Source organism: Coregonus clupeaformis, chromosome 20, assembly GCF_020615455.1.
Source record: "Coregonus clupeaformis isolate EN_2021a chromosome 20, ASM2061545v1, whole genome shotgun sequence".
NCBI classification, from domain to species: domain Eukaryota; kingdom Metazoa; phylum Chordata; class Actinopteri; order Salmoniformes; family Salmonidae; genus Coregonus; species Coregonus clupeaformis.
Window position 1 is genome coordinate 48275179 of NC_059211.1, and position 53537 is coordinate 48328715.

Consider the following 53537-nt stretch of genomic DNA (forward strand, 5'->3'; position numbering starts at 1 on the left):
CTCCTTTGGCCGCCATTCCTTCCAGTTCTCTGCTGCCAATGACTGGAACGAATTGCAAAAATCTCTGAAGCTGGAGACTCTTATCTCCCTCACTAACTTTAAGCATCAGTTGTCAGAGCACCTTACCGATCACTGCACCTGTACACAGCCCATCTGAAATTAGCCCACCCAACTACCTCATCCCTATATTGTTATTTATTTTGCTCTTTTGCACCCCAGTATCTCTATTTGCACATAATCTCTTGCACATCTAGCATTCCAGTGTTAATACTATTGTAATTATTTTGCACTATAGCCTATTTATTGCCTTACCTCCATAACTTGCTACATTTGCACACACTGTATATATATTTTCTGTTGTATTTTTGACTTTATGTTTTTTACCCCATATGTAACTCTGTGTTGTTTTTATCGCACTGCTTTGCTTTAGCTTGGCCAGGTCGCAGTTGTAAATGAGAACTTGTTCTCAACTGGCTTACCTGGTTAAATAAAGGTGAAATAAAAAATAAAAATAAAATAAATTAAAAAATGTAGTACCCCAGGGACTACGGTTGAAAATTAGCCGGCTGGCTAAAACCGGCACTTTTATTGAAACGTTGATTAATGTGCACTGTTCCTGTAAAAATAAAAATAAACTCAAACTAAAAATAACATAAAAACACACAATAAATAAAAATAAGAACAACACAAGAAAGTAAGTAAGCTACAGTATATACAGGGTCAGTTCCAATACCATATTTACAATTTGCAGGGATACTGGAGTGATAGAGGTAGATATGTATAAGGTTAAGGTGACTAGGCATCAGGATATACAGTGGGGAAAAAAAGTATTTAGTTAGCCACCAATTGTGCAAGTTCTCCCACTTAAACAGATGAGAGAGGCCTGTAATTTTCATCATAGGTACACGTCAACTATGACTGACAAAATGAGAATTTTTTTTCCAGAAAATCACATTGTAGGATTTTTTATGAATTTATTTGCAAATGATGGTGGAAAATAAGTATTTGGTCAATAACAAAAGTTTCTCAATACTTTGTTATATACCCTTTGTTGGCAATGAAAAAGGGTCAAACGTTTTCTGTAAGTCTTCACAAGGTTTTCACACACTGTTGCTGGTATTTTGGCCCATTCCTCCATGCAGATCTCCTCTAGAGCAGTGATGTTTTGGGGCTGTCGCTGGGCAACACAGACTTTCAACTCCCTCGAAAGATTTTCTATGGGGTTGAGATCTGGAGACTGGCTAGGCCACTCCAGGACCTTGAAATGCTTCTTACGAAGCCACTCCTTCGTTGCCCGGGCGGTGTGTTTGGGATCATTGTCATGCTGAAAGACCCAGCCACATTTCATCTTCAATGCCCTTGCTGATGGAAGGAGGTTTTCACTCAAAATCTCACGATACATGGCCCCATTCATTCTTTCCTTTACACAGATCAGTCGTCCTGGTCCCTTTGCAGAAAAACAGCCCCAAAGCATGATGTTTCCACCCCCATGCTTCACAGTAGGTATGGTGTTCTTTGGATGCAACTCAGCATTCTTTGTCCTCCAAACACGACGAGTTGAGTTTTTTCCAAAAAGTTCTATTTTGGTTTCATCTGACCATATGACATTCTCCCAATCCTCTTCTGGATCATCCAAATGCACTCTAGCAAACTTCAGACGGGCCTGGACATGTACTGGCTTAAGCAGGGGGACACGTCTGGCACTGCAGGATTTGAGTCCCTGGCGGCGTAGTGTGTTACTGATGGTAGGCTTTGTTACTTTGGTCCCAGCTCTCTGCAGGTCATTCACTAGGTCCCCCCGTGTGGTTCTGGGATTTTTGCTCACCGTTCTTGTGATCATTTTGACCCCACGGGGTGAGATCTTGCGTGGAGCCCCAGATCGAGGGAGATTATCAGTGGTCTTGTATGTCTTCCATTTCCTAATAATTGCTCCCTCAATTGATTTCTTCAAACCAAGCTGCTTACCTATTGCAGATTCAGTCTTCCCAGCCTGGTGCAGGTCTACAATTTTGTTTCTGGTGTCCTTTGACAGCTCTTTGGTCTTGGCCATAGTGGAGTTTGGAGTGTGACTGTTTGAGGTTGTGGACAGGTGTCTTTTATACTGATAACAAGTTCAAACAGGTGCCATTAATACAGGTAACGAGTGGAGGACAGAGGAGCCTCTTAAATAAGAAGTTACAGGTCTGTGAGAGCCAGAAATCTTGCTTGTTTGTAGGTGACCAAATACTTATTTTCCACCATAATTTGCAAATAAATTCATTAAAAATCCTACAATGTGATTTTCTGGATTTTCTTTCCTCAATTTGTCTGTCATAGTTGACGTGTACCTATGATGAAAATTACAGGCCTCTCTCATCTTTTTTAAGTGGGAGAACTTGCACAATTGGTGGCTGACTAAATACTTTTTTCCCCCACTGTATGACAAACAGAGTAGCAGCAGCGTATATGATGGTTGAATGTGAGTGCGTGTGCATGTGTGTATAGTCAGTATAAATGTGTGTGCATGTTATGTGTGAGTGAGCAAATGAAGTGAGTGTGCGTGCGTGCGTGTGTGTGTGTGTGTGTGTGTTGGAGTGTCAGTGTGCTTGAGTGTGTAGTCCTGTGAGTGTCCACATGACAGCCTGCTTGGACTTTGTTAAAAGGCACCTAAAGGACTCTCAGACCATGAGAAACAAGATTCTCTGGTCTGATGAAACCAAGATTTAACTCTTTGGCCTTAATACCAAGCGTCACGTCTGGAGGAAACCTGGCACCATCCCTACAGTGAAGCATGGTGGTGGCAGCATCATGCTGTGGGGATGTTTTTCAGTGGCAGGGACTGGGATATTAGTCAGGATCGAGGGAAAGATGAACGGAGCAAACTACAGAGAGTTCCTTGATGAAAACCTGCTCTAGAGCGCTCAGGACCTCAGACTGGGGTGAAGGTTCACCTTCCAACAGGACAATGACCCTAAGCACACAGCCAAGAAAACCATTTTTTGGTTTTGTTTTGTTTGCAAAAAAATCTAAAAACCTGTTTTTGCTTTGTCATTATGGCATATTTTGTGTAGATTGATAAGGGACTTAAAAATAAATGTATATATTTTAGAATAACGCTGTAATGTAACAAAATGTGGAAAAGGTCAAGGGGTCTGAATACTTTCCGAATACACTGTAGGTATTATTTTTATCTAGGTGGGTGAGGGCAGTGTGGAGTGCAATTGAGATTGCGTCATCTACTGATCTGTTAGGGCGGTATTAATATTGGAGTGGGTCTATGGTGTCTGGGATGATGGAGTTGATATGTGCCATAACCAGCCCTTCAAAGCACTTCATGATTACAGATGTGAGTGCTAGAGGGCGGTAGTCACAGGAATGATGGTGGTCAGTTTAAGACGTGGGGATTACAGACTGGGACAAGGGGAGGTTGAAAATGACAGTGAATATGCCTGCCAGCTGTTCACTCCATGCTCTAAGAACGCGCCCTGGAATATCGTCTGGCCCGACGGCCTTCCGAGTGTTGACCTGATTAAAGACCTTACTCACGTCGGCCTCGGAGAGCGAGATCACCCAGTCCTCTGGGTCGGTGGGGGCCCTCACACACGGCACGGTGTTGTTATTATCGAAGAGTGCATAAAATGGATTGAGTTCGTCTGGTAGAGAGGCATCGTTGGGCAGATCATGGCTGGGTCTTCCTTTGTAATCCGTAATGGACGGTAGCCCCTGCCACATGTGGCGGGCGTCGGAGCCTGTCTAATATGATTCCACCTTATTCCTATATTGTCCTTTTGCTCGGTTTGATGCCTCTGCGGAGTTCGTAGCGGGACTTCTTGTACTTGTTCCTGTCCTCAGCCGTAGCCTCAATGTTGTCTGCGATAGCCCTGTGTGCAGTAGCCCTGTCCTTTAGCTTAGCGCCAACCTCTGTGTTAAACCTTCACTGTGGTGACAACATCGCCTATGCATTTCCAAATGAAGCCAGTGACGGAGGTGGTTAGCTCGTCAATGTTATTGCCGGAGTATCGGAACATATTCCAATCAGCGCTAGCAAATAAGTCCTGTAGAATTATCTCTGATTCTGATGACCATTTCTCAACGGAGCCGTTGGAGTCCCGGGTACTTCCTGTTTGAGCTTCTGCTTGTAAACAGGAAGCAGGAGTACGTAGTCATGATCAGATATGCCGAATGGGAGACGAAAGAGGGCCTTGTATGCTTGCTTGTGGGTAGAGTAACAGTGGTCTAGGACTTTATCGCCTCTAGCGGCGAAGGAGACGTGTTGATGGAAGTTGGGCATCACATGTCTTAATGACGCGGAATTAAAATCGCTGGCAACCAGAAAAGCAGCCTCCAGGTGCAAGTTTTCCTGTTTGTTTATAGTCTCGTACATTTTGTTAAGTGCCAGCTTGTTATATTTCTTGTCCTGAGATGGAATGCATACAACAGTCACGATAACAGCTGAAAACTCCCTCGAAGGTAGAAGGGTCGGCATTTGACCATCAGATATTCCAAGACGTGTGAACAATGGGTCGAGACTTCCACTGTGCACGAGTAAGCACACCATTTGTTGTTGATGAAGAGGCAAACCCCTCCCACTCTCAATTTCCCTGACTCCACTGTCCTGTCCGCTCAGTGAATGGAGAATCCATCTAGTTGGATAGCCATGGGGGGGTATCTTGTCCAAAAGCCATGTTTCAGAAGAGCAGAGAATATTGCAGTTACGAGAGTCCCGTTGGTAGAAAATCCGCGATCAGAGGTCATCCATCTTATTATCAAGTGACCAATAGAATGGAGGGAAGAGGTGGCCGGTTTTCCCTTTGCCTTAATCTCGCCATGACTCCCCCTCTCTTGCCTCTGTAACACCAGTGTTTCCTCTTAGATACCCTGACAATTGGGTCAGAATTACGGAAAGAGCCCAGGGCAGATGAGTCGAAATTGAAGCCAGAATTGAGGTAAGTAACTGCCGATCTGATGTTCAAAAGTTCTTGTTGGTTACATTCCATGAAAATAAAGTACAAATAAACACCAAAAGCAAAGTTGGGTCGGAGTTCGCCAAATGGTGGCCATACAGTACGGCACCATCTTTACCAGTGTGCAAAGCTCTTAGAAACTTACCCAAGAAGACCACAGCTGTAATGCTGCCAAAGGTGTTTCTAACATGTATTGACTCAGGGGGGTGAATACTTATCTAATCAAGTTATGTTAGTGTTTTATTTTTCATTAATCTTTATTTTTTTTAATACACATTTTCTTCCACTTTGACATTACAGAGTATTTTGTGTAGATCGTTGACAAAAAATGACCATTCAATCCATTTGAATCCCACTTTGTAACACAATAAAATGTGAAGAAATCCAAGGGGGTGAATACTTATGATACCCACTGTACTTCACTTTGAAAACACTTATAATACAGGATTTTACTGTAGGCCAGTGATACTCTCATATACAGTTACTCTTGAACTTCATACCACTTGAAGATCTTCTATTGCAACTTGCCCATCTTTGTGTTAGGTGAACACAAACACACACACACACACACACACACACACACACACACACACACACACACACACACACACACACACACACACACACACAGTAGTTTAATCTACTGTCAGGCGGGCAGCTCTGACTGCAGGAGAGGTAGCAGGCTGGAGGAGTGGGATGGAGGGATGAAGGAGTGGAGCGGAGGGGGTAGAGGCACACACACACACACACACACACACACACACACACACACACACACACACACACACACACACACACACACACACACAAATAGAGATCAGACACAAGATAAGATACACTGTAAGCCTGGTCTTGGTCTGTGCTATTTTTGACTATTGTGCTTTCTGTGCCTTGTTCTGAAGAAAACTGTCTTGGGTTTTCAAAACAAAATGTTCTTGGTCAAATATGTTCTAATGAAGGCCAATCATTGGTATGCCATGAGTTGGATTGTGTATAAAAATAACCTATTTTCTTTACATGAAAAATAAGCTACTAATCCTTTCATTTTGTTTCACAGCACATCCTAGGAGCCCCCTATTTGCTGACTTGCTTGTTGACTCACTTACATTGGCTGTGTGTCAGTTGATAGATAATTCAAGGTAAATGATCAATAGTGCAGCCTAATAGAAGGGAATAGTGGTGGATAAAAATACAAAAACAGAAATAAAATGATCAAAAGAGAGGTAGGCTACTGAACTTTAAACGATGTGATGATGCATGGGATTTTCTAAAAGTTTTCTATTGATAGGTAACTTTGATTCATCCTTCGCTTTGTCCTGTTTCCATTTAGGTCCATTTCAATAGGTGAGTGAATATACTGGCAATAAGAGGATCCAATATCCAATAGCTCTGTACTTACTCTACTGTGGTACAATCTGAAAACACTGCATTGACTCTCACTGCCTACTAGTCCTACCAGTATTACTTATATTGGTTCTGCCTGCTTTTGTTAGATCTATAATAACCATTTGACTGATATCACACAGCTAATCAAGGCTTTGACTCTTCAATAATATAGCCACATCCCTTAGGACAAACATAGTACTGTCATGGTTTATTATATACAGTATCCATTTGTCACTTCAAAGATGCCAAAAGATAGTATGTGGACTATCTTAATAGATATATTTAGAGGTAATAACTCAATCATTTATATAACCTATAACAACTATTCTTGACTATTTTTGGGAGGTGGCAGATTGCTTTCGACACTCCTAACGATAATTTAAGCACAAGTGATATTAACATTGAATAATCACACAGAGACACTCCTAACACACACAGGCACTATGCACACAAACGTCACTCAGAGACACACACAAACATACCAATGTGCACTCACACAAGCACATGCTTGCACGCATACACCCCAACACACATACTTGATGATCTTAAAGGAGGCCCTTTATGATGCAAGAGTTAGCAACATCCCAGAGGGCCGCTTCCACCCCTGCTATAGGCTACATCCCTGTGTGCAGCTGGATTCACCCAATTCAGTGGAGAATACACACAACCATCACCTGTAAATAAAAGGAAAACCACCTGCTAAGAATCATAAAAGCAGTGTTGACCCTTTGTCTAAAGGTTATTAATTATGTAGGATATACACTGTATATTAGTCATTTCGATGCCGTAACAGAGTTTACATTTCAGTGTCGTGACCATAGCATGTATCCCCAAAAGCATTATGAATCACATTAAAAAGAGAGTGCATTCTAAGTCAGATGAAGGAGCTTTTGGAAACATTTAGACGTATTTTTTGTTTTCCTGAAACTGCTCACTTCTGCTTTCGACAACATCAGCGGCTTCCATTTTAGTGTGTGGTGGGGCTGTCGAATTCAGAAATAGACTCCATGGTCAGTGTGCATGTGTGAGAGCAATTCTTCGTTGTGTGTACTTTCATAGCTGCAAGCTTATCTCCATCAGAACAGCATTGAGGCAGACCTTTACCCCAAACCCCCAATCTTTAGCTGCTCTACAGGTGTCCTGCGTCAGACAGTCACATGCAGAGTCAGACAGTCACATGCAGACACATTCATTTCCCTTACCCCTCATTGCTAGAGAGACCTGCATCAGTACATATGCATTTAAAAAACTATACCTGAAATAAGCTTTGGTTTTTAAAGCTTTTGGTGTTGTGGGATTTTTTCATGTGCTACAGCCTACACTTCAGAATAGATCAAATACAACAACAACGTTTTGTTGCATGACATCAAAAAGGGTTTCTTTGCATGAAATCAAAAAGGTATTCTATTTGTTTACTATATCAAAAAGACCATCCGTGTACTTCAAGAAACTTCAGAGAATGGAAGCGAATTGAATGGCTCAAAGTGGCATAGCCATAGTCTATCAGGATGATGGACATAAATAGTAGTCCTATTTATTCATCAAACTGTTTGGTGATGCAATCCATGGAGGTCCCAATGATCACCAATAAGACACATTCACTGTCATTCAAGTCTTCTCTGTTTCAATATACAATAATGGTTTCAAAGGTGAAATTGATTAAGTTTCCTATAGGGGCCAAAAAGGAAAGGTGGGTGTGTGTGTGCACAGTGCAGTAGCCTCAAACCAACAGACCAACAGCAGTGTGCTCTCTGGGTATTGCAGTGTTTGTTTCCAAGGCAACCATTGAAAAGTTAATTGGATTCAAAGGGGGAGATTTCAAGGATGAGAGGGCAGGCCACTTCATTTCAAATTCCCAGGAACTCTTTGGAAGAGGCGATGGGAGAGGGTTCACTCCTGTAAAAATCTGTCCATGATAAGCAGACCGATAAGCAGACCGCCTGCTTTCCGCCTTTGGGACAACGACTCCCATCATTAGGGCGGAGACAAGACCATCTTGTCATTATACAGTAAGCTGTGCGTCCCCCGTGGATGGTGGTCTCAGAGCCACTTACCAATGTCACAATGGGACACCGGACTATCATGTCTCATCGTCTGTGGACTATGATTTACACTTTAAGCTTAAATCATAGTCCACAGACGCTAGGACGCAGTGGTGTAAAGTACTTAAGTAAAAATACTTTACTATTTATATTTTTGACCATTTTTACTTCACTACATTCCTAAAGAAAATAATGTACTTTTTACTCCATAAATTTTCCCTGACACCCAAAAGTACTCGTTACATTTTGAATGCTTAGCAGACCAGGAAAATGGTCCAATTCACGCACTTATTAAGAGAACATCCCTGGTCATCCCTACTGCCGCTGATCTGGAGGACTCACTAAACATGAATGCTTCATTTGTAAATTATGTCTGAGTGTTGGAGTGTGCCCGACTCTCCCAAAATTCAAAAAACAAGAAAATGGTGCCATCTGGTTTGCTTATTGTAAGGAATTTGAAATGATTTATACTTTTACTTTTGATACTTAAGTATATTTTAGCAATTCAATTTACTTTTGATACTTAAGTATATTTAAAACTAAATACTTTTAGACTTTTACTCAAGTAGTATTTTACTGGGTGACTTTCACTTGAGTCATTTTCTATTAAGGTATCTTTACTTTTACTCAAGTATGACAATTGGCTACTTTTTCCACCACTTTTAGGATGCGATAGTCCAGCCTCCCATTTTGACATACAGTAGCTACAAGGCTCTGAGACCACCATCAGTGGGGGACACACAGCCGGAACAAGCACCTCCCCACAATTCCCAACCAATGCCTCTCTGGTACACATCCCTCTATTAATTTGAAATGTGTTGACATTTGGAGAAATTGCTTGAGCTGTGCTGAGAGTTCGAAAAGTAGGCTATGAAAGCCAACGGTCCAATATTCTAGAACACTGCTGTGCATACATGTACATGTTTTGGACTATGATAAACCCTTAAGAAGCTCTTGCATGACACACAAAACAATAACCAACATAGACACTATTTAGTTCAGCCTGGTCTCAGAGCAAAACATATTATATGTTACTAAAATACGTTTGACTGTTTAGTATGATATGCTACATTAAGCTACATTATTTGAGCCATTTAGTATGCTATATTACACTAAGACAGTGGCAAAAACGAAAGAAGGGTGGTTGGTTGGGGTGGATGGGTGGGCATATAACACGAACATCTAGCAACCCAACCCTTACGAAAAAAATGTGCAGTCAGAGTGCAGTATAACTGCAGTACACTGTAGTATAACTGTAGTTAGTGTGCAGTTTCAAAACTGCAATCTTTTTTTGTAAGGGAAAGGTTGCATGTTCAAATCTCATCACGGACAACTTGAGCATTTTAACTAATTAGTAACTGTGCAACTACTTACTACTTTTAAGCTCCTACTTAGCATTTTATCTTAGCATGCAACTACTTAGCATGTTAGCTAACCCTTCCCCTAACACTAACCCTAAACTTAACCGTTTAACCTAACTCCTAACCCTAACCTTAACCCCTAGCATAGCTAACATTAGCAACCTAGCTAACGAATTGTACGAATATTGCACGAATTGCAATTCGTAACATATCATACAAATTGTAATTTGTAACATACTATACGTCCTACAATTCCTATGACCACTATTACATTGGTAGGCCAATGTTATGTAACCTAATGTAACATATCATACTAAATGGAGTGGCATAGATTTTAGTAACATATAATACGTTTTGCTCTGTGACCAGGTTGCAGCCAGCTGTTTAGTGGGATTATTTTCCAGGAGGCTTCTATTGCTTGATTTACAGGTAATGCCTAATTATAGAGGTTAAAGGTATCGGGAACTGATGAATGCCATTTGATGGATCCTTATTAATTTTCAATAGCATTAAACTGCACCAAATATATAACTGTAGCCAGGGCTAACAAATAGAAATAAAAACCATAGGCCTGGTCACAATCAAATCGCGGCCGATTTTTTTCACATTTCAAATGTATCTGAAGTTTAAATTCAAGGTGCACTACTGCAATTGTTTTAACATTCCAAAAATGCATTCATGCGGTGGTAATTCATGTTTTGGAAAGTAAAGTGAAGTTTTCTAACATGTAAAAGTTTGAAAACAGTTTTTTCCACCGGCAGTGGACTGCTTCGGACGAGCATCTCAACGCATTGTTTTGGAGATTCCAATTGAAAAATCCATTGTTGTCGCGAAATTTTTAATCCGGGGATTTAAAAAACATCACATGCTCGGTCGGGGGATCGGGTGCTTGTGCACAACACGCAAATAAACTGCAAATTCCATGATCGGACTCTCAATCCCAGGTTTCTTACTTTTTCCTATTCAAAATTGTTTCTACTCGTTACAAGTACATTATATGGCAGATTGAAGAGTTCGCAAAAGACAACGCGAGTACGACGAGGATAAAGGAGATTCCCACCCGGATAACTTTTTCCAAAAATAGGTGCATCCACGGCAGTCTGTGATTTATAGGCCAAATATGACGTACGTTTATAGCCAGCGGTCTTTGATGGTCCTGTCTTCATTAGGGATCCTGTCTGGGATTATGTCTCTGCTATCAGTCATTCTGATTTTCCAGATACAATCACAACAGATTGCTGTGAAGGAATCTCCCCCCAAAATCTCCATCATGCCAACTAATGTTTGGGAAGTGCTGATGCCAGTGTCTACAGTGCTCTCTACTCTCTCTCTCACGCTCAATTTGAGCTCCGTCATGGTCTGCCTTCTGCATAGCTACTTTACAACCGAGATATGCAGAGGAGAAGAAGATACAGAAAGGTACACATCCATCAACATACTTTAAGGATATTTTATTTGTTGTAGGCAATAATTGTATCACTGATGCACCTGCAGTTTACTTTTTTTGAATAACATGCTTCAATTATATTAAAGTTTGAGATTGACAGAAATTAAAGTAAGAATATTACATTCTTATAAATTCATAACTTTCAGTGTGTGCCAGGTGCCGACAGAGGCTGCTTGACCGACCCCACCCCCCATATCTGAACTCAGTATGAATCCTGAACAAACAATAGCGTTCCCTCATTATGCACCCAGTGCATGGCCTCTGGCCTCAGAGGCCTGGCACTTTCCCACATTGGGTTAGAATTGTGCCTGTGCTTTTGATGACTTTCATATAAATAAAGGCATAGCTTCTGTGCACTCCAGTGCAAGGAATGACAAAGCATTCTATAATGAAACTCATTTTGAGCAGAAAGGTATCACATGACAGAAAAAGAATGGACAGAAGAAAAGGCCTAATTTGAACCTTGAAATTATTTCTTTATTTTGGTGCAAATAAATAATTGTGAACTAATTGAACAATACCCATCAACATATGATCATGTCATCCTCGTCACTGATTGCATTTTCTTCATTTCCTCCCATAGAGCAGACTGGTTCCTATTGCATAGCCAAGCTGTCCGACATGTGGCCATTGGATTATTTTGCCTTGGGGTTTCAGTATACTTAGCAGGTAAGAATGACAAAAAATGTAAACAGTAAGGCCCATAATTAACTGTTTGAATGAAATGACAAGAACATAGTGTACTAAAGGAATCTTACAAATATGTGTTACAAGTGGCACCACAAACTCATTGGCTATATCAACAGTAACAAACTGCAACATATTTAGTATTTTTTGTTGTTGTAAGATTTTATAAACAATACATACAAACATCCTACAAATATCAACTACATCACACCTGCCCAGACCCACTAGCAACACACCCCCATCTCCTGCGCCCACATAATTTTCCGCAACACGGCTGAAACTGCACTATTTTGTTTCTCGCCCACACACTTTCACTATTTAAAAAATACATCTTTAGATTTTTCTGTTGTACTAATGATGGCCGATTGATTGATTTCCAAGTTTTTAGTATACGTTTTTTCAAAATGAGTGATGAGAAAAGAATCTTCCAACAAATCGGGTATATGCCATGTCTTGAAATATGCAAACAGACGGATTAAAAGTAAATTTACATTGTAATACTTCTGACAACCAACTTTCTAGCTCCGCCCACAACTTCCAGACTTTAAAGCGTTCCCAGAAAGCATGGATTATTGATTCATTATTTGTTTAAGACTTAAGACATTACCCTGTTTTGTGCTGTAGAATTTGTGAATTTTGTCTCTTGTATAATAAATTCTACACATTAGCTTCCATTTTCGTTAACTGTAAATTTCTTTAAATCATGCTCCAACTTTCCCTCTATCTTGTGCCAACATCAATTCTTAAATCTTGGTTCCAACAGATTATATTTTTTTCTAAGAGATTGTCAGTTGGATATGCTCTCTGCAAGCTTTTGTATATCTTCCCTATCATATGAACATCATTTTCTGACTCAAATAAGATTCCCTCAAGGTTGCTCTGATGTCCAAATGATTTCAAATCGAAATTTCGTGGTATGTAACTTTTAAGTTGCATGTATTTGAAACTATCTACATTAGTCAGTCCAAAATTACATTTATTTCCATGACGGAATTAAAAAGTATTTCCTGTTACCAAGTCATTTACGGTTTCTATGCCTTTAGTTTTCCATGTAGACACATTTATCGGTGAATTCTGAAAAGCTATCCAAGGATTGTTCCATAAGGTTGTGCTTTTAGAATACGTTTCATTAACTATGAAGTTGTTCATGTTCTTAGCTTTATCCTTTGAAAATAGACACGTACAAAGATTCTGGGGATGAGCATGCATATCTTCAATATGTACCCATTGTTCCTCTTTAGTGTATTTAACTATATGTCGCAAGTAAAAGCCTTGGGTAGCGATTTGATACAATTCCAAGTCTGGAATTTATATTTGGTAGTATTATGAACACAGTAGTCACCCCACATAACATCATGTGAAAGCACTTTTAATTTAGCTAAATCAGATTAATTTATTAGACATTACATCCGTTCAGACCAACTGCAAAACAACAACAGCTTGTACCAAATAGAGCTTTGCGTGAACCTAGAAAAGACAACTTCATTCAGATTTCTACAGATATATTCCAGTTAATTTGCAGCCGAGACAAAAGTCACTGCTTTCAGAGTCCCTTCAGCTGATTGATACACAAGGGCCATAACAATGGCGTCTTTGACAGAAGTGCATTACTGACGTGTCTTAAGGCAGGTCCTGGCAAGTCAAAGCCGTTGGCTTTCCATTCAGGTGAGTGCCTAGTTGAGGTGAGAGGCAGTGCAACATTGTAATGGACCGTAGATGACCCCCTGACCCCACAGCTCCCTTTCAGAGGGAACTGAGCCTCACTGCAATGCCACAACGTCATTATCATCATATCCCAGAGGTGTGCTTCTCTCCTCCCTCCTTTAGCACTCCTGGATCTGTTGTTCTTCTCCCGCTGAAAGATGACCAAACATTAGTCAAATAGAGGAAAATACACACAAAACACAACAATGGCAATGCACTACAATATTTAGAGTTATTCATCTCTGGAAGGAAAGGGACCGGAAAAGTGATCTTTCTTACAGTGTAATAAACAAATCTTTCTGTGGCGGTCTCTCTCTCTCTCTCTCTCTCTCTCTCTCTCTCTCTCTCTCTCTCTCTCTCTCTCTCTCTCTCTCTCTCTCTCTCTCTCTCTCTCTCTCTCTCTCTCAGCTATGTCCATCTACATGCTGCTGGTGTTTGAGGTAGAGACAGGCATCGCCAGCGCATGCGTACTGGCCTCAGGCATCCTGATTCTGCTGGTGATCGTGATTCACTCACTGGTCAAAGCTGCCCGCACCGCCCAACACTACCACGGTGGGGAGTACACTGACACCCTGTATCAGAACCAGCACAGCGGGTGCACCCCCGCCGTCCGCCACGGCGAGCTCCAAGACGGGGACAAACCCAGGAGGCACCGCAACAACTCCCAACTCCACCGACAGTTGTCCTACCCTCCATGTACTGACCCAAAGCAGCATCACCAGCATCATTCCCCATCCCACGTCCCACAGAGCCACGGCAGTGACAAGGAGGGCTACAGTAGTGGTGGGAGTGGGGGTGGCTCGAGAATGCACAGGACCCTGTCGACAGAGTCAGGGCCGCTGCAGTCTCCGTCTACGCCATGGAATGGCATTAACAATGAGATGAGGAGCGTGCTGGCCCGCAAGTCAGGAGCCTCCAGTAAAGACTCTACTCTAGTGTGAGATACACTGCACAAGTCATCGCAGTTAGCACAATACTAGTTAATTCTGCCCAAACTATCTACCGTTCCGAAGAATACAGTATGGATAGAAAATAGCTGAAGCTATATAAAAGCTCTGAGCTATCCCTCCATGATCCAAGAACCACTACTACCATTAATGTACATTTCAATACAGACATGGAATTGTCATTTTAATACACCTTTCTTAACATCCCTCTCCCTTATTGCCTTTGTATTGACTTTTTAAACACAAGCCATGTTTGTTTCCATCACTATTAAGCTCTCTGTAGAATGTTTACTTACTGGTATTCCAATGGAAAATGTTAGTGACTTACTAGCTACAGCTAATGCTTTTGTTGCTATGTGATTATACAATTTAAAGATTTGCCAATAAATGCTTTCATTTTCAAGTGTTTGGTAAAGACCAAGGATGGTCTATGGAATATATTGCCCAAACTGTATATTGCAATGTATAGATACAATTTGTAGTCTAGTCTGCATACTGTAAACAAAACATTTTCCATAACAGTGAATAAACACGTTTTTAAAAATAATTTCAAAAGATGAGTATGTTGTTACAAAACACCCTGTCCTAAAAATAAAGTGGAACAGTTTAAGTAAACCAGTAGCCTAATAGCACATTCAGGTTCATTCTAGTGCACTTTTCTTGATTTTGAAGTGAGTGCCTAGAAGTCCTTGTGGCCGAGTTAAAGCTAAGTATAGCTTTGAGTGTGATGCCTGAGGAACTACTAACCTTGGACTGTCTTCCAGAAGTCAGGAGGAAGTGGATGGGGGATGTGGTGGAGTGTCAGGGGGAATGGGAGATGGGGGGTGTTGCTTCATGTGAGCTGCGTGCATGTGGGGGAATAAGGAATAAAACGTAAAACTTAGAGAAACATAAAAATGATGGCAAATAATAATGCAAAGAACGGGTGATGAAAGAATGAAAGAAAAGATGATGGCAATGAAAAATGACGACAAACGAAATGGTGGCCCATGTCTATGAAAAAGTTATCTTGGCTTTCACTCAAAATGAGTTTATTAGCCTCGTCGACTCCACCCTTGAGCAGGGAAATTTCATTTTTTTATCCTCAGCTGTGGTGAATAATGGTGGTCTGTGGGCAATCAGACAAATGAAAGATACACAGTATTGTTACTGTATCCCTGAGTCAAAGTGAGTGGAATTGGTTGTTTACTGCCTCCTACCTGCGCCTCTGGGAGATGCTGATCTGTTCCTTCATGCTGATGGCTTGACGGAGGAGCCCATCGATGCTTTTGAAGTGCAGGCTGCTGTTTGTCATGCTTTTCACTGCACTGGAAATGAAAAGATTAATATGTGTTAAACAAATACAAGGGCGATTCCATGCCAGCTAAAACTATTTTGCCCAATTCTCACATAGAAACTTAATTAGGAAGAACGATGTTTGACATGCTTTTTACATTTGTATCACAAATCATTTAGGCCCTTTTTAGTCTTACATATGCCTAATATAAGAACGTATGAGCCGTGAACCGTACATGATACAGACAACATCTTGGTGTCATACTCCTAATATAGTGTGCTCTAAAATATGGAGTATGTCTGGATTCTGAAATAAAAAATGTCATTAATGTCATTTATTCAAGATTATATATTTCCACACTATGAGGTTGGAATAATACTGTGCCATTTTGAAAATGATGACAATGCCCTTTTAGTGTAAGAGCTCTTTGAAAAGACCGCCTGAAATGTCAGCCTGTTTTGATCAATAAGTATTTAACCCCTTGGTTATGGCAAGCCTAAATAAGTTCAGGAGTAAAAATTAGTTGCATGGACTCACTCTATGTCAATAATAGTGTTTAACATGATTTTTGAATGACTACCTCATCTCTGTACCCCACATTCAATTACCTGTAGTGTAAGGTCCCTCAGTCGAGCAAGGACCAGGGAGGTTTTTCCTATGCCTCGCAAAGACGGGCACCTATTGGTTGATGGGTAAAAATAAAAAAAAGCAGACACTGAATATCCCTTTGAGCATGGTGAAGTTATCAATTACACTTTGGATGGTGTATCAATACACCCAGTCACTACAAAGATACAGGCTTCCTTCCTAACTCAGTTGCCGTAGAGAGGAAGGAAACCCCTCAGGGACTTCAGCATAAGGCCAATACTAACCTAATTGACAGAGTGAAAAGAAGGAAGCCTGTACAGAATAGAAATACATGCATCCGGTTTGCAACACAGAGGGCCGAGTGTCTGCGGGTTTTCGCTCCACCCTTGTACTTTATTGATGAATTAAGGTCACTGATTAGTAAGGAACTCCCCTCAACTGGTTGTCTAGGTCTTAATTGAAAGGAAGAAAAAAAAAACAGCCCTCCATGGAATGAGTTTGACACCCCTGCACTAAAGTAATATTGTAAAAAATTTGGCAAAGCTATTACCTTTTTGTTCTGAAAACAAAGTGTTATGTTTGGGGCAAATCCAATAAAACACATTACGGAGTACCACTCTTCATACTTTCAAGCATAGTGGTGGCTTCATCATGTTATGGGTATGCTTGTAGTCGTTAAGGACTGGGGAGTATTTTAGGATAAAAAATAATGTACTGGAGCTAAGCACAGGCAAAATCCTAGAGGAAAACCTGGTTCAGAGTCTGCTTTCCACCAGACACTGGGAGATTAATTCACCTTTCAGCAGGACAATAACCTAAAACACAAGGCCAAATCTACACTGGAGTTGTTTACCAAGAAGACAGTGAATGTTCCTGAGTGGCCGGGTTACAGTTTTGACTTAAATCTGCTTGAAAATCTCTGGCAAGACTTGAAAATGATTGTCTAGCAATGATCTACAACCAACTTGACAGAGCTTGAAGAATTTTGAAAATAATAAATTGGCTAATATTGTACAATCCAGGTGTGCAAAGCTCTTAGAGACTTACCCAGAAAGACTCACAGCTGTAGTCGCTGCCAAAGGTGATTCTACCATGTATTGACTCAGAGGTGTGAATACTTATGTAAATGAGATATTTCTGTATTTCATTTTCAATACATTTCAAAAAATGTCTAAAAACATGTTTTCACTTTGTCATTATGGGGTATTGTGTGTAGATGGGTAAGAAAACAATCAATTTAATCAATTTTGAATTAAAGCTGTAACGCAACAAAATGTGGAATAAGTCAAGGGGTATGAATACCCTCCGAAGGCACTGTATAGGTCTAAAAGGGCCTAAAATGGCCACTTTCAACATGATTTTCTCAAAAATTATTTATAATACAAATGTCAAAAGCATGTCAAACATTCTTCCTCTCAATTACGTTTCTATGTGAGAATTGCCAGAACAATCTGAGATACCAAAAATATATTTAGCTGACGTGGAATCGGCCACATTAAGTTGCCAATAAATGTTTTCAATATAATTAAAAACCTATACAGTAGATCTTAGACCTAACTATAGGTTACCTGCATGCATATTCTACAGTGTAGATTGCTCCTTGGCTTTGCTCCTCCCAGAGCTGCATATCTGTCTGGGAGAGATGAGCAGAGATAAATTAATGTTGTTACTGCAAAAATAGCTATGATTTTTCAGACGTGCGTTTTTGGACAGCCCAGTAATATATCTACTGTAAAGTAACAAATGTCTATCTACATTTATTATCCTTAGCAAGCTACAGTAGTATGTGTAAGCTTTTGCTTTGGAATCAACACTTACTTTTTGTAATACTAGTTCTGGAAGGGACTCTCTAACGTGCTCTTGCAGTCGATAAAGAGCCACTGATGACTCGTTAGCCAACACGTACATGCTATCAGTTAGTTTTTCAGACCCTGCAGCGATAACCATACAATAACATAGCTAGGTTTACCAAAGCTATCCATGGTTAAGACAGGTAGCTAGCTACCTACTTAACATTAGCAGCGAGCTGGCTTGCTAAGGTTAGTTAAAGTATTCACTAATTACCTCTTAACTTTCAGTTGAATCTCCTGGTCCTCCATCTTATACGCAATACATAATTATTTAGTTGCAATGGTTTAATTCGTGTAAAAGCATTAGCGTAAATATATAGTCAGAGGAAGTTTCCGTGTTATTGTCATGCGCACCACAAATCATGTTCGGGTTGCAACATGAGCCGGACATTTTTTCCTAGATATTCCCTCTCGACGTAACGCGCGTTAAGTGGCGGACTGAGAAACTATCGTATAGTGAGGGAAAAAAGTATTTGATCCCCTGCTGATTTTGTACGTTTGCCCACTGACAAAGAAATGATCAGTCTATAATTTTAATGGTAGGTTTATTTGAACAGTGAGAGACAGAATAACAACAAAAAAATCCAGAAAAACGCATGTCAAAAATGTTATAAATTGATTTGCATTTTAATGAGGGAAATAAGTATTTGACCCACTCTCAATCAGAAAGATTTCTGGCTCCCAGGTGTCTTTTATACAGGTAATGAGCTGAGATTAGGAGCACACTCTTACCGGTATAGAAGACACCGGTCCACTGAAGCAATCAATCAATCAGATTACAAACTCTCCACCATGGCCAAGACCAAAGAGCTCTCCAAGGATGTCAGGGACAAGATTGTAGACCTACACAAGGCTGGAATGGGCTACAAGACCATCGACAAGCAGCTTGGTGAGAAGGTGACAACAGTTGGTGCGATTATTCACAAATGGAAGAAACACAAAAGAACTGTCAATCTCCCTCGGCCTGGGGCTCCATGCAAGATCTCACCTCGTGGAGTTGCAATGATCATGAGAACGGTGAGGAATCAGCCCAGAACTACACGGGAGGATCTTGTCAATGATCTCAAGGCAGCTGGGACTATAGTCACCAAGAAAACAATTGGTAACACACTACGCCGCGAAGGACTGAAATCCTGCAGCGCCCGCAAGGTCCCCCTGCTCAAGAAAGCACATATACAGGCCCGTCTGAAGTTTGCCAATGAACATCTGAATGATTCAGAGGAGAACTGGGTGAAAGTGTTGTGGTCAGATGAGACCAAAATCGAGCTCTTTGGCGTCAACTCAACTTGCCAAGTTTGGAGGAGGAGGAATGCTACCTATGACCCCAAGAACACCATCCCCACCGTCAAACATGGAGGTGGAAACATTATGCTTTGGGGGTGTATTTCTGCTAAGGGGACAGGACAACTTCACCGCATCAAAGGGATGATGGACGGGGCCATGTACCGTCAAATCTTGGGTGAGAACCTCCTTCCCTCAGCCAGGGCATTGAAAATGGGTCGTGGATGGATATTTCAGCATGACAATGACCCAAAACACACGGCCAAGGCAACAAAGGAGTGGCTCAAGAAGAGGCACATTAAGGTCCTGGAGAGGCCTAGCCAGTCTCCAGACCTTAATCCCATAGAAAATCTGTGGAGGGAGCTGAAGGTTCGAGTTGCCAAACATCAGCCTCGAAACCTTAATGACTTGGAGAAGATCTGCAAAGAGGAGTGGGACAAAATCCCTCCTGAGATGTGTGCAAACCTGGTGGCCAACTACAAGAAACATCTGACCTCTGTGATTGCCAACAAGGGTTTTGCCACCAAGTATTAAGTCATGTTTTGCAGAGGGGTCAAATACGTATTTCCCTCATTAAAATGCAAATCAATTTATAATATTTTTGACATGCGTTTTCTGGATTTTTTTGTTGTTATTCTGTCTCTCACTGTTCAAATAAACCTACCATTAAAATTATAGACTGATCATGTCTTTGTCAGTGGGCAAACGTACAAAATCAGCAGGGGATCAAATACTTTTTTCCCTCACTGTAGATCACTTCTTCTTCTTCAATGAGGTTTAACGGTGGTTGGCATCCAATTTGTTGCATTACCGCCACATACTAGACTGGAGTACAACTCCCTTTTCTTTTCCTTGAAAAATTAAATAAAACAAAGCAAAGAAATACCCTACCATCTAACATTTACATTTACATTTTTAGTCATTTAGCAGACGCTCTTATAACACTACACTCACAAATTCAAAACTATTACTAATAATTAACCCCACCCTTCTCCACTATTTAAATATACTCACTCCTACCTCATGCCCTCAACCTGAAATGATGGGACATCACCACTTAACACTCTCTGTAACTCTTCTGCTGTCAAGTCTCGCACACCCAAATATCTCTCTGCAGCTGCCACCACAACCTCAATTTTCTTCGACTTACGTTCCATCCCTGCAGTACAATTAATAACCATTGCTATAAACGCTAAAAATCCAATCTTACTGAAACATATATCACTTGCTTGCCTATCCCACTGTACTGGTACATACAGTGGGGAGAACAAGTATTTGATACACTGCCGATTTTGCAGGTTTTCCTACTTACAAAGCATGTAGAGGTCTGTAATTTTTATCATAGGTACACTTCAACTGTGAGAGACGGAATATAAAACAAAAATCCAGAAAATCACATTGTATGATTTTTAAGTAATGAATTTGCATTTTATTGCATGACATAAGTATTTGATACATCAGAAAAGCAGAACTTAATATTTGGTACAGAAACCTTTGTTTGCAATTACAGAGATCATACGTTTCCTGTAGGTCTTGACCAGGTTTGCACACACTGCAGCAGGGATTTTGGCCCACTCCTTCATACAGACCTTCTCCAGATCCTTCAGGTTTCGGGGCTGTCGCTGGGCATTATGGACTTTCAGCTCCCTCCAAAGATTTTCTATTGGGTTCAGGTCTGGAGACTGGCTAGGCCACTTCAGGACCTTGAGATGCTTCTTACGGAGCCACTCCTTAGTTGCCCTGGCTGTGTGTTTCGGGTCGTTGTCATGCTGGAAGACCCAGCCACGACCCATCTTTAATGCTCTTACTGAGGGAAGGAGGTTGTTGGCCAAGATCTCGCGATACATGGCCCCATCCATCCTCCCCTCAATACGGTGCAGTCGTCCTGTCCCCTTTGCAGAAAAGCATCCCCAAAGAATGATGTTTCCATCTCCATGCTTCACGGTTGGGATGGTGTTCTTGGGGTTGTACTCATCCTTCTTCTTCCGCCAAACACGGCGAGTGGAGTTTAGACCAAAAAGCTCTATTTTTGTCTCATCAGACCACATGACCTTCTCCCATTCCTCCTCTGGATCATCCAGATGGTCATTGGCAAACTTCAGACGGGCCTGGACATGCGCTGGCTTGAGCAGGGGGACCTTGTGTGCACTGCAGGATTTTTATCCATGACGGCGTAGTGTGTTACTAATGGTTTTCATTCAGACTGTGGTCCCAGCTCTTCAGGTCATTGACCAGGTCCTGCCGTGTAGTTCTGGGCTGATCCCTCACCTTCCTCATGATCATTGATGCCCCACGAGGTGAGATCTTGCATGGAGCCCCAGACCGAGGGTGATTGACCCTTCATCTTGAACTTCTTCCATTTTCTAATAATTGCGCCAACAGTTGTTGCCTTCTCACCAAGCTGCTTGCCTATTGTCCTGTAGCCCATCCCAGCCTTGTGCAGGTCTACAATTTTATCCCTGATGTCCTTACACAGCTCTCTGGTCTTGGCCATTGTGGAGAGGTTGGAGTTTGTTTGATTGAGTGTGTGGACAGGTGTCTTTTATACAGGTAACGAGTTCAAACAGGTGCAGTTAATACAGGTAATGGGGGGAGAACAGGACGGCTTCTTAAAGAAAAACTAACAGGTCTGTGAGAGCCGGAATTCTTACTGGTTGGTAGGTGATCAAATACTTATGTCATGCAATAAAATGCAAATTAATTACTTAAAAATCATACAATGTGATTTTCTGGATTTTTGTTTTATATTCCGTCTCTCACAGTTGAAGTGTACCTATGATAAAAATTACAGACCTCTACATGCTTTGTAAGTAGGAAAACCTGCAAAATCGGCAGTGTATCAAATACTTGTTCTCCCCACTGTATCTCCTACTCTCACCACTCCCCCCCTTGACCCCTCTTCCTCTACTTTCTTCACTACCTTCGCATATGACAATTTCTTCTCTACTCTTACCCTGGAAACCTCAACCTGCTTCTCTCGCACTGGACATGTCTGATCCCCAGCCCCATGGCCACCCCTACAATTAGGACATACCACCACTTTCCCCACTGCTTCACACTCCTTTGTCTCATGCCCTTCTGCACACTTCTCACACCTTGGAATCTCCCTCCTACATACTGCTGCCACATGCCCATAAATATGACACCTGTAACATCGTAATGTACTAGGCACATAAGCTTGCACAGGATAACTTATACAGTGGGGAAAAAAAGTATTTAGTCAGCCACCAATTGTGCAAGTTCTCCCACTTAAAAAGATGAGAGAGGCCTGTAATTTTCATCATAGGTACACGTCAACTATGACAGACAAAATGAGAAAAAATATTCCAGAAAATCACATTGTAGGATTTTTTATTAATTTATTTGCAAATTATGGTGGAAAATAAGTATTTGGTCAATAACAAAAGTTTCTCAATACTTTGTTATATACCCGTTGTTGGCAATGACACAGGTCAAACGTTTTCTGTAAGTCTTCACAAGGTTTTCACACACTGTTGCTGGTATTTTGGCCCATTCCTCCATGCCGATCTCCTCTAGAGCAGTGATGTTTTGGGGCTGTCGCTGGGCAACACGGACTTTCAACTCCCTCCAAAGATTTTCTATGGGGTTGAGATCTGGAGACTCCAGGACCTTGAAATGCTTCTTACGAAGCCACTCCTTCGTTGCCCGGGTGGTGTGTTTGGGATCATTGTCATGCTGAAAGACCCAGCCACGTTTCATCTTCAATGCCCTTGCTGATGGAAGGAGGTTTTCACTCAAAATCTCACAATACATGGCCCCATTCATTTTTCCTTTACACGGATCAGTCGTCCTGGTCCCTTTGCAGAAAAACAGCCCCAAAGTATGATGTTTTCACTCCCATGCTTCACAGTAGGTATGGTGTTCTTTGGATGCAACTCAGCATTCTTTGTCCTCCAAACACGACAAGTTGAGTTTTTACCAAAAAGTTCTATTTTGGTTTCATCTGACCATATGACTTTCTCCCAATCCTCTTCTGGATGCACTCTAGCAAACTTCAGACGGGCCTGGACATGTACTGGCTTAAGCAGGGGGACACGTCTAGCACTGCAGGATTTGAGTCCCTGGCGGCGTAGTGTGTTACTGATGGTAGGCTTTGTTACTTTGGTCCCAGCTCTCTGCAGGTCATTCACTAGGTCCCCCCGTGTGGTTCTGGGATTTTTGCTCACCGTTCTTGTGATCATTTTGACCCCACGGGGTGAGATCTTGCGTGGAGCCCCAGATCGAGGGAGATTATCAGTGGTCTTGTATGTCTTCCATTTCCTAATAATTGCTCCCACAGTTGATTTCTTCAAACCAAGCTGCTTACCTATTGCAGATTCAGTCTTCTCAGCCTGGTGCAGGTCTACAATTTTGTTTCTGGTGTCCTTTGACAGCTCTTTGGTCTTCGCCATAGTGGAGTTTGGAGTGTGACTGTTTAAGGTTGTGGACAGGTGTCTTTTATACTGATAACAAGTTCAAACAGGTGCCATTAATACAGGTAACGAGTGGAGGACAGAGGAGCCTCTTAAAGAATAAGTTACTGGTCTGTGAGGGCCAGAAATCTTGCTTGTTTGTAGGTGACCAAATACTTATTTTCCACCATAATTTGCAAATAAATTCATTAAAAATCCTACAATGTGATTTTCTGGATTTTCTTTTCTCAATTTGTTTGTCATAGTTGAAGTGTACCTATGATGAAAATTACAGGCCTCTCTCATCTTTTTAAGTGGGAGAACTTGCACAATTGGTGGCTGACTAAATACTTTTTTTCCCCACTGTATATCCTAATTTCACTTTGTCAGGCAAAGACTCAACTTCAAAACTCAAAAGAACAGACAATGACTCTTCTGTTTCCCCATTCTCGCCACCCTGTTTGCGTCGCACCAAACGACGAGCATCACACACACTGGGAATCTTCTCCTTCAGTTAATCCACTTTTACATTTACTGCTACCCCAGTAATCACTCCTTTCAATGGTGCCCTTTTCTTGAGAGCGAAACAATTCACAATTCTTTATCCCATTTGTTTAACTCTGAGTGCCTTCTCCCTCTGCCCAACAGAAACACAAACAATTATCACTAGACCACTTCTGGTTACCCTCACCGATTCCACTATACCCAATGCTTTTTTCACCCATCTTGAAACCACAAATGGATCACGCAAAAGGCAAGGATCCACTTTTTCCACAAACTTCACTCCTACTGTCACAGACTCATCTTTATCCTGACCCTCTGCGCAAGCCTCTGGCTCAGAGCACTTCACCACACCTACCACCTCCGATACTTCACCCTCTTCCATTTCTACTCCTGTCTTCAGCTTACTTTGCTTACATTTCCTACCACTCTTCTTTAACAAACGTTCTCCCTTTTCCCCGCCATTTTCCCCCCGACTCAAACTCAGTCTTCCTCCCTCTCACTTAGACCTCCTCTGCTTCTCCTTTTCCCTCCATTCCTCCTCATTCATCCAAGTATACGTCTCCTTATGATAACACTGCATTTCTCCTAACCACCATCGGTTTCTTGCCTTCTCAAAGGACTCAATTTTCCCCCTCCTTTCCCTTCTTGTCTCCCTATTGTAGATCAGTCAAACATCATCTCCTACATTACACATGCACCCATTCAAAAATACTAAATTGATAAAGTAATTTACATTTTTTGGTCGACAGTTCGGGCGGCTTACCTCTATCAATTGCATCATGGGATTTTAAAAATAAACTCACTTTCAGTTTTGGTATCAGGAAATTGGAGTGAAGCATACAACGTTGATGATGCTATTTAATCCGATACATAGTGTGAACTGGACATATAAAATCATTGCTTGCGACATAAAGGTAACAATGAATATTTTTATACTATGCCATTGAGACTTTACTATTTTGCATGAGCTGATGTGAAATGGTTTTCCATCATTTCAGTTTTGAAAGGTAAGCCAGTGAGATAATCATAGACATAGTGCATTTGTTCCATATTTGTTCTCATTACTTCTGTTGGCCAAAGCTTACTCTATATGGTAATATCTATTTCGATGTTGATTCAAGTGACCATGGATGGTACAGGTGGTGATGAGATACCAGATCTTACAGCCAGTATACACATGGTCTCAGATGATGGCCTAGCAGTGGAGTCCACTACGTCTACCAGTGGAGTCCAGAGTAGGTGTTAAATGGTATGACTGTCAGTCCTACAACATCAACATATGTTGGTTTTAAACGCTCTATAGGATTTCTCATACAGTAATCACACTTGTCAACATGTCTACAATGAAAGTGTCACACCATTCTCAAATGATTATAGGCATCATGAAATGTCTGTATTGCTCCTTGCTACCAGGTGTGATGGTGACGACAGAGAACATGGATTTGGATGAGAGTTTGTTAAAATACTCCACCACTCTCACTAATAGGGAGCGTGGGAACGAGGTCACAGTCTGACCAGTTACTTCAAATAAAAAGTTATTGGTCACATACACATATTTAGCAGATGTTATTACGGGTGTAGCGAAATGCTTGTGTTCCTAGCGCCAACAGTGCAGTAGTATCTGACAATTCAACTTTAGACTAAGTATGGCTGTTTGAACTCAGAAAAAAAACAATCCACTCTTCGTTCATGGCAAAATACCTTAAACACTGCTGTGTATACGCACTCATTCATAATCCATTAGGTAATGCACTGTGTTACAGGAATGGCCCAAAATTACCCCTTTGTAGTTCTATGTCTGTACTGTAGGCTTACTGTATTAGTATATAACAGAGAGATTATGAAATATTATGCATAGTACTTGGTATAATATATGGACAATTAAAATGTACATAACACTGACCCTTTATTCTGATGTCTCATCAGCTCTGTCCATCCACCAGCTAGCTGCTCAGGGGGAGGTCTCACAGGTGGCTACAAACCTGAGCAAAGGTGAGAAATGTCCACTGACCAATGGTACAAAGACTAGAATTTGCCTGACTTGTGTAGCCTGGTGGAACCAGCATGATCGCTATGGCTTGTGTGCTGTGTCCTGTGTAATAAACTGAACAAAAATATAAACGCAACATGCAACAATTTCAAAGATTTTACTGAGTTACAGTTCATTTAAGGAAATCAGTCAATTGAAATAAATAAATTAGGCCCTAATCTATGGATTTCACATGACTGGGAATACAGATACCTTTAAAAAAAAGTAGGGCCGTGGAAAACCAGTCAGTATGTGGTGTAAACACCATTTGCCTCATGCAGCGCGACACATCTCCTTCGCATAGAGTTGATCGGGCTGTTGATTGTGGCCTGTTGTCCCACTCCTCTTTAATGGCTGTGCAAAGTTGCTGGATATTGGCGGGAACTGGAACATGCTGTCGTACACGTTGATCCAGAGCATCCCAAACATGCTCGATGGGTGACATGTCTAGTGAGTATGCAGGCCAAGGAAGAACTGGTACATTTTCAGCTTCCAGGAATTGTATACAGATCCTTGTAACATGGGGCCGTGCATTATCATACTGAAACATGAGGAGATGGCGGCGGATGAATGGCACGACATTGGGCCTGAGGTCTCTCGTCAGCAGCGTTTGGAGAGAAAGCCATGGTGGATTGCCTCCTGGAAAACATTAGTGACCTTTCTAGCCCCATGTTCATTGAATTCAATGGTTATTCACATACAGGGTGGTGGTTGATTGTAACCTGTCGGTTATGTCCTTGTGTGGTGTGTCTTAGGGGGGCAGATCCTAATACTATAGCATGGGAGTGGGAGAGTGCCTTGACCCTGGCCAGCTCTGGAGGCTATGCAGTCATAGTGAAACGTCTTCTCGAACATGCAGTAGATATGAATGCTTATGACTGTGTAAGGTTGTAAATTATATAATTAAATTGTGTAAATAACTGCCCCAGGACTTTTGATTCCTTCAGAAATAACACACATCATTTTATTAATTGGATGTTTGTTCGTGTTTAAGAACGGTGGTACTCTTCTCCTCTACGCTGTTTGAAGGAACCACATAAGGTATGCCGAAGCCCACTTAGGTACGATGCTTCATACCCCTGCACACAATAAATCAATTAAAACCAAAGTACCGTAGTCATCTCAATGGCACAAATAAATATGGTCATGTGATTTTAATTCAGATAAAAGGGCAGACATTAACATTGAGGCAGATTCTGGGTATAGTCCAATGGCACTAGCTGTCGCCCTCGGACACAAAAAAGGTAAGCACCCTCTTTCTTTTTTTCCCCTGGCAAAAATAAACCACAGTTTTGTAAATCATGTTTTGTTTCAGAAACTCCTGAAGAAAAAAGCATGACACCAGTTAAGGACACCAGGATGTGGTTGGAGAGGACATTGTCAAGCACTTAGTGCTGAACAGAGGACCCCCTGTTGGCATCCGTGATGAGATGGTTGACCAAAAGACTGAAGCCACAAAAGGAGGTTGGTAGCGAAGACACTTGGAACAGAAGCTCCAACGTTAAGGGCCACTGCGGTTCCTATCTTGAACATTTATTCAAAATGTTTTGTATATTAAGGAAATGTTTATATTGATTTTTCTTACGACAATCATACTAAGTTTAAATATCTATAAAAAAGTGGATTGTAAACAAATAAACAAAAACAAAATGCATACACATTTTCTGATGTTCATTTGGAATGGCAAATCAAATAAGGCACAAGCAAATTTGAATAGGCATGTGGTTGCGTGACCTTAAAGCCTGTAAAGCTGCAATAAAAATCCTGATTTAGAGTTTGAGCCAAGTCCTCATTTTTCCCCTTGTTGTTTCTGTGATGCAAGCAGGTGACCAACTAAAAAATGTCCTCACCAAAAATAGTCAGTCTGGTTCCCATTCCAAACAGTTCATGTGGGTGGTAGAGTCTTCCAGCAGTCATGTTATTCAATGGCACTACACCCTCTTTCCCTATAGGTCTCTCTCTCTCTCATGCAGAAACAAAAACGTCACAAAGCTCTTTCTCCCAGGACATCCAAGGAGTAAACTATTACTCGCCCAAAAAAGTCGGCACTGTTCTCAAACACTATTTTTAGCCTGTGCACCATGGGGGCCTCCTGAATGGGAAAGCTGTGGGTGTGGAGTTAAGAACCAGATAAGTAGGAGCACTGCAGTGAACAATATTGTTTGAAAGCTGCTTTGTGTACTCTATGTAGCATTAAAATCAACATTTCTGTATTAGTGTCCAGTGCCAGGCATAACTTTTCTGTACTATTACAACTTAAATTTGAGCAACTATTACAACTAAGACTAGTGTCCTCCCCAGGGGATGTACTTGTACATCAAGCTACCTCCCGCTTAGGGTGACCACATTTAAAATACCAAATGTGGGACAATGGGATGATTTTGCGTAACATTCGCGGCACACTGTAACCTACATGAATACATTTTGAGTGGGTGTGTCGAAAGGAGTGGGTGTATGGAAAGCGAATCAACTAATTGGGCAGATTTGTTGCCACTCAAGACCGTTTTGCGTGGCTGTTTGGGCTGCACGAGTTGATAAGCCGTCGACCAGTGCACCGGTGTTGTATGGATGTGCCTGCCAACTTCAAATGCTTCCTACTGGGTATCACGGCCATGTCGCTGGCGGTAGCTAACGTGGCCATTTTTTTCCAAGTAGGATAGCAGCCTACACAAGAAATAACAAATATTGATAACCATCTAGATGTCACCTTGATACATACATATAGTCTACTACTCAATGGGGAGGGCATGAACAGCAACACCGGGAAACAGTGCCCTTCGCTCGCACTTGACAAGCGCTGTTCTGCGGCAACGGCCTGGGTACTACCTACTTTGTAGCCAATATCAGGGTGACAGTCACAGTAAGCACACACATACAATGCATGAAGCAACAGTACACCAATCATCAATACTTTTAATAAAAAATAAAACATTGTCAGTTTTATAACTGAAAATTTACAATTATTGGTGCAAAACTAACAGTGAAATACGACTCAGACTCTCGCGGTACCGTAGCTCAATGTACGGTAGTTGCGTGGTAAGAAATAAAAAACTGCCTAACCTATAACAGACTGCTTTCAACACGCCCACTACTCTCCTTTCAACACACCCACTCTCCAGTCGCCATAATGGGATGCAGCTACACCCTTCTCAGTTTAGCTGGAATTTAGACCGAAAGGATGACACTGGCATACGTCTTGCGGTGCGCATAATTTCAGAGCTCAACAACGATTGGAGAAGTGTTTAACATCACCAGTATACACGGGAAACTGTTGAGCGTGAAAACCCAGCAGTGTTGCAGTTCTTGATACAAGCAGGTGCACCTGGAACCTACTACCATACCCCGTTCAAAGGCACTTTAATATTGCCTTGCAAAAGTATTCAGACCCCTTGGATTTCCTAACATTTTTTTGTGTTACAAAGTGGGATTAAAATTAATTGAATTGTCATTTTTTGTCAACAATCTACACAAAATACTCTGTCAAAGTGGAAGAACATTTTTTCATATTTTTTGTAATAACTCAAATATAGTCATAGCATAAGTATTCAGCATAAGTATTCAGTGTTAGAAACACCTTTGGCAGTGATTACAGCTGTGAGTCTTCTTCAGTAAGTCTCTAAAGGCTGTTTGCACACCTGGATTGTGCAATATTTGCCTATTATTCTTTTAAAAAATGTTCAAGCTCTGTCAAGATGTTGGGGATCATGGCTAGACAGCTATTTTCAAGTCTTGCCATAGATTTCCATGCAGTTTTACGTCAAAACGGTAACTTGGCCATTCAGGAACATTCACTGTCTTGTTGGTAAGCAACTCCACTGTAGATCTGGCCTTGTTGTAGGTTATTGTCCTACTGAAAGGTGAATTCCTCTCCCAGTGTCTGGTGTAAAGCAGACTGAAGCAGGTTTTCTTCTAGGATTTTGCCTGTGCTTAGATCCATCCCATTTATTTTTATCTGGAAAAACTCTACAGTATTTGCCGATGTCAAGCATACCCATACCATGATGCAGCCACCACCATGCTTGAAAATAAGGAGGCAGTTATTCAGTGATCTGTTGTGTTGGATTTGCCCCAAACATAAGGCTTTGCATTTAGGCCAAAAAGTGTATTCCTTTGCCGTGTTTTTTTGCAGTATTGCCTAGTTGCATACAAGATTAATGTATATTTGTATTCTTCTTTTCACTCTGCCATTTTGGTAAATGTTGTGGAGTCACTACAATGTTGTTGATCCATCCTCAGTTCTCCCTCATCACAGCCATTGAACTCTGTAGCTGTTTTAAAATCCCCAATGGCCTCATGGAAACATCCATGAGCAGTTTCATTCCTGTCCTGCAGCTCAGTTCAGAAGGACGATTATCTTTGATGTGTCTGGGTAGTTCAATAAATAATCCACAGCATAATTATTAACTTGACCATGCTTAAAGAGATATTCAATGTCTGATTTGTTATCGTTACCCATCTACCAATCAATGCCCTTCTTTATGAGGCTTTCGAAAAGCCACCTGGTCTTTGTAGTTGAATCTGTGCTTGAAATTCAATACTTGACTGAGGGACCTTACATATGTATATGTATGGGGGACAGAGGAAGGGTTAGTCATTCAAAAATCATGTCAACCCCTATTATTTATACTGACTCCACGTTCCGGGATTCATCCAATGGCATTGAGGAGTATACCACCTCAGTCACCGGTTTCATCAATAAGTGCATCGACGACGTCGTCCCCACAGTGACCGTATGTACATATCCCAACCAGAAGCCATGGATTACAGGCAACATCCGCACGAGCTAAAGGCTAGAGCTGCCGCTTTCAAGGAGCGGGACACTAATCCAGACGCTTATAAGAAATCCCGCTACGCCCTCAGACGAACCATCAAACAGGCAAAGCATCAATACAGGATTAAGATTTAATCCTACTACACTACCGGTCAAAAGTTTTAGAACACCTACTCATTCTATGTTTTTTCTTAATTTTGACTATTTTCTATATTGTAGAATAATAGTGAAGACATCAAAACTATGAAATAACACATATGGAATCATGTTAGTAACCAAAAAAGTGTTAAACGAATCCAAATATTTTATATTTCAGATTCTTCAAAGTAGCCACCCTTTGCCTTGATGACAGCTTTGCACACTCTTGGCATTCTCTCAACCAGCTTCACCTGGAATGCTTTTCCAACAGTCTTGAAGGAGTTCCCACATATGCTGAGCACTTGTTGGCTGCTTTTCCTTCACTCTGCAGTCCGACTCATCCCAAACCATCTCAATTTAGTTGAGGTCGGGGGATTGTGGAGACCAGGTCATCTGATGCAGCACTCCATTGCTCTCCTTCTTGGTAAAATAGCCCTTACACAGTCTGTAGGTGTGTTGGGTCATTGTCCTGTTGAAAAACAAATGATAGTCCCACTAAGCCCAAACCAGATGGGATGGCGTATCGCTGCAGAATGCTGTGATAGCCATGCTGGTTAAGTGTGTCTTGAATTCTAAATAAATCACAGACAGTGTCATCAGCAAAGCCCCCCCACATCATAACACCTCCTCCTCCATGCTTTACGGTGGGAAATACACATGCAGAGATAATCCGTTCGCCCACACCGCGTCTCTCAAAGACATGGCGGTTGGAACCAAAAATCTCAAATTTGGACTCCAGACCAAAGGACACATTTCCACCGGTCTAATGTCCATCGCTCTTGTTTCTTGGCCCAAGCAAGTCTCTTCTTCTTATTGGTGTCCTTTAGTAGTGGTTTCTTTGCAGCAATTTGACCATGAAGGCCTGATTCACACAGTCTCCTCTGAACAGTTGATGTTGAGATGTGTCTGTGACTTGAACTCTGTGAAGCATTTATTTGGGCTGCAATTTCTGAGTCTGGTAACTCTAATGAACTTATCCTTTGAAGCAGAGGTAACTTTGGGTCTTCCATTCCTGTGGCGGTCCTCATGAGAGACAGTTTCATCATAGTGCTTGATGGTTTTTGCGACTGCACTTGAAGAAACTTGAAAAGTTCTTGAAATTTTCCGTATTGACCCCCCCAACCTTGTCACAACACAACTGATTGGCTCAAACGCATTAAGAAGGAAATAAATTCCACAAATTTAACTTTTAAGAAGGCACACCTGTTAATTGAAATGCATTCCAGGTGACTACCTCATGAAGCTGGTTGAGAGAATGCCAAGAGTGTGCAAAGCTGTCATCAAGTATATTTTAATTTGTTGAACACTTTTTTTGGTTACTACATGATTCCATATGTGTTATTTCATAGTTTTGATGTTTTCACTATTATTCTACAATGTAGAAAACAGTAAAAATAAACCCTTGAATGAGTAGGTGTTCTAAAACTTGCTAAATGCCTTATGCTCGTTTCGAGGCAAGCAACACTGAAGCATGCATGAGAGCACCAGCTGTTCCAGACGACTGTGTGATCACGCTCTACGTAGCCGATGTGAGCAAGACCTTTAAACAGGTCAACATTCACAAGGCTGCGGGGCCAGATGGATTACCAGGATGCGTACTCAGAGCATGTGCAGACCAACTGGCAAGTGTCTTCACTGACATTTTCAACCTCTCCCTGACCGAGGCTGCAATACCTACATATTTCAAGCAGACCACCATAGTCCCTGTGCCCAAGAAAGCGAAGGTAACCTGCCTAAATGACTACTGCCCCATAGCACTCACGTCAGTAGCCATGAAGTGCTTCGAAAGGCTGCCCTTTCCCACCTTGACAAAAGGAACACCTACAGTGTGGAGAACAAGTATTTGATACACTGCCGATTTTGCAGGTTTTCCTACTTACAAAGCATGTAGAGGTCTGTAATTTTTATCATAGGTACACTTCAACTGTGAGAGACGGAATCTCAAACAAAAATCCAGAAAATCACATTGTATGATTTTTAAGTAATTCATTTGCATTTTATTGCATGACATAAGTATTTGATACATCAGAAAAGCAGAACTTAATATTTGGTACAGAAACCTGTTTGCAATTACAGAGATCATACGTTTCCTGTAGGTCTTGACCAGGTTTGCACACACTGCAGCAGGGATTTTGGCCCACTCCTCCATACAGACCTTCTCCAGATCCTTCAAGTTTCGGGGCTGTCGCTGGGCAATACGGACTTTCAGCTCCCTCCAAAGATTTTCTATTGGGTTCAGGTCTGGAGACTGGCTAGGCCACTCCAGGACCTTGAGATGCTTCTTACGGAGCCACTCCTTAGTTGCCCTGGCTGTGTGTTTCGGGTCGTTGTCATGCTGGAAGACCCAGCCACGACCCATCTTCAACGCTCTTACCATTGTGGAGAGGTTGGAGTCTGTTTGATTGAGTGTGTGGACAGGTGTCTTTTATACAGGTAATGAGTTCAAACAGGTGCAGTTAATACAGGTAATGAGTGGAGAACAGGAGGGCTTCTTAAAGAAAAACTAACAGGTCTGTGAGAGCCGGAATTCTTACTGGTTGGTAGGTGATCAAATACTTATGTCATGCAATAAAATTCAAATGAATTACTTAAAAATCATACAATGTGATTTTCTGGATTTTAGTTTTAGATTCCGTCTCTCACAGTTGAAGTGTACCTATGATAAAAATTACAGACCTCTACATGCTTTGTAAGTAGGAAAACCTGCAAAATCGGCAGTGTATCAAATACTTATTCTCCCCACTGTATGTGAGAATGCTGTTCATTGACTACAGCTCAGCGTTCAACACCATAGTGCCCACAAAGCTCATCACTAAGCTAAGGACCCTGGGACTAAACACCTCCCTCTGCAACTGGATCCTGGACATCCTGACGGGCCACCCCCAGGTGGTAAAGGTAGGCAACAACACATCTGCCACGCTGATCCTCAACACTGGGGCCCCTCAGGGGTGCGTGCTTAGTCCCCTCCTGTACTCCCTGTTCACCCATGACTGTGTGGCCAAGCACGACTCCAACACCATCATTAAGTTTGCTGATGACACAATGAGACAGCCTATAGGGATGAGGTCAGAGACCTGGCAGTGTGGTGCCAGGACAACAACCTATCCCTCAATGTGAGCAAGACAAAGGAGTTGATCGTGGACTACAGGAAAAGGAGGGCCGAACAGGCCCCCATTAACATCGACGGGGCTGTAGTGGAGCGGGTTGAGCGTTTCAAGTTCCTTGGAGTCCACATCACCAACTAACTATCATGGTCCAAACACACCAAGGCAGTTGAAGAGGGCACGACAACACCGTTTCCCCCTCAGGACACTGAAAATATTTGGCATGGGTCCCCAGATCCTCAAAAGGTTCTATAGCTGAACCATCGAGAGCATCCTGACCGGTTGCATCACCGCCTGGTATGGCAACTACTCGGCATTCGACCGTAAAGCGCTACAGAGGGTAGTGTGTACGGCCCAGTATTTTATTTAGTAAATATTTCTTAACCATCTCTTGAACTGCATTGTTGGTTAAGGTCTTGTAAGTAAGCATTTCACAGTAAGGTCTACACCTGATGTATTTGGCGCATGTGACAAATACAATTTACATTTACATTTACGTCATTTAGCAGACGCTCTTATCCAGAGCGACTTACAAATAGGTGCATTCACCTTATAGCCAGTGGGATAACCACTTTACAATATTTGATTTGGATTTGTAATTTATTTTGTGATTTGTTAAGCAAAATGTTACTCCTGAACTAATTTAGGCTTGCCTAAACAAAGGGGCTGAATACTGATGCAACGGCTATATTGGAGTTATAGAAATATTACTTTTTTTGTATTATGACATTTTTCTTCCACTTACAAGTATTTTGTGTAGATTGTTGACAAAAAAAAAAAAAGACAATTAAATCAATTTTAATCCCACTTTGTACCAATAAAATGTGAAGAAATAATAGGGGTCTGAATACTTTTGCAAGGCACTGTAATTTATCAAAAGTGCAACGTGACTGCAAAAGAGACAGGTTGGAATGTCTAACTGAAATACTGGACAAATCAACCTTATTTGTAAATTTGTTTTGTTTGAATTTATTGATAAAATGCGGGACATAATTGTTTGGTTGCGGGAGGTGGGACAAATGGCCAAAATGCGGGATTGTCCAGCACAATCCGGGACATGTGGTCACCCTACTCACGCTACAGAAACAGGAGATACGCTCCTGCCCTACGGGCCATTCTGGCTTGGACAAGGCTTATTACCAACTAATTTGAACTGGTATGATTTTAGAGACATTTAATAATACATTGAAGGATATTTGTAGTGAGCTGTTGTCTTCGGGGTAAAAATGTGTGATTTTTGCCAAGTCTCCATCTTTTGGGCTTCCTGAGGGGAAAACAAGTGGAAAACTTTTCAGGATCTTTGACATGGACAGAGTTTGTCTCTTTTTAAACATATGATACGTTATTAAAGCATAGTATGACAATGTTATAATAAATCATTTCAAATCACAACTTCATTGTGATACACTGACCAAAAGAGTGTGTGTGTTACCTTCCAATCTGCATGTTTTTCCTGAAAAGCCTCCTTGGAACTGCACCTTTAATTCTGACACTCTGACGGGCTGTGGGAATTCCAGAGTAACCCACTGAGAATCACCCTGTAAAAAGGGAATGTAGTGACAGTGTCATAGGGTAGCCAGAATATGGTCCTATGTAGCTCAGTTGGTAGAGCATGACTGTATGTCACTTTAGATAAAATGGCATATATTATTATTATGATATTAATTGTTTCGACCTGAGCTCAGCAATAAGTAAAATTTTCCCCACAACTCGAAACGCTTGGCTGCCATAATGTGGACACTGCAGAGCTGGCACAGCATATGGCTCGAAAATATACCTCAATCCAGGGATGAAGATGTTGCTGTACTCCTAATTATCCCAACTGACAAATCAAGAACATTGAAATACTGCTCGTATTTAATTAAACTGCCTTTTTCGTTCCTCATGCTAGGCTAGCTAGGCTAAAGCAACCCATTGGATTCCATAGCTACTCACCCCAAAACTAGGCATCGCAATTTCATGGAATCCAATGGGCTGCTTTAGCCTAGCATGAGGATGAAAAAGGCAGTTTAATTAAAAACTAGCAGTATTTCAATTTTCTCGGTTTGTCAGTTGGGATAATTAGGAGTACAGCAATATCTTCCATCCCTGGATTGAGGTACGTTTTTGAGCCATATCCCACACCGGCTCCGCGGTGCCCATACTATGACATCTGAGCGTTTCGACCTGTAGGGAAAGATGTACATTGTTGAGCTTAGGTCGAAACAATTCTGGCTATCCTATGTCATGGGGTAGCTACTAGCTAGCCTCAGCAACAGGCTTTTAACCTCACCTTTGTGAGTGAAGCCTGGGAGCAGAGGGGTAGCCTAACAATAATACTAGTATTAATATCATAACCACATAGTGCATCCCAATGATCTCTCCTCCAGGTGTGCACTCATTCACTACTCCCCACAAATTGAATTGGATTAATCTTGGCCTGGGCTAGATCCATATCCCTGTCATTTACTTTCAAATTCATGAAGGGAAGTGAACAAGAGCACACTTCATGGGGAAGGAGAGGCAATAGAGACGCACACGCATGTGCCGATGGTGGCCCTTTTGAGGTATGCGCGGCTATATTGTGATTGTAGTTACCTGGTCAGAGTTCCAGCAAGTTTCTTCATTTGAGTCAAACATGTACTTCTTCCCAAATTGCTTGACATCTCTGTTTAAAACCGAGCTTACTCTGTAAAAACAAAAATAGACACATGGCAATTTTACAGTCATGACATCATCATGCTGCAGCAGGACTGCTACATTCTGGGATGTTCAAGAGAGATTTCAGCATAGCAAAGGAATGCTCAATTCCATTCTCTTATATCGAGGCGAAGTTGGTCCAAGGACCTTACATGTTCTGTTTAAAGGAGATTTGGCTCTGGAAGCCAAAACAGCCAAATACTCAATCTAAACGTGAATCAATTCTCAATTGCGGTATGGTCCAAGAAAAATAAACCCCTCTACTTTCATATCACATCAAAATAATGATTGTTTTTAACAGTTGCAGCCGACAGTATTTCTCAGTGACAACGCCTTTGTGGCGTCCGTCTTCACACAGGTGTTAGGAGACATAGATAGCTAATTAGCACAGGTAATCCACTCTGTTTTCCGTAAATACGCGCGCTGTATCATGGAGATATGGCCGTGTGGGAACACTAACCCTAAAAACGGTGTGTATCAATTTACCTTTCTTTTTTGAAAATTATTTCTCACTGATATGAAAGATAAGGTCTTTATGCTTTCGATATGAAAGATAAGGTCTTTATGCTTCCAAAAACGTACCGCAAGCGATGCGTGTTAATGTTCAGACCAAACGTCAGAGCTCTTAACAAAACTCCTCCATACAGAAGACGCCTTCATCGGATGACTATGTAATGTGATGGAAATAAGAGGCATGATCAAGGGCTAGCAACAACATTGTGTCACCATCAGTCGATTCTGAAAACGCTTACCTGTACAGCTGTGTTAATTTATACTTTTAATAAAAAAGTCCGACTTTTTCCTAATTTGTGTTGCTCGTACTACTTACTATAAACAGATTCAATTGGCACACGAGTTGAGTGCCACAAATGAGGAAAATGTCGGTGGTTCTATTCGATAGGTTTGTATTAAGTATGAATTTGAGCACCCCGCGGAAGAACCGCAGTTGTACAGTACAAAAATAGGTACAGGTAAGCGTATTCAGAATGTACATTTTAACAAGAATCGACTGATGGTGACTCAACGTTGTTGCTAGTAAATCCCGCAACTTGTTATCAAAACTCAATTCGCCTCAATATAACAACGGAGTTGAGCGTTCCTCAGCTACATTGAGCATAATGTCAGACGCTTATTTGGGGGGCTAACACAAACGTTTATTTTGAACTCTTAATCAAATGTGGCAACATCTAAAGGTATAACGTTAGATATCTAACTCGCACACCGTGTGTTAAAATGCCAAACTAACACGTTTTCTTACCTGCTCTGTGTTTTACTGCAAATCAATGAGGACGCCATGTCTGATTTCACAAGTAAGGGCAAGTTGCCGTATTGTAATAGAGATGAAGCACTTCTATATACGACGGTACTGGCAAAGGACTTCAACACGATTAACCCGTTCTCCACTAGATGGCGATCGTGGGCCTTAACTTTTTTTCATATCTCATCCATGGTATTTATATCAAAGACAGTACAGTATGAAGATAGGCTAAAACTGCTTCTCCAATAGAAATCCCCGATCACACTTTTAGGCGATGTCATGCCATGGCGACGTTGGCTAGCAAAGCTCATGCGTAGAAACGGTCGTCTCGCGCCAAACTGCGCATGTGCAGGCCGTCAAATCAAAGGTACTCCTTCGATATAAAGTTATTTTTGACGAAAATGAAAACGTGTCAGTTTGTCACTTTAACGAGGTTGGAGTAATAACATGTTCAACTACTTAAGACATTGTCTCGAATCTAGGCTGTGCCTTCATATGTCGAGAAAATGAACAACTAAGGAAGAGTTGTTCACTTCTCTCAATGACTTCTCAAACCCCAAACCATGGCCTGGTCTGTTTGGTCTGTTTTGCAAGCGTTCCCGAAAGTCTTGCGACGTTGCAACTCTGGGTTTATGAACTCTGTGCAAAATATGTTACAAACTCAGCGCTAAAGGACATCCTCCTTTTTAAACAAATCTGCAAGCCCGTAAAGTAATCTAAAGTTTCTAAACCCTAGGTTGCTACACAAGCATTTCAGTTTGCCACTGCATCTATTGCAAACTTGCAGGCCCAGCTCCAAATAATCTTAAAGGCTGCGTTTACACAGGCAGTTCAAATCAAATGAAATGTATTTATAAAGCCCTTTTTACATCAGCAGATGTCACAAAGTGCTTATAAAGAAACACAGCCTAATGCAGATGTAGAAGCACAGTGGCTAGGAAAAACTCCCTAGAAAGGCAGGAACCTAGGAAGAAACCTGGAGAGGAACCAGGCTCTGAGGGGTGGTCAGTCCTCTTCTGGCTGTGCCAGGTGGAGGTTATAAGAGTATGTGGCAATTAAGGCCAGATTGTTCTTCAAGATGTTCAAACGTTCGTAGATGACCAGCAGGGTCAAATAATAATCACAGTGGTTGTAGAGGGTGCAACAGTTCAGTAAATATCAGTTCGCTTTTCATAGCCGAGCATTCAGAGGTCGAGACAGCAGGTGCGGTAGAGAGGGAGAGAGGGAGAGTCGAAAACAGCAGGTCCGGGACAATGTAGCACGTCCGGTGAACAGGTCAGGGTTCCATAGCCGCAGGCAGAACAGTTGAAACTGCAGCAGCAGCACGACCAGGTGGACTGGGGACAGCAAGGAGTCATCAGGCCAGGTAGTCCTGAGGCATGGTTCTAGGGCTCAGGTCCTCCGGGAGGGGAGTGATAGAGAGAATTAGAGGGAACATACTTAAATTCACACAGGACAACAGATAAAGACAGGAGAATTACACCAGATATAACAGACTGACCCTAGCCTCCCGGCACATAGACTATTGCAGCATAGATACTGGAGGCTGAGACGGGGGGGATTGGGGGACACTGTGGCCCCGTCCGACGATACCCCCTGACAGGGCCAACCAGGCAGGATATAACCCCACCCACTTTGCTAAAGCACAGCCCCCACACCACTAGAGGGATATCAACAGACCACCAACTTACTACCCTAAGACAAGCCTGAGTATAGCCCACAAAGATCTCCTCCACCTCACGAGCCCGAGGGGGCGTAAGACCTGACAGGAAGATCACGTCAGTGACTCAACCCACTCAAGTCGAGTATAGCGCAAAAAAGCCTGGCACGACGTGACGCATCCCTCCTAGAAACGGCATGGAAGAGCACTAGTAAGCTAGTGACGAGGCCCCGTAGTAGGGTCAGAGGCAGAGAATCTCAGTGGAGAGAGGGGAGCTGGCCAGGCAGAGGCAGCAAGGGCGGTTCGTCATTCCAGTGCCTTGCCGTTCACCTTCGCATCCCTGGGCCAGACTACACTCAATCAAAGGACCTACTGCAGAGTTGAGTCTTCAATAAAGACTTAAAGGTTGAGAACGAGTTTGCGACTCTCACATGGATTGGCAGACCATTCCATAAAAATGGAGCACTATAAGAGAAAGCCCTGCCTCCAGCTGTTTGCTTTGCAATTCTAGGAACAATAAGGAGGCCTGCGTCTTGTGACCGTAGCGTACAAGTAGGTATATACGGCAGGACCAAATCGGAGAGATAGGTAGGAGCAAGTCCATGTAATGCTTTGTAGGTTAGCAGTAAAACCTTGAAATCAGCCCTAGCCTTAACAGGAAGCCAGTGGTCAAAAGTGGTCAAAAGTTTAGAGAATGACACAAGCATTGGTCTTCACAAAGTTTGCTGCTTCAGTGTTTTTAGATATTTTTGTCAGATGTTACTATGGTATACTGAAGTATAATTACAAGCATTCCATAAGTGTCAAAGGCTTTTATTGACAATTACATTAAGTTTATGCAAAGAGTCAATATTTGCAGTGTTGACCCTTCTTTTTCCAAGACCTCTGCAATCCGCCCTGGCATGCTGTCAATTAACTTCTGGGCCACATCCTGACTGATGGCAGCCCATTCTTGCATAATCAATGCTTGGAGTTTGTTAGAATTTGTGGGTTTTTGTCTGTCCACCCGCCTCTTGAGGATTGACCACAAGTTCTCAATGGTCTGGGGAGTTTTCTGGCCATGGACCCAAAATGTCGATGTTTTGTTCCCCGAGCCACTTAGTTATAATTTTTGCCTTATGGCAAGGTGCTATATCATGCTGGAAAAGGCATTGTTCGTCACCAAACTGTTCTTGGATGGTTGGGAGAAGTTGCTCTCTGAGGATGTGTTGGTACCATTCTTTATTCATGGCTGTGTTCTTAGCCAAAATTGTGAGTGAGCCCACTCCCTTGGCTGAGAAGCAATCCCACACATGAATGGTCTCAGGATGCTTTACTGTTGGCATGACACAGGACTGATGGTAGCGCTCACCTTGTTTTCTCTGGACAAGCTTTTTTCCGGATGCCCCAAACAATCGGAAAGGGGATTCATCAGAGAAAATTACTTTACCCCAGTCCTCAGCAGTCCAATCCCTGTACCTTTTGCAGAATATCAGTCTGTCCCTGATGTTTTTCCTGGAGTGAAGTGGCTTCCTCGCTGCCCTTCTTGACACCAGGCCATCCTCCAAAAGTCTTCGCCTCACTGTGCGTGCAGATGCACTCACACCTGCCTGCTGCCATTTCTGAGCAAGCTCTGCACTGGTGGTGCCCCGATCCCGCAGCTGAATCAACTTTAGGAGACGGTCCTGGCGCTTGCTGGACTTTCTTGGGTGCCCTGAAGCCTTCTTCACAACAATTGAACCTCTCTCCTTGAAGTTCTTGATGATCCGATAAATGGTTGATTTAGGTGCAATCTTACTAGCAGCAATATCCTTGCCTCTGAAGCCATTTTTGTGCAAAGCAATGATGACGGCATGTGTTTCCTTGCAGGTAACCATGGTTAACAGAGGAAGAACAATGATTTCAAGCACCACCCTCCTTTTAAAGCTTCCAGTCTGTTATTCTGACTCAATCAACATGACAGAGTGATCTCCAGCCTTGTCCTCGTCAACACTCTCACCTGTGTTAACGAGAGAATCACTGACATGATGTCAGCTGGTTCTTTTGTGGCAGGGCTGAAATGCAGTGGAAATGTTTTTTGGGGATTAAGTTCATTTTAATGGCTAAGAGGGACTTTGCGATTAATTGCAATTCATCTGATCACTCTTCATAACATTCTGGAGTATATGCAAATTGACATCATAAAAACTGAGGCAGCAGACTTTGTGAAAATTAATATTTGTTTCATTCTCAAAACTTTTGACCACGACTAGAGGCTAGCACTGGAGTAATATGATCAAATTTTTTGGTTCTAGACAAGATTCTAGCAGCCGTATTTAGCACTAACTGAAGTTTATTTAGTGCTTTATCCGGTTTTTGCAACGTTACGAAGATGGAAAAAAGCTGCCTTTTAATTATTCTTGAAATGTTCGTCAAAAGAGAGATCAGGGTCCAGAGTAACTTACAATTGATTTGTCAGAGGACAAACCATCCACAGAGACGAACTGATATATTTCTGACAGATAAGATCTTAACCAGGCAAGAACTTGTCCGTGTAGACCTATTAGCGCTCCGGTGGACGGTGGTCGGGAGAGGTTGTGTTTTCTCTAGCAGGAGGTAAGCTTGGCTTCTTATATGGTGTTGAGTAAAGCTTAAACCATGTATTTAGATTGTAGGTAGGTATTGTAGTTAGGTATTATAGGTAGTTTACTCAGGTAGTTATTGTAGGTTATTGTAGGTAATTATTGTAGGTAAGGACTGTATTCGGCGGACCCCGGCGAAGCACGAGGCTAGCTTACCCACTACTTGGACCAACAAAGCTAGCTAGCTAGCTAGCGGGTAGCTACTGGTAACTTTTAGCAACAGTGGTTAGTTGTTTCCAATGTTATTTCACGCTTAATAGTACCTGTGATTGAGCCAGCTAGCCGCCACCATTCAGCTGTTTTTCTAACCTCATTATCATTAACGTTAGGTGGTTGGTAGCTGCTGTACTTAATTACGGCTACTGATTGCAGTCTGCCAGTTTGGCTTTATACATAGCTTGGGCTTTGTCGAGTAAGGCTTAAACTATGTATTTAGATTGTAGTTAGGTATTATAGGTAGGCATCGTGGGCTGTATATTATTAAGTAGTATAGGTAGGCATCGTGGGCTGTTGTGGGTAGCTGTTGTGTAGTTATTGTAGGTTACTTTTGTATTCGGCGGTGCCGGGTGTAGCACGAAGCTAGCTAGCTAACTCACCTCCTGGATTAGCTGGCGAGTAGCTATTAGGAACGGTAGCAACTAAAAACAATATCCTTTTAGCCAGCTACATTCGTTCGCAGCGACGCCGCTTTTTCAAACAAAGTCAACACAGCAGCCATTGCTAGCTAGCCAACACTACCAGCTGGCTGTACTGTAGTAGCTAAATACAATATCTTTGTGCTAGCTACCCAACGTTTAATCATTGCTGCGTTATGAAAGGTAAGCTTGGCTTCTTATATGGTGTTGAGTTAAGCTTAAACCATGTATTTAGATTGTAGGTAGGTATTGTAGTTTGGTATTATAGGTAGCTTACTCAGGTAGTTATTGAAGGTTATTGTAGGTAATTATTGTAGGTAAGTATTGTATTCGGCAGACCCCGGCGAAGCACGAGGCTAGCTTACCCACTACTTGGACCAACAAAGCTAGCTAGCTAGCTAGCGGGTAGCTACTGGTAACTTTTAGCAACTGTGGTTAGTTGTTTCCAATGTTATTTCATGCTTAAGAGTACCTGTGATTGAGCCAGCTAGCTGCTACCATTCAGCTGTTTTTCTAACCTCATCCGAGGCATTAACGTTAGGTGGTTGGTAGCTGCTGTACTTAATTACAGCTACTGATAACAGTCTGCTGTAGTTTACAACAATTCTAATTTCTAAAGTGGAAGTTGGGAGAGTTTTATTCGGGTGGTTCAGTGAAACAATTATAGTTTCTGAGGTGGAAGTTGGGAGAGTTATATTATTATTTTTTTGGTGAGGGAGGCCTGCTCTCTCCTTTCCCAGATGTTTAGTTCATTTCATTCCGATCTCCTCTGCATTATTGTAGCCATCTGCTGCAGCCTGTCAACTATGCCTCTGCCTATCCCTGTTCTCTCCTATCCGCACAGGCTACACAAATGCCTCACACCGCGTGGCTGCTGCCTCTCTAACCTGGTGGTCCCTGCACGCACCACACACCTGGAGTTCCAGGTCTCAGGCAGCCTCTGGAACTGCCGTTCTGCCGCCAACAAGGCTGACTTCATCCCAGCCTATGCTACCCTCCAGTCCCTCGACTTCCTGGCGCTGACGGAAAAATGGATTACCACTGAAAACACTGCTACTCCTACTGCTCTCTCCTCGTCTGACCATGTGTTCTCGCATACCCCGAGAGCATCTGGTCAGAGGGGTGGTGGCACAGGAATCCTCATCTCTCCCAAGTGGTCATTCTCAATTTTTCCCCTAACCCATCTGTCTATCTCCTCATTTGAATTCCACGCTGTCACAGTCACTAGCCCATTTAAGCTTAATATCCTTGTCATCTATCGCCCTCCAGGTTCCCTTGGAGAGTTCATCAATGAGCTTGACGCCTTGATAAGTTCCTTTCCTGAGGATGGCTCACCCTTCACAGTTTTGGGGGGATTTCAACCTCCCTACGTCTACATTTGACTCATTTCTCTCTGCCTCCTTCTTTCCACTCCTCTCCTCTTTTGACCTCACCCTCTCACCATCCCCCCACTCACAAGGCAGGCAATACGCTTGACTTCATCTTTACTAGATGTTGCTCTTCTACTAATCTCACTGCAACTCCCCTCCATGTCTCCGACCACTACTTTGTATCCTTTTCTCTCTCACTCTCCTCCAACACTACTCACTCTGCCCCTACACAGATGGTAACGCGCCGCCGCAACCTTCGCTCTCTCTCTCCCACTACTCTCTCCTCTTCCATCCTATCATCTCTTCCCTCTGCTCAATCCTTCTCCCTCCAATCTCCTGATTCTGCCTCCTCAACCCTCCTCTCCTCCCTTTCTGCATCCTTTGACTCCCTGTGTCCCCTATCCTCCCGGCCGGCTCGGTCCTCCCCTCCAGCTCCGTGGCTTGATGACTCATTGCAAGCTCACAGAACAGAGCTCCGGGCAGCTGAGCGGAAATGGAAGAAAACTAAACTCCCTGCCGACCTGGCATCTTTTCACTCCCTCCTCTCTACATTTTCTTCATCTGTTTCTGCTGCTAAGGCCACTTTCTACCACTCTAAATTCCAAGCATCTGCCTCTAACCCTAGGAAGCTCTTTGCCACATTCTCCTCACTGCTGAATCCTCCCCCCCTCCCTCTCTGTGGATGACTTCGTCAACCACTTTGAAAAGAAGGTTGACGACATCCGATCCTCGTTTGTTAAGTCTAATGACACTGCTGGTCCTGCTCACACTGCCCTACCCTATGCTTTGACTTCTTTCTCCCCTCTCTCTCCAGATAAAATCTTGCGACTAGTGACTGCAGGCCACCCAACAACCTGCCCGCTTGACCCCATCCCCTCCTCTCTTCTCCAGACCATCTCCGGTGACCTTCTCCCCTACCTCACCTCGCTGATCAACTCATCCTTGACCGCTGGCCATGTCCCTTCCGTCTTCAAGAGAGCGAGAGTTGCACCCCTTCTCAAAAAACCAACACTCGATCCCACTGATGTCAACAACTACAGACCAGTATCCCTTCTTTCTTTTCTTTCCAAAACTATTGAGCGTGCCGTCTTTAGCCAACTCTCTTGCTATCTCTCTCAGAATGACCTTCTTGATCCAAACCAGTCAGGTTTCAGGACTGGTCATTCAACTGAGACTGCTCTTCTCTGTGTCACGGAGGCTCTCCGCACTGCTAAAGCTAACTCTCTCTCCTCTGCTCTTGTCCTTCTAGACCTGTCTGCTGCCTTTGATACAGTGAACCATCAGATCCTCCTCTCCACCCTCTCCGAGCTGGGCATCTCCGGCGCGGCTCACTCCTGGATTGCGTCCTACCTGACCGGTCGCTCCTACCAAGTGGCGTGGCGAGAAGCTGTCTCCGCACCACGTGCTCTCACCACTGGTGTCCCCCAGGGCTCAGTTCTAGGCCCTCTCCTTTTCTCCCTATACACCAAGTCACTTGGCTCTGTCATATCCTCACATGGCCTCTCCTATCGTTGCTACGCTGACGATACACAACTAATCTTCTCCTTTCCCCCTTCTGATAACCAGGTGGCGAATCGCATCTCTGCATGTCTGGCGGACATATCAGTATGGATGACGGATCACCACCTCAAGCTGAACCCTGGCAAGACGGAGCTGCTCTTCCTCCCGGGGAAGGACTGCCCGTTCCATGATCTCGCCATCACGGTTGACAACTCCGTTGTGTCCTCCTCCCAGAGTGCGAAGAGCCTTGGCGTGACCCTGGACAACACCCTGTCGTTCTCCGCTAACATCAAGGCGGTGACCCGATCCTGCAGGTTCATGCTCTACAACATTCGGAGAGTACGACCCTGCCTTACACAGGAAGCGGCACAGGTCCTAATCCAGGCACTTGTCATCTCCCGTCTGGATTACTGCAACTCGCTGTTGGCTGGGCTCCTGCCTGTGCCATTAAACCCTTACAACTCATCCAGAATGCCGCAGCCCGTCTGGTGTTCAACCTTCCCAAGTTCTCTCACGTCACCCCCCTCCTCCGCACACTCCACTGGCTTCCAGTTGAAGCTCGCATCCGTTACAAGACCATGGTGCTTGCCTATGGAGCAGTGAGGGGAACGGCACCTCCGTACCTTCAGGCTCTGATCAGTCCCTACACCCAAACGAGGGCATTGCATTCATCCACCTCTGGCCTGCTGGCTCCCCTTCCTCTGCGGAAGCATAGTTCCCGCTCAGCCCAGTCAAAACTGTTCACTGCTCTGGCACCCCAATGGTGGAACAAGCTCCCTCACGACGCCAGGACAGCGGAGTCACTCACCACCTTCCGGAGACATTTGAAACCCCACCTCTTTAAGGAACACCTGGGATAGGATAAAGTCATCCTTCTACCCCCAAAAAAAAAAAAAAAAAAAAAAGTATAATTGTAAAGTGGTTATCCCACTGGCTATAGGGTGAATGCACCAATTTGTAGTCACTCTGGATAAGAGCGTCTGCTAAATGACGTAAATGTGCCCTTGAGCAAGGCACTTAACCCTAATTGCTCCTGTAAGTCGCTCTGGATAAGAGCGTCTGCTAAATGACTAAAATGTAAAATGTAAAATGTAATTAGGGTTTCCATTCTCTCCAAAATAATGTGGTGATCGATGGTGTCAAAAGCGGCACTAAGGTCTAGGAGCACGAGGACAGATGCAGAGCCTTGGTCTGATGCCATTAAAAGGTCATTTACCACCTTCACGAGTGCAGTCTCGGGACTATGATGGGGTCTAAAACCAGACTGAAGCGTTTTGTATACATTATTTGTCTTCAGGAAGGCAGTGAGTTGCTGCGCAATAGCTTTTTAATTTTTTGGGGAGAGGAATGGGAGATTCAATATAGGCCAATAGTTTTTTACATTTTCCGGGTCACTGCCTTCAGCATACATAGTCACTAAAAGTGGCAGTAATAAAGATGCTTTATTACTGCCACTTTTAGTGAGTTTGGTACACATCTGGAAGATAGGGAGCTGTTTATTATGTTCAACATAGGAGGGCCAAGCACAGGAAGTAGCTCTTTCAGTAGTTTAGTTGGAATAAGGTCCAGTATGCAGCTGGAAGGTTTGGAGGCCATGACTATTTTCGTGAATGTGTCGAGAGACACAGGATTAAAAATCATGAGTGTCTCTATTGATCCTAGGTCCTGGCAGTTCTGTGCAGACTCAGGACAATTGAGCTTTGGAGAAATACGCAGATTCAAAGAGGAGTCCGTAATTTGCTTTCTAATGATCATGATCTTTTCGTTGAAGAAGTTCATAAATTCATCACTGCTGAAGTGAAAGCCATCCTCTCTTGGGGAATGCTGCTTTTTAATTAGCTTTACGATAGAATCAAAACTTTTTGGGGGATTGTTCTTATTCTCCTCAATTAGGTTGTAAAAGTAGGCTGATCGAGCAGCAGTGAGGGCTCTTTGCAATTTGAAATTGCACGGTATTGTCTTTCCAAGCTAGTCGGAAGACTTACAGTTTGGTGGAGTGCCATTTCCGTTCCGATTTTCTGGAAGCTTGCTTGGGTATTTTCTGTATACCAGGGAGATAATTTCTTGTGACAAATGTTTTTAGTTTTTAGGGGTGCGACTGCATCTAGGGTATTACGCAAGGTTCAATTTAGATCAAATTCTGATATTTTTCCACTAATTGGTCTTTTGACCAATCACATATCTTTTCACATCATATATTTTTCAAAGCTGATCTGATTGGTCAAAAGTGAGAAAAAAAAGATCAGAATTGGGCTGCCTGTTTGAAAGCAGCCTGTGTGTAGGGATCCATGTAGACATACTATTGTATGGTTCAAAGAAATGATGCAAAAAAGGTGAGAAACAAGTCCGGCTGCTCAGCTGATTGGTGACATACTGTCAATTGACTAAACTTAACAATAAAAATAATAAATTATATTACCAAAACAAGATAAATTACATAAAAAACAAGGGAAAATACTTTAAAGCACCTTAAATGATATTATGGACAGAAAACCCAATTCATCTCCATTGTTCATTGAAGTTGATGGGTCATTTATAACAAAACCTTTTGAAATAGCGAATCATTTCAATGACTTTTTCACCGGTAAAGTGGACAAAAAGAGAAGGATTGCCGTTTTGTGTGGAAGAGGTGGAAAAACGGTTGTTATCTATCAACAATGATAAGCCACCAGGTATAGACAACCTAGATGGGGAAACTATTGAGAATGGTAGCAGACTGTATTGCCACCCCTATTTGCCATGTCTTTAACCAAAGACTAAAGGAGTATGTGTCCACAGGTGTGGAAGGAAGCTAAAGTAATTCCACTACCTAAAAATATTAAAGCACCCTTTGCTGGCCCAATCAGTTTTCTGCCTGTTCTTAGTAAACTGATGGAGAGAATTGTGTTTGAACAAATACAATGCTATTTTTTAAAGAACAAGTTAACTACTGACCTTCAGCATGCATGTAGGGAAGGGCACTCAACTTGTACTGCACTGACTCAGATGACTGATGATTGGTTAAAATAAATGGATAATAAGATGATAGTTGGAGCTCTATTGTTAGATTTCAGAGCAGCCTTTGATGTTATTGATCATAATTTGTTATTGAAAAAACTCTTTACATCCCCTGCCATCACATGGTTGGGGAGTTATTTAACCAATACAACTCCCAGAGTATTCCTCAATGGAAGCTTCTCTAACATCAGATATGTACAGTGCTGTATCCCTCAGGGCAGTTGCCTTGGGCCGTTATTCTTCTATATTTTTACAAATGATTTGCCACTTGTCTTACCATAAAATGACTATGTATGCTGATGATTGCACACTCTACACATCAGCACCTACAGCCAGTGAGCTCACTGAGACGCTTAGCATGGAGTTACAGTCAGTGTCAGAATGCGTAATTAACAATAAACTGGTGAAAAAAACCTGAACCTCAACTGGTGTTGTGCATAAAGGGTTTGACCATAGAACAAGTTGAAGAAGCTGAACTGCTAGGAGTAACATTTGATGGTCAGTTATCATGGTCAAGTTATATTGACAAAGTTGTTGTGAAGATGAGGAGAGGTATGTCTGTTTATAAAAAGATGTTCTGCGTTTTTGACACAAAGATCAACTGTAGTTGTTCATGCTTTGGTATTGTCCCATATTGATTACTGGACGGTAATATGGTCAGGTGCAGCAAAGAAAGACCTATGGACAAAAGAGAGATTATTTTTATTTGTCAAACGGCAGCCAAGCATCGATGATCATGTCACCAGAATAGGACTCTCGATATATATTGGAAAGGAGCATCAAGCTCATCACCTTGCACTTTCACCACCCTGTAAAGTTCATCATAATTTATTTCAGCTGTAGCCTAATAAACTGCATGCTTTCCCGACAAGTCTTAGTGGGATCACCACACGTCATCGTGTGACTCCCAGTTTCCTTCGATATGATGGTTAATAAATCAATATTTGCGCATAAAAGCATTTCCACCGACATTTCTCTCATAATTCACTTTACCGACACAAAAAGATCCCACATTGTCTAGCGTATTTTGTATTGTCAACATTTGGGGAAATAAAATATTTTCGTCAGGCCTGTCAATTACATTTTTTACCCGACATGTACTTTACTTGCATAAAAAGGTTGAATGGAAACCTGGTTAGAGTTGAATACTTTTCTTTGATTCATAAAAGTGCATTGAAATTGCTTAGGAACTGCGCACACTTTCGAGAGGTGTGTGGCCACTTGGAGACAACAGTTAGTCCTCTCACTCAAACCCTTGTCATTTTTTTGTCTTATGTTGCGCCTACCAAACATTTTCCAGGAATAGTCTTATGTTACTGAATGTATCCAGAGTATTTTCAGATTTTGTTATCAACAAATTAGGCAAAAAGTTCAGTAAATGTAAAATGCACATAAAATCAACAGTGTTATGTTTGGATTCAGTCTTGTGTCAGGTGAACTGTTGTGAAGTCACCTTTTGTTCCAATAATTTTCCCATAATCGCCAAAATGTTCCCTTTCAATTGCTTCCATGGTTATGCATTTCATATTTCTTCTGTAAGAAACATTTCAATGTAGGCCTATCCATATACGCCAATTCCCACAAGTGTAAAGGGTTAATATAACAACACCTGAAGGGGAAGGGGTGATAGAGGAGGTCCTGTTTTCGAATGAGCTAATTCTTACCCCAGATGAACCTCCTGCTGAGATTTGGTCATGGTGCTCTCCACTCTGCAGATAATCAATAAGTCTGAATTACAAAACCTGATGGAGTCAAGTCTGTGTGACCATTGCCATTGGTGAGGGGTGGAGGTTATAGGGGTTGGCCAGCAAAACTGCAGGGACTTTCACCTTCACACCTTCACTTGCACTGCACCACAACGATTCAACAACAGTGAGTGGCCAGAGTTATGGTTTGGCCAGATACGGGTTGGGTGTGATTTTGATAATATGCCAATGGTCTGGCTCAAGCCAAGAAGACCTGGGGCTGTGTGAGGGAGGGAGAAAGAGACAGAGATAGAGAATGAGAGATCTAAATATATGATAGTAAATGGTATTCCCTGCAACCTGTGTATTGAACCATACACACAGTTATTGGGGGGTGGCGGGTGGAGATAGTGAGAAAGATGGAGTTGTAGAGTGAGAGACCGAGAGAGAGGTCTGTTTAACCATCACTGGGGAGGTAAATAAGCCTGGCCTTACGGGCCGGTTTGAGGTTTGATCTATCCCAGCCAGGGTTTACGAGCTATGGGCACTTGTGCAGATTGTCCTGATGAGGAGGGTCATTAATCCTAGCTCCTTGCTGAGGGACAGAACACTCTTCCTGGCTGCCTGGCAGCAGGAAACAGATTTAGGTCTGCAGCGCCTGGCTAAATGACAAACTAGCTGACCGGTTGAAGGAACTAACCTTCTTTGCAGTTCTGCTTGATAAAAATCGTCTGGGAGGGGAGACCTGAATGCTTTTGAGGGAATTGGGGTATTCGTTGAGGCTGGACTGTGTGGATTGGAAACACTCTGAGACAAAACAAATAGGTTACGCACCTTCTCCCAATTATATGGGAGACTGTTACCTACTAGTTTTAAGTTAGACAGTTGTGAAAGCTTTTAGTTAATGATATGAACTGAAGCACAGTTACTCAGAGGCCCAGACTAAGGTCTTCATTGAATTGGGGAAGGAATGAGAGTGACACAATGTTTTGATGTAGTCGTAAATAATTTGGTTTAGACAACATTTGGTGTGCTCTGAGGCTTCCCTTTTTAATAAAGCAGAAAATGGGGAGAAATGTAAGACACATCTGCTTGTGCCGGAGCAATTAGCCGTGTGTCTGAGTTAGTGCTGCTGTTCCTGGCAGAGCTGCTCGCTCATCTCAACGCCTAAATGTTCTGCTCCAATTTGAGTGAGGTTCTTAATTAAACCATTAAGAAGCAAAGCATTTGCACAATATTCTCTGCTGCCTTCATTACAAAGCGTAATCATTTGTAATTTATTCGCTTACAACTGCAAGCAATGGATTTTAGGCGTTCTCTGTCTTATTGTGTATACAGTGCATTCGGAAAGTTTTCAGACCACTTCACTTTTTCCACATTTTGTATTTTCTCCTCATCAATCTACACACAATACCCCATAATGACAAAGCGAAAGCAGGTTTTTAGAAATAGCACATTTACATAAGTATTCAGACCCTTTACTCAGTACTTTGTTGAAGCCTTTGGCAGTGATTACAGCCTTGCGTCTTCTTGGGTATGACGCTACAAGCTTGAAAAGGAGAAAAAAACAATTTAATCAATTTTAGAATAAAGCTGTAACGTAACAAAATGTGGAAAAAGTCAAGGGTTCTGAATACTTTCCGAAGGCACTGTATCTGCACTTAGCAGGCTTCCATTATTGGCCAAGGTGGACATGCATGCCTGCACTGCTCTAAATTACAAAGACTGTTCTGTACAATACAAGAAAGTACAATGCCAAATGGAGCCAAAATATGGCTAAATCAAGAATGATACATGAAACTGGAAGTATATTCAGGGATATGTTTGAAGGACTTTGAACAACTGAATACTATGGTTCTGCACACGCTTGTATTCATCCAAATCTCATTATTCTACCAAAAACTGTATGATAATGAGTCAGACAAAATATGATTTTGAAATTGTGCCTCATTTCCCCAATGATGAAAAACAAAATGCTAATTTTAGACCATTATGGTTACTGGAGAGCTAGTGGAGTGCAATTCTGAGTTCCTGCCTTCTATGCAAAACCTCATATTCTCTCTGAACCATGCAATAAGATTACAGGAGTAGAGACTGATTAGAGATTATTTGTGTTTTGTATATACATATCTATGAACTCAGTTTGGTCAATCCCAAGTCATTGTCAAGTGCCTACCTCACATCAACACAGAATGTATCAGTAAGAAAAACTGCAGGTCAATATTAGCTGAGGTAAGGATAAGTGAAAGTTTTGAGTGCTGACCTTGTACCAAACTGTGCTTACTGTGAAGCGTGCAACAAGGCTCTTCACAGTTTAGCTTAACAATGACATGTTTTGACTCTGTGGTGTGAAAAAGATTAGTCTTGTGTGGAAAAATGTGCCTTTATTCCTCTAGGCTAGCGGTTAAGAGCGTTGGGCCAGTAACCGAAAGGTCGAAACCGAAAGGTCGCTGATTCGAATCCCAGAGCTGGCAAGGTGGAAAAATCTGCCGTTTTGCCCTTGGGCAAGGCAGTTAACCCCTAACAACAACTGCTCCCCCGGCGCCGATGACGTGGACGTTGATTAAGGCAGCCCCCCGCACCTCTCTGATTCAGAGGGGTTGGTTTAAATTCGGAAGACACATTTTGGTTGAATGCATTCCGTTGTGCAACTGACTAGATAACCCCTTTCCCTTTCCATTCC

General features: G+C 42.3%; 3 protein-coding genes across 10 annotated transcripts; 1 reads left to right on the forward strand and 2 right to left on the reverse strand.

The window, feature by feature from the left end:
• The first annotated feature begins 10097 nt into the window (after positions 1 to 10097).
• LOC121533571 (transmembrane protein 221-like) lies at positions 10098 to 15245 on the forward strand. Of its 3 annotated transcripts, none has more exons than XM_041839635.2 (3): positions 10098 to 10161; positions 11763 to 11848; positions 13979 to 15245. In XM_041839635.2, the coding sequence occupies exon 3, from the start codon at positions 13981 to 13983 to the stop codon at positions 14509 to 14511; it is 531 nt and encodes a 176-aa protein (XP_041695569.1). In that variant the 5' UTR covers positions 10098 to 10161; positions 11763 to 11848; positions 13979 to 13980; the 3' UTR covers positions 14512 to 15245. The 3 variants fall into 3 exon arrangements, with proteins under 3 accessions (XP_041695569.1, XP_041695568.1, XP_045061471.1); XM_041839634.2 differs by lacking the exon at positions 10098 to 10161 and adding an exon at positions 10522 to 11151; XM_045205536.1 differs by lacking the exon at positions 10098 to 10161 and having other exon boundaries at positions 11199 to 11848.
• On the reverse strand, positions 13220 to 18640 carry LOC121533572 (BLOC-1-related complex subunit 8). Of its 6 annotated transcripts, none has more exons than XR_005994475.2 (6): positions 18446 to 18640; positions 17950 to 18014; positions 16402 to 16471; positions 15717 to 15824; positions 15265 to 15358; positions 13220 to 13721 (listed from the first exon to the last, which is right to left on the reverse strand). XR_005994475.2 is itself a non-coding variant. In XM_041839637.2 (6 exons), exons 2-6 carry the CDS (start codon positions 18287 to 18289, stop codon positions 13410 to 13412), a joined length of 645 nt encoding a protein of 214 aa, XP_041695571.1. In that variant the 5' UTR covers positions 18290 to 18312; positions 18446 to 18640; the 3' UTR covers positions 13220 to 13409. The 6 variants fall into 6 exon arrangements, 5 of the variants coding, with proteins under 5 accessions (XP_041695571.1, XP_041695572.1, XP_041695570.1 ...); XM_041839637.2 differs by lacking the exon at positions 15265 to 15358 and adding an exon at positions 18200 to 18312; XM_041839638.2 differs by lacking the exon at positions 15265 to 15358.
• An 8956-nt stretch (positions 18641 to 27596) lies between these two features.
• LOC121533574 (nuclear receptor 2C2-associated protein) lies at positions 27597 to 38654 on the reverse strand. The gene is made up of 5 exons (XM_041839641.2): positions 38408 to 38654; positions 37048 to 37138; positions 35903 to 36008; positions 35667 to 35734; positions 27597 to 28564 (listed from the first exon to the last, which is right to left on the reverse strand). Exons 1-5 carry the CDS (start codon positions 38443 to 38445, stop codon positions 28442 to 28444), a joined length of 426 nt encoding a protein of 141 aa, XP_041695575.1. The 5' UTR covers positions 38446 to 38654; the 3' UTR covers positions 27597 to 28441.
• Between the last annotated feature and the right edge of the window lie 14883 nt (positions 38655 to 53537).

What these genes read in the sequence shown, in the direction of transcription:
- LOC121533574 (XM_041839641.2), bottom strand. Translation starts at nt 38,445, where the DNA reads ATGGCGTCCTCATTGATTTGCAGTAAAACACAGAGCAG. An exon ending in CTTGCTGGAACTCTGACCAG is followed by an intron (nt 36,009 to 37,047) that starts GTAACTACAATC and finishes CCCTTTTTACAG; the next exon opens with GGTGATTCTCAGTGGGTTAC. An exon ending in AAGACAACAGCTCACTACAA is followed by an intron (nt 28,565 to 35,666) that starts ATATCCTTCAAT and finishes CTCCACACCCAC; the next exon opens with AGCTTTCCCATTCAGGAGGC.
- LOC121533572 (XM_041839636.2), bottom strand. Translation starts at nt 18,328, where the DNA reads ATGGTTATCGCTGCAGGGTCTGAAAAACTAACTGATAGCATGTACGTG. An exon ending in CAGAACTAGTATTACAAAAA is followed by an intron (nt 18,015 to 18,199) that starts GTAAGTGTTGAT and finishes CATCTCTCCCAG; the next exon opens with ACAGATATGCAGCTCTGGGA. An exon ending in AGCATCTCCCAGAGGCGCAG is followed by an intron (nt 13,722 to 15,716) that starts GTAGGAGGCAGT and finishes GTCATCTTTCAG; the next exon opens with CGGGAGAAGAACAACAGATC.
- LOC121533571 (XM_041839634.2), top strand. Translation starts at nt 10,853, where the DNA reads ATGACGTACGTTTATAGCCAGCGGTCTTTGATGGTCCTGTCTTCATTA. An exon ending in GGAGAAGAAGATACAGAAAG is followed by an intron (nt 11,152 to 11,762) that starts GTACACATCCAT and finishes TTCCTCCCATAG; the next exon opens with AGCAGACTGGTTCCTATTGC. An exon ending in GGTTTCAGTATACTTAGCAG is followed by an intron (nt 11,849 to 13,978) that starts GTAAGAATGACA and finishes TCTCTCTCTCAG; the next exon opens with CTATGTCCATCTACATGCTG.